This window comes from Corvus moneduloides, chromosome 23, assembly GCF_009650955.1.
Source record: "Corvus moneduloides isolate bCorMon1 chromosome 23, bCorMon1.pri, whole genome shotgun sequence".
Classification (NCBI taxonomy): Eukaryota; Metazoa; Chordata; class Aves; order Passeriformes; family Corvidae; genus Corvus; species Corvus moneduloides.
Genome location: NC_045498.1, coordinates 2506910 through 2564534, shown reverse-complemented (window position 1 = coordinate 2564534; position 57625 = coordinate 2506910). Strand labels below are relative to the sequence as shown.

General features: G+C 42.7%; 3 protein-coding genes across 5 annotated transcripts; 1 reads left to right on the top strand and 2 right to left on the bottom strand.

Moving 5' to 3' along the window:
- Nucleotides 1-1425: 1425 nt before the first annotated feature.
- HNRNPR (heterogeneous nuclear ribonucleoprotein R) lies at nt 1426-30092 on the bottom strand. Of its 3 annotated transcripts, none has more exons than XM_032132716.1 (11): nt 29985-30092; nt 23609-23774; nt 21204-21322; nt 20677-20784; nt 20025-20138; nt 11964-12140; nt 9903-10038; nt 8605-8810; nt 7756-7905; nt 5554-5675; nt 1426-5359 (listed from the first exon to the last, which is right to left on the bottom strand). In XM_032132716.1, the coding sequence occupies exons 1-11, from the start codon at nt 30057-30059 to the stop codon at nt 4747-4749; spliced, it is 1986 nt and encodes a 661-aa protein (XP_031988607.1). In that variant the 5' UTR covers nt 30060-30092; the 3' UTR covers nt 1426-4746. The 3 variants fall into 3 exon arrangements, with proteins under 3 accessions (XP_031988607.1, XP_031988606.1, XP_031988608.1); XM_032132715.1 differs by having other exon boundaries at nt 23609-23777; nt 29985-30091; XM_032132717.1 differs by lacking the exon at nt 23609-23774 and having other exon boundaries at nt 29985-30091.
- A 10353-nt stretch (nt 30093-40445) lies between these two features.
- ATP5IF1 (ATP synthase inhibitory factor subunit 1) lies at nt 40446-41307 on the bottom strand. Its single transcript, XM_032132441.1, has 3 exons — nt 41143-41307; nt 40849-40961; nt 40446-40723 (listed from the first exon to the last, which is right to left on the bottom strand). The coding sequence occupies exons 1-3, from the start codon at nt 41236-41238 to the stop codon at nt 40588-40590; spliced, it is 345 nt and encodes a 114-aa protein (XP_031988332.1). The 5' UTR covers nt 41239-41307; the 3' UTR covers nt 40446-40587.
- A 157-nt stretch (nt 41308-41464) lies between these two features.
- DNAJC8 (DnaJ heat shock protein family (Hsp40) member C8) lies at nt 41465-52908 on the top strand. Its single transcript, XM_032132440.1, has 9 exons — nt 41465-41575; nt 42525-42626; nt 44399-44455; nt 46071-46137; nt 46771-46865; nt 47700-47771; nt 48900-48991; nt 49960-50035; nt 52128-52908. The coding sequence occupies exons 1-9, from the start codon at nt 41498-41500 to the stop codon at nt 52248-52250; spliced, it is 762 nt and encodes a 253-aa protein (XP_031988331.1). The 5' UTR covers nt 41465-41497; the 3' UTR covers nt 52251-52908.
- The last annotated feature ends 4717 nt before the right edge of the window (nt 52909-57625 follow it).

Genomic DNA, 57625 nt, shown 5'->3' with positions numbered 1-57625 from the left:
GCCAGTTTCATTATTTCCAAGGCAAAATTTTATTATTTTCCAGAGATCTACCTGGAGACATTTCTTAACAGCATTCTTAAGCTTTGAAGAAGTGTGCTGCAAATTCTTTGCTTTTCCACAGCTGGGGAAAGAAATCCAACCCATACCTGGGATTCAATTAGAGAGGAAAAATTTAAATGTTCAAAATGTTTTATGCTTCCAGCATCCCTAAAAGAGCATCCACCTTTCTTCGGAATGCAAGTCGTCTTTATTTTCAAATTTATTTCAATAACCTATGCCATACCTCTCTTGAACATGGACAAATTTAACCTCAACCTTTACCTTCCACGCTTGAAATCTCTCCATGGTAATGGCAGATTTTGAAAGCTATTCCAGTACCTAGGTCTGTGGAGTTCATATCCTCCCTCCTCCCACCCCAACCCTTTCATCTTACTGAAGGAAATGAGAAAGAAAGTTGTCTTACCGATAACTCCAAGGTTAATGTCCCCTGCGAACCCCACCTAGCAAGTCGACATCATGACATGTCAGGTCAGCCTCAATCACGCTTCCCTGATAGTCAGGTAAAAGGAAGGAGTTAAAATACAAAATTGACACTTGCAGATTTCTGGACATCAGAAAATATATTCTGAACTGTCTTTCAGAGCTTCTGGTAACCTCCAAGCTGTTAAAACATTTCTTCAGAGGGATTCTCCTGTTCTAAAATTTCAGCAGTTCCTGAACAACAACCAAGTATCGCAGATCCACCTTGACTATTTTATTTGAATGAGACCAAAAGCTTATGGCTTCCCTTTAGTACAAGTGATTTTTTTTCTCCCTCCTCTACACATTTTATCAACTAACACGTGCTCAACAAAACCACTCTGGGTTTTAAAGGACAATTTAAGCCAACAGACTACAACAGCTTCATTCAAATTCTAAGTTAACAGAAGCTCTAACTTTTTTTTTTGTTGTTTTAGAAAAAACAGGAACACAACGTGGTACACTCTTTCTATAAGGCTCGGAGCTACTCATGTAGTTCATGTGAATGACAGAATTCCACTGACCAACTTCCACCGTACAAGCAATCCTTAATCACACACATACTCCACCTCAAGTCATGCATGATCAAAGATTGCTGATGACAGATTTCTAGGATAGGTCCTTGCTGTTCTATGGAGGGGCCATCAGCATTTTTGGATAACAATTAAGTCTTGCTGAAAATATATTCATTCAGTAGGGTCTATAGGTCTAGGTACCAAATGTTTTTGAGAGGTTTAAGACTTTTTGCTCAGCACTTCATATTTACTTCTCTCCTAGCCTTATAATAAGAGTGCCCTCTGTATTTTTTTTCTGTGTAGTTCAAATTACAGAAATGGGCTTAATGTCCAAACACAGAAGGGACAAGAAGTAGTCAGGTTTTTATACAGAGTCACCAAAATCATGCGGTGATCTTCTACTTTGAGTTTATTTTGGAAAGGTTTAAGCAATGCAGTTGTCATTCTTTAATAATCAGACTACAGAAGCTGACACTTGAAAATAAACAATTGCTAGAAAAAATTAAGCCTTTAACACTTCAAAAATTGCAAACTATGTTGAATTAAATAGTAAAATTGTAAGTTGAGTTTAGTAAACTGAACTTGTTAATAAAGTGAAATTAAGTATATAACACAGTAGCTGTAAAAGTATTTTGCTCAAGTTTTGAAACTGCTAGGAATCTGGTAACTTACTTCTTAAGTCAAACACCTTATCAATACAGACATTTAAGCAACTGCTGTAAATGAGTGATCAAATGATTATTAAAACTCCATTTCATGGCTCCTCCTCCAATGCCAGCAGGACACTCATAAAAGCTGAATATTGGTGTGCAAGTTGAAATCCATTTTCAACATATTACAGAGGATCTCTGCTAAGTTATACTGAAGAAACAATCAAAAGAAATGCACGAGAGTAAATTTAAATTTATTTTTTAACTAGATGTCAAAATTCTGCTGAGAAATTCTTTCCTTGAGTCAAGCATGGTAGTTTTCCACTGTACTACAGTATCTTTGCTTGATAATTATTTTTTCCATCATTTCATTAAGTTCTTCAAGTGCAGCACACACTACTATTCAAGTAAGCCGCAGCACACCTTATCTAAGGATTAAAGTACTGCTGCAAATTTAAAAGGTGAATTTGAGTAGCCATAAACTCAATCAAAAGAAATTGGTATATCTCATAAATATAAACTTCTACTGAGTTTAACTGTTATAATTTTCAATTATAAAAATGTATAGCTCACTCCTCATATTTAATAAAACTATTAGTATAAACAGTGATTTGAGCAGAAGTAAATACAAGATGCAGCCTTACAGTTCTTGAGGAAGACAATTTTAACATTTTTGTTTCTCAGCTGTTCTGTAACCACTATAACTGAGGTGTTTCACTTCCTCCCCACTCCCCCCACAGTACGTACTAGCACCTCACCTCTCTTAGGCTAAACATGTGCAATATGGGAACACTACCTTCTTCCAAGATGGAGAGGACTTGAAACATGTTTCCAATTAAGCTCCTTGTACTAGATCCCCTTTACAATGAATACTGAAAAGCCAATACTTATTGGGACTACAGGGTTCTGCTCAGCACTACAAGAGCTGTATAACTACCAGAAAGTCATACGGATAGGGCAGCTAAACTGTGTTAAAACAGAATTACAAACCAGATCCTTATCACAAGCCAAAGCCTGAGGTGTATACCCAGGCAACAGCCCTCTGAGTTCACTGCTCAGGTAAGAAAAAGAGAAGACATTATTTGGCCCCATTAACTTTATGAAGTGGGGGAAAAAACCTCAAACCCCAACATACTAGATACAGATTTTTAAAAAGCACTTTTAATCTACTTATGACCAATTCTATTAATTGGAAGAGCCTGACACGGGCAAACCCATTTCTGAGAAGCAGACAGACATCTTCGATTCAGGTCACAACTCAAACCCTGCAATCCCATTCCAGATCCATAGCAGTGTGGGGAGGCTCATCTTACTGGGTATATTCTGACATAACACACTTGAGACACCAGACAGGAATAGAAGACAAAGGGAGGAGTATGACCACTGAAGTTTAACTTCCTCAATAGTCTGTTTGGAATGCTATAAATCAAGTACGAGCAATGTATTGGATTTGGACATTTAGAGGTCCGGCAATAGTTTTCTTTAGAGAAAGTATAAATCTGTTTGTTTCTCTCTTTTCTTGAGAAGCAAATGTTCTTCATTGGGGTACAGAATGGCTTAGATGCAACGTAAGAGTAATGTCATGATTTGCCAGTTAAAATTGACATCTGGGAATGCCCAAGACAAGGGTCAAAGCAACACATAATATAATGTAGCTAGCAATGCCCTCAAAAGATAATGTCTTAAACTTTTTAACAGCCTTTATTATAAGGCAGGAGAATTCTAAGGCAAATTGTTCATCATGGCAGAACATCAAATTAAAATGTCAAGATAGAAATAAGCAGAATCTGGAGAGTATGTTTGTGTTATCCATAGCAAGAAGTTAGTTTAGTGTGCCACAGCACCCAATTTGTAATTTTCATTCCTAGTCAAATATTATTTTAGATTAGACTAAGATGCTTGAGATCAAAATAATTTCCCTGTGTGTTTGTACGCTCAATTATACAGTAAGGCTGGATCCTACCAGAACAGCCTCCACAGGGACTCCACAGGACATCATCAAAGGAACAAAATTAACACCATTGTAGGATCTGCTCCCTTCTCCACAATACATTAGAAGACTAGATTTAGATTAGATCTCTGTGAATGCTTGGATACAATTCAACACTTTTAAATAGGGAAAAAAAAAGTTTCAAAATTAGATGCTGATAAATTATTGAACAGCAATTAAACAGTGAGTGTCTTTTGGGCTGTCTGTAATTTCTCCTAGTTTTCAGTCTGATGTCCACAGTGCTACATGTTGGAAAGCACAGGAAATTTTGCATAAATTTGATCACTCACATAGGCAGTTATACTTTGAAAACAGTATTTTTCACAAGAATTACCAATGAAATAATGTTTTAGGACACAATTGAATTTGAAATAGGTAATGTTTTGAATAGATTTTTAGGTTTTATTGAAATCTTACATGAACAAGAAATTGGAAATACAATCACATCAAGGAACAAATTGCCACGGCTTTGACGTTTTAAGCCAAACAAATTTTGTAGGGCAGATTTTCAAAAAGGTGTGAAGTTATAACAATTTAAAAACACAGTTAACCTACTTCTAGGAATGCAAAACATACAATCATGTTATTTTCAATACAAGAAAACTTAATTTGTTGTAATTTCTTAAAACTACTAAGACAAAGCACTAGCTTTTACTTTTATGTACAGCATACTCCTATGTAGTCTATCCCAAATCCAAAAAAAAAAAAAAAAAAAAAAAAAAAAGAAGAAAAAAAAAAAGAAACTGTCCAAAACCAGAGGTTCTGCAAAATCATGATTGAACAGTGTGCCATTCCTGCTTTTAAACTGCTAAAATGAAGCCTAAAATGATAAAAGCACTGAAACCCCATATGGAGTTCAGGAATTCTGCAAGCCCAGTAATGTCCAAGTGCATTTATGAAAAAAGAAAACTAAGAGACTCGAGTATATACACAATAGAGTGATTCTTCAGCCCAATACAAATGGCAGCCAATCGCTACTGAAGGATGAAACATTAAGCCAATTTTTTTTTTGAAAGATGTAGAGCTATAGCCAATTCTATGTTTCCAATATTCTCAATCCCTCCTCACTTGTCTACTTCCACTGTTGCCCATAAGTATCCTGATAAAATTCCTGGTTGTCATTATTGTAACCATAGTTACCGGCATAGTCACCACCTTGCTGGAGCGGCTGCTGAGCGATGGGTTGGGAGCCCCAATTCTGCTGGTTGTTGGTCTGACGGCGCTTGGAATCAGGTTGGTTGTACCCATCTGCCTTTCTCTTGCCTCCTACGTTGCCCCCACGGTTGCCCCTGGCTCCACGAGCACCGCGTCCTCTCTGCTGCTGCGCAGGGCCCCCTCTCCCCCCCCTGGCTCCTCTCGGCGGTCCCATGGGTGCCCCCCTCTGTGAGTAGCCAGCTCTACCTCTTGGTGGTGGTGCTCCCCGCCCCCTAGGTGGTGGAGGGGCACCTCTCCCACCCCTTCCTCCTCCTCCTCTTCCTCTTATAGCATAGCCATCATCATAGCCGTAATAGGGATCTTCATAGCCACCACGGTAGTCATGATAGTCATAACCATAGTAATCATCGTAATAATCTTCATAGCCATAGTAATCTGGGGGATAGCCATATCCACCTCTCCCTCCACGGCCTCGGCCTCTAATAGGAGGTGGCATGCGAGGTGGAGGGTAGTAATAATAGTCTTCATACCTAGTAAGAAAAAGAAACACAGAATTATTTATCTCCAAAAGCAACCCAAAATAAAGTATACATTTGCCCTTTGATTAACAATGCACAACACATAGAAAAGTTAAGTCAAGTCATTCAGGTTCTTCTAAACCAGCCCCTGTTTCACAGCACAACTTCACTCTGCAGCATTACCACAGTGCAAGGGTGACACTCACGCAGTGCTCCGAGAGGCCTGTCTGGCAGCCTGACGTTCTTTCCTTTTCTTATCCGGTGGCTTTGCTAACACTATTTCAATTTCTTCCCCTTCTATCTCTTTCCCATTCATTTCATTCATAGCCTGTACAAAAATTAAAAGAAAAATAACTAAATTTTTTTTCCATTCAAAAGGAAACTAAAACTTACTGCAAGAAACCAGAGGGTTGGGCTGCTCCAGGCTGAGCTGTGCGATGCGCTTTGCTTTGTGCTACATAAACAGAATGATACACATCACTTTTTCAAGTCCCACTTTATTCACCAGTTACAGGGAAGCAGTATTTTTTTTAAAAATATGTTCTTTATATCGTAAGGTAAAAAAGAGGATTAAAACATATTAAGCATTATTTTTAAAAAGTCAGACATAACACCATCAGTTTTTGTGTTCCTGTATCTCCTAGAAACCTTTCAGAAATATGCAAGTTCTCACTACTCATACTGACATAAGCACTCACTGCACTTACAAGCCTGGTAGAACACGTGCACACAAGAGAAAGAATTGTTACATTTGGGTTTTCCAGGTAGCTGAATGTGAGTCAAGTGACTGAGAAAATCAAGTAGTTCTGAGGACACATACTTGAGGAGAAAAAAACCAAAAAAGGTTACTAAAACTTGGTGATCTCATCAGGCAAGGCCCGAATCCTCCAGAAAATTAATGTGCAATTTTTTGCTGTCAAAAGCACCCACAAAGAGAACTTAATACAAATAGACAAAGAGTACAATTAAGACTACACCCCCCAATTCCTTACTTGGAGTTACCTGCTTTGCATTAAACATTTTTGATTATTAATATTTGTATTAGTGAAGACATTAGGTGTCTGTACAGCTACATGCCTCAAAAGCATTAGAAATTATGGCAATGTATTTCCAAGAAGGTATGAAAATCAGTAGACACTAGAATCAACGAGCCAGTTTCATGCGTTCCACACATAAATACCGTAACAATCTCATTGAAAGCCAAAACACGCCCATACATAAAAATATCTCACGAAGTTCATAAACCAATTTAGTGGCTATGAAGCAGTCACATGGGCTATATGTGGTAGTTTCTAGCTTGAGATGAGCATTAGTGATGCATCTGATCTGTCTTTTTCTCAACTGCTACAAGTTTCCAGTTGCTGAAAGCTAACAGAGCATTTAGTAGGTAGCTGTACTGGGAAAGGGATGGATAGTGTTTACAGACATACTACAGAAAACCACGTCCAGAGGTGTTGCTGACTTACCCTTTGTTTCAACAATTTCTTGTCCTCCCTTGGACATGGTCTAAACTTATCCAAACCAACCTCGGTAAATATGAGTGACACTCATCCTAAAGCCATACTCAAGAGTATTCTAAAACCTAATCTCATGCATAATAAAATCCTAAGAAATTAAATGGCTATAAAATCATTAATAAGATTGAGTACAGAGCCTTTGAACTGTCCATGTAGCCACATACACCACAAACAATATATCTGCTTCAAGACTCCCAAATGCAAGAACGTTTCCTACTCTCCTTCTTCCCCCCATGAATCATGGATTTAAAAAACAGGAGTAATTTTTACAGAATTCAATACACTGAAGCACAGACAGCAGATATTAATGACCTTCTCAACAGCTCATGGACACAAAGAGAACTTTGAAGCTTACAATAATGATCTTCAATATTTAAGGAGTCATTGAGAAGAAACCTTAAGTATACGTAGTTAAGAACAGGTAATGCATTAGGGGTTGCCAACACCATTCTCCTCTCCTTCACAAAGCATTTTTTAATTACCTCCCACTTTCTATTTGATTCTTTTGTCACTCCAAAACTACACACGGCCTTTAAATAGGGGTCTTTGAGAGACAACTGATACCTTCTGCCAGTGTTTCCTCAGAAAAATTGTCTAGGTTGATCTTTTTTTTTTTTCCTCTTCTCTAGACTCTCCTACATTGCTCTACACCTCTTTTCCAGTCTACTTGTTAACTTGCTACAGTTTTGTCCTTTCAAGTTTCACATCCTCCTAGCTACTGAAATCATAGGAACAAAATTATTAGCGTTAAAATTCTCACAATGGGAATCTTATTAAATGGGCTCTACAGTTTGTCTTATGGAGGTATTTACTATAAATAAATTTCTTAAAACCATTCATACAAAATAAAGTACTCTCATCAACTTAGCTAGGAAAGGATAGTCAACTTACCTTCACTGCTGCACCTCTGTCCTCAAAATGAACAAAAGCATAATCCTTCAACTTCTTTACTCTTTCCAGCTTTCCAAATTCAGAAAAGGATTTCTCTAGAATTTCTTCTGTCACAGTAGTGGCCAAGTTTCTTACAAATAAAACTTTTACCTGGTGAAAAAATGAGAACAAAGCTGTAATATTTAAAAGTCAAACCTCAAAGAAAACTACCAACTAGTAAGATATTACTTCCTTTTTTGCTGCATTAAGAAATTTGGGTAACTTTACTAATTCTGTATCTGTTGTTTTGGTTTTTTTTTTTTTAAAAGTGCCTTGTAGTTACCTGTGTGAAGTTTCTACAACTTCTCTCCTTCCACAGTTCCCTTCCATAACCAGAATATCCAACTTTGATTTCCTGCTTCTGGGATGCTACAAATCCCAGCAAAATTTTAGTAACAGACCTCAAGGACAGCAAAGAGTTACCCCAAATCACTGGGATAAAGTGCACATCATTCCCCATGCTGAACTTCATCTCACTCTGGAAAATAGTTTTACACAATACCTACCTGGTACTGATTATAGCTAAAGCAGAAAATGCACAGCTTGACGTGTCAATCCAGCAGGATAACCCTGCATACTACTAGTTTATATGTTAACAGTGGTTAGTAACAGCACGTTTCCAACGTCTTCCAACGGCAACTCATCTGCAGTGCTCGGACCACACCATTTGCATAGCTTACTGTGAAAATGCCCTCTAATAGATTTTTGTGCCTCAAAACTAGCCTTGCTCAGCTGGAACAAATCTTTGTCACTATGGCATAAAGAAACTCCTCACAAAGCACAAGAGCATCCAGCAAAGTCTTTACTAACCTTTGCCATGACTTCTGGATCAGGTTCCTCTACTGGATCAGCCCATTCCACTGTAACAACATTTCCCCAGACTTTTACTTTCCCACTCATCAGGCGTCGGCGAGCTTGTGCTGCTGACTTGTGATCCTCATATTCCAAGAAGCAGAATCCTCGATTCTTCTTTTTATCATCAGGTTGATGATACAAAATTACATCCACCAAACCCTCTGAAAAACATATCTTTAGTACTGAGCTTCAAAAGGAAAGGAAAAATCTAGAGTCTACTCTAAAATGCCTTCACTTGTGTTTTGTAATTAATTTGAATTTTACACCTGAAAGGGGGTGGAAGCACAAGAAAAGCAAAACAAATAGCAGATATCCATCCAATTTACGCAGAAACAGGTCACCTAGCAAGTGAAGTTGTCCAGAACAAACTTACCTCACAATTAGGCTCTGTAAAACATCAACCTCAGCAACTCACACTGTTTAAGTTTTCTATACTTTTAAAATCATTTTTACATCTTTGAAAGGCAGCCAGCATTAACACATGACCTCTCCCCTGCCCCCTGGGGAACCCAGAAGGAACATCTTCCACATCTCTCCAAAAAGAGGAGAGAGAACTAAATGAATATTCACCTTCTGTTTTCACCACTTCCCTGAAGTACTTATAAATAGCAACCCTAAAAAATAAGCAGGAGGTTAAAGCTCTCCTACAGGAACAAGAGCAAGTGACTCAATCTCTTATCTAAGGCAGAAGCGCCCTTTCAGTGATGAGCTGACTTCTCTTCTTCCTACTTGCTGCACATACTGGAGAATGCTGAAAAACTGGGACAAAAATTAGTCTGTCATTAACTATTGCTGTAATAATATTCCCTCTAAACCAATTCAGTATTCCCTCCTCCCCTTCACTGCTCAGGAATACATTTGTTTCAGGCTCCCCAAAAAACTTCATGTTGACAGCAGAACGTCCTGTAGATCCAGTAACAAACACAGAGCCTTCAACAGAAAGCTAGATTAGGTAACAGAATTGGGACCTATTGTTTTTTTCTGAGTTCATTTGTGCTGTTTTTTCTGAGTCCCTTTGAGCTGTTTCCATCTCTAATTGTAAAGTTACATCATCATTCATTTAACAATCACTAAAACAAACACAAGTCCCTTTAGAGTCCACCTTAAGATATAATACATATGTAAAATTTCTAACAAAATCAAATTTGGAATACAACTTGAAAATAGTTTAAATGATACCTGAACACATCCATCAAACAACTAGACCCACAAAACAGAGACTGAATGGTATTCTGGGACTCATTAAGTCTTACCTGTGACTTTACCAAACTCTTCCAATATGTTTTCCTTAGTTTTGTTCTTTGGAATTGACCCAACAAATAACCTGTTGTTTGCCACGGAGATGCATACTCCAAGGTGCTTTCCAGGACGGATTTCATAGTTGTCACACTGAAAAAACAAAGCCATTGATTTGCTTTATGCACAATACTATGCAAAAAAATATCCCCAAATCATAAAATCAGGTATTTTCTTCATCATGTACTACTTTTATACATAGCACGTTTAATTGGCATTGCAAGAGAATTCCTAGAACAGCTGTTTTTGTGTTGGCATTCACTTGGAAGAACAGTGCCAAGCTTAGGATTTCCACAAACTTCAGAAGTCCTGTTGAATGGAAAGCTACAAAAAAACTGCAGTAAAAGGAACAACATGGGACGTACACAAATTGCATGGCATAAATTTATTCACCTACTGTTTATCTCAGACTTGAAAGATCTTTCTAGCAACTGGTTACTGGTTCCTCTGCTGTCAGTCAACTGCTGCAGCTGTTATCAGTAAGCAAATACATGGCATTAAAGATACTGTGAGTTCTTCCTCTTTCCTTGGACAGCTTTGAACACTGAGAAGGTTTGCCGAGACAATCAACAGTTTAAATCAGTCTGTGACTTGGCTTCTACCCCATCCCCAACAGCAGGCATGTTTTTGACTTTGTACATGATAAGATTAAAAAATTTTACTGTCAAGATTTAAAACTTCCATTAAAAAAAAAATTTAGCCCACTGCTTCATGCCTGCACCCACAGTTGGATTACTCTGAACACCAAGACTCCCAATAGGTCTTTAAAGGTACAAGAATTCAGCCTTTAAAAAAAAAATTCAAGATAGACAGTTTTGGGGGATTTTTTGTCAGAATTTTCAAACACAGCAGAAGAGAATGGATGTTTCATCATCAGCCAGCTTCTGAAAATCTCATGCAATTCTTTAAAAGCAGGTTTTTAGCCATTCTAACCCTAGCTGAGACATAGCCCTACAAATGACAGCAATACCTTCAGGAATACTCTTCATATTCCAGAAGAACTAGAAAAATGTTAAGGTACCACAGACTATCAAACAAGATCACCTCAAGGAAGACAAAAGCATTTCAGAATTTTGCTTCACATACTAAAGTGATTCCTAACACAGTAAAACTTTTTGTTCTGGTGCCATGAACTTATTAACCTTAATCTGCTTTTCACATTGTATCTTATGCAAAGCCATTTTGCTTACAATTAATCCCATTCCCACTGGTGCCCTGCAAACACAAGGAGAAGGCCCACATGGTTTTAACCGCTTTTAAGTTTTTCCAGGTTTCAGGTTTCCCTGCCCCCACCAACTTAACTAAGGTGTTCAGATTTTACCCCTCTTCCTCATCCCTCATTCAGGATCAGCTGAATTCCACTAAGGCAAGTGAGATTAGACATTTCACCTGTTTTGGTTCAAAGTACACACAGTATTTCACAGCCACATCCAAAATCTTTGGAGATAACACCCTGATCTACCCAATTCTACATCTTCCTCTCAGGGAGAGGCAAGGCCACTATCAGACTACTGTCTCTCCCTTTAACCCTCTAAGGATTGCTCCGCGTCCCTTCCCAAACTGCCTAGGTGCATGCATGTCAGCTTTCAAGCAGTGAGCAGACTGCATGACTGCCACTGGAAAGAACAAAAGGCCACTGTAAACAACCAAAGGAACTAATTCAGAGACCTCCTCCATGGCAGCAGCAGCTAAACAAGGCATCTCCAATTAGCTCTTCAGAGCAGAAAGGGTGATGAAACTTAAAACACACTGAAGCTTAAAAAAATGTATTTTCCAGCTGGAATCAAGTAGGCTCCTAACAATCACCTAAGTACTCTGACAGGCTGCAGTAAGGTACAGCAGATAAAAGTCTTCTAAGGTAAGTATCTGTACTTACTAGATGAAATCAGGAGGCAATTTTTAAGAAAGTAAAATTTTGAGCCTGTCAATAGATGCTTTAAAGACTTCATTATTTAAGAAATTACCAACATGTTGGCTGTTTACTTCATCTTGACCTGTCTGGAAGTAAGTTAACTCACCAGTTTGACTGCTTCTTGTGCTGCATCTTTACTACAAAAGGTAATGAAAGCGTAACCTCTGTTTTGACCAGAAAGAGGATCCATCATGAGACGCAGATCCCAAATTGGACCAGCTTTCTCAAAGAGTGGTACCAATTCATCTTCATAAAGGTCTCGGGGAATTTTACCAACAAAAACCTAAAAAGGAAGAGGACACCTGAAATAAAGCTTTTTCAGAAATACAAGCTTCTTTTTAATGCTTGAAAATTCCTAGGAAAGGAAGAACAATGCAGATAAACCAGCAGAGCAGAAACATTGCACTCATCACTGCAGCCTTCACAGCAGCCAATGTTATTGTATGTCACAAGTCTTCTAACCCTCCTGCCGTTTGTACAAGACTTTACACACAGAAAACCTGGATTTGTTATTTATATTGAAGAGGTTGTGAACTTCCCCTGCTGAAGAGATAAATGGTTCTTACCTGGTTTTAATTTTGGCAGTTAAACACTAAGACCTTACAGACTATCTAGTTGGGTATCATATGTTAAAGCAGGCCAAGCACTTCCTTGCTGTTGCAGTATTTTCAATTCACTCTGTAAATTAATCCTCCTTAGAAAGCTACAGAGATGGAAAAATAATTTAATAATAATAATTTCCTTTTAATTGCTTGATGTACATTTTCCACTTTTAATATATACTGTAGTCTTGTTTCTCATATGTATTTGTTGCAGCTTCCACCAACTGAATGTTTAGTATTTATTTAAGCAAACCTGTGAGTTCTTGTGGTTTTGTTCCTTACAATTAACTTGGGATAATTTTTGTTAAGGAGTTAATCTCTTTAGCTGAGGTCTCACTAGAAAGATTCCCCCCCAGTTGTTTACTCACTGTAGCTCTCCTCTGAATTCTCAAAACCTCTTCCATGTTAATACAAACAAAACATTCCAAACACCCATTAAAATCAAAATACATTTATTTTAACTTCAAACATTTTTTGTAGTAAAAAAAGCCATAAGTCAACGCTTTCTTTCTCAGTAACACCTTGCCATAATTGCATCTCGCACTGAAGGCATAGCAGAATTTCAGAACTAAGGACATTCAGCATGCCCATGTAGGCACCAATATAACAAACCCATGAGGAGAATATGACTAATCTGAAAAACACGGAACAAGGTAGAACTTCTGGATGTTTCATGTTATGCAGATATTCCTGAAATTCAGTTTCCAGAACATTTCTAAAAAGCTTAGCCTCTCAGTTAACTGTGACTGTTGACTGAACATTACTTATTGGGGAGAAAAGAAAGGAACTAATTTTATCACACTAACTGAAAGTTTAATGGCAGAGCCAAAAGATTTTCCCCGCTATCTCCCTAGAAAGCTTAAGGTATTCCTCTAGATAGGTACTTACATTGTCATTACTTCTAGAACACTTAATTCTAACTCATTTGCAGCTTTTAAAGACAAAACCTGATACCATCAGGGAAACACACAAGAACTACAACTTGCTCCTAAGTCAGTGAAACTGTCAACTGAACTTGCTACAAACTCCAACTGGTTTTAAAAAGTCCACATTAAATTCTTTGGTTCAGATGCAGCTGTTTCCAGCACAAACCAAAGGCGACTCACCAAACCAGAACATTTAAGGAAAAGAAAAAAATCTTAATCCAAATACAAAGTCCATTTTGTCAGCAAGTTACCAAAAAATTACCATCCTGAAAGCTTCTGTGTTCTACTTTCTCTGCAGCCTCTTTGGCTCACTCTCTACAAACTTTTAGACCTGGCAATTTCACAAGACTGTGACTACAGTTCAGTTCAGGAAATACACTCTAGAAGCTAGTATGAGAAATAGAATTAAGGATTTAACTTGGAAGATATTCACATCTGACCTACATCCTATAGTAACTTCCATTTATAAAGTAAGAACTAGGTAACTGTGGGAGAAATTCACATGTAGGGGAATTTGCTTTGAGCCTGTATACTTAGTATGAACAAGAACTACAAGAACAATACTAAACACTAGGTGAACATCTTCCATGGGTCAGAAGAAACATCTGCAATAGGTTTTTTTTTTTAGATACGTTGATAGCTTGATTAAAGTTCTGAAATACCAAAGAATGCAGTATCAGATGCCTTGTTTCATTTTTCACTTCTACATGAGTACTGTGGAAAAACTCTGGAAACAGGCATTATTAACGAAACAATAAAAGAGATCTTGCCTCAGAAGGATGCAATTGCATTTTTTCTGGGTTCTTCTTGTCATCACTGACCATTAGACTGACTTTTTCCAGTTTTGCTTCCTAAAGGACTTGTACAAAGTACTCCATTTTACTGCTTCTTTATTACCATTTTAGAAGACTGAAGTTTTCTTAGTTAAGGCTTTTTGTAATTAATTTCAGTTTCCTGAACAATTTTACAAAGCATTACTGAGGGGCGCAATCCACTACTGCACTCCAGATGATGTGTCCTTCAGTTATTTCAACAACTGAGCCTCTGCTGTTGTCAATGCAAGCTAACAGAAGTGTACTGCAGCGTTCAACAAATTCTTTCAACAGTCCTCTTCATATACTTTGCAGTCAATTTTTCCTAAATATCAGATTTAACTGCTATTTAACATAGGCTGCACAACTGCTTCATCTTATCCAAATCTACAAGTCTTCCTTTAAAAGAAAAATAACAGAAGTGGACAAAATCCTAGCACAGTGCACAAACCTTTGAACCTCCCATTCCTGCAGTACAGAAGCGACATTCCATTTGTTTACTAAAATCAGCTTGGTCCACTTCAACTCCTGAATTTAGTACACCACTGCTTCTACGTTAGTTCTCAGAGTACCAAATTCTTCCCATTCTGTTTATTGTGGATAAAGCAGTTTAAATCGCCCCAACACTTCTAGTAACATTTTCCAGACTGCAGGTTAGCCTTACGACCCTTACTTGATTTTTTTGTTACAAATTCTGACCCTGCATCCACACAGAGCAAACATAATACCAACTTATTGTTCACAGAGCTAAAATTCTGGACTTGATAATGACATTCAAAGATGTTTACCACATACTTACCCAGTAAATCTCAGCTCTGAAAAGGACATATGGGAACTCCTCCATTTTGTATAGTCTACACTCTTACACAGATAGCTAAGCTTAAACATCATCTTAGCAATTATGGGCAAATAATCTATTTACAGAATTTTCAAAATTTTAGTTCACATCACTGAAAAATACTGAAACAGAAGTCTCTCAAAACTTTAGGAGTAGAACAGACTTTATCTGGATACCCCTCAATAAAACTGAAACCAACCCATCACTCACGACAGATGACTGTTAGCTGCATGTACTAAACATGTCTTCATGTTAGCTGCACTGTGATAATTTTGACAAGTACTTTCCCCTGTTCCTATTGTTGTGGGGTAAAGGGCTGGCATTTCAGTTACCACTGAAGCCTCCTGTTCTTCAAATCAGGTCTTAAACAGTATTATATTTGCTTACACCTAAAGGTGAAGGAGGGAAATCAAGTACCACATTGGTCACCTCCCTCATTTCTGGTGTAACTAGTCTGGACAGGCCGTATGTATGTTGGGGGGGAGGGAGCTTCCCTCCTCTAAATGAAAAAGACAAAAATTTCATGTATACATATATACACACACACATATATATTTATATACACACATATAGACATAAATATAAATCACGGCAGTTTGGCTGGACACTAGGAAGAATTTTTTCACAGAAGGGGTGAATATACATTGGAACAAGCTGCCCAGGGAGGTGCTGGAGTCACCATCCCTGGAGGTGTTTAAGGAAAGACTAGACATGGCATTCAGTCCCATGGTCTAGTTGACAAGGTGGTGTTCAGTCACAGATTAGACTTGATCTCAGAGGTCTTTTCCAACCTTAATTATTCAGTGATTCTGTGAAATAAGGATCCTTCAATTTTCCTGAATTTAACAACTAAAAGCTCCTCAGTTGGTAGACTGAAGATCAGGAGTGAAAAATACTGTATTTCAAACTGCTTTGCAAATATAGCTCAACCTCATTAAATAATTAAATATTCCCCATAAACAGACAGCGTTTACCACTTGGTATTATTCAAGTGAAACACAGAATGCTTGTCTTGCTTGCATGGAAACTTCATGATACCTGACTAGTAGTACACTTACAACCAAATTTCCTTTTTTCCTTATACACTTAAAGTCCTCCTTGCTGTCACTGAATTTAATGAAGCACTTGTAACACTGTCTTTTATTATGACTGCACTTAATTTCAAAAGTTACTGAAATGGTTCTGTAGATGTTATCTATGCATCCTCCAATGCTGCTGAAGAACTGATTTATTTACACCACAGTAAGACTACTTTACGTAGTTTTGTATAAAAAATTTAAGAATACAAAAGAATTCTTTTTTCAGCATTGCTCGCATATACACTTTAGTGAAATGATTGTTCTGATTTTGGCTGAAATAGAGGTAATTTTTCCTCAGTAGCTAGTACAGGGCGGTGTTTTAGAGTCAGTAGGACAATAATGCTGATGACGTGCTGATGTTTTGATTGTTGCTGAGTAGTGTGTACCCTAAGTCAAGGACTTTTCTGGGGTCTCATGCTCTGCCAGTGAGGAAGTGCACAAAAAGCTGGGAGGAAACATGGTGGGACAGCTGACTCAAACTGGCCAGAGGGATATTCCACACCACAGATCATGCCCCATACGGAAATTGGGGGAGCTACTCAGAAGTGGGGGCCACTTGCAGCTCAGGGACAGCCTGGGCATCAGTCAGCAGATAGTGAGCAACTGTGCTGTGAATCACTTGTTTTTCTTGGGTTTTCTTCTCTCTCTTTTCCTTTATTACTATTATATTTTACTTTGTTTTGACTATTAACTGTTATTATCTCAACTCATGACTTCTACTTTTTTCTTTTTCTGATTCTTCTCCCCATCCCACAGGGCTGAGGGGGAGTGAGCAAGCAGCTGTGTGATGCTTGGTTGCCAGCTGGGGTTAAACCATGACTATGACAAACCTTAGTTACCATAGAGCACACAGACCTAAGGAGAGCTTGAGAAGGTACACGCATCAGTTATTACCTTTCAGTTCAAGGATTCATTCTAATTATTTACCACCAGCACTAAATTAATTTTCCTTCATGGAACATGAACATTCCCTTTAGAAATCATCCTTACTGTGATGCCTCCAACCATCTTCTAGACAATAAACGCAAGAGCTTCAGCATCTCAAAGAATGCAAAACTTGTCTATAAACTGAAAGACAGTAAGGAGATTGACTGTTTTCTCAAACCTAGTCTGGTGGTTTATAGAAAAATCTCCAAAAGAACTCCTCTATCAGACATGCAGCAGTGTGACAGAGTATTCAAAGTGTTGAGCACGTATTACAAAACAATCTGCTAGGGACTAAAACCTTGAAGAATAGGTAAGTGAAGAAATACACAGTTCAAGCATTTTCATAACCAAACCTAAGTTTGCTCACAGCTTGCTAGGAAGATGCACAGGTTCAATCATAATCTTCAATTTCCAAATATGCCTACAGCCTAGACTTGGTCCTTTGGAAGGAAAAAAATTTTTTTTTAAAAAGTCTTTGAAACTCTTCCAACTATCTTTTAACTTTAAAAAGAACAGCAGGTTTAACATGAGGTAAGAAAAAGCAGAGAAACTTTAAGCAGAACAAAGGAGCACTGCACAAGCCTCTCAGGATAAGCAGTTCTCAGTGTGTACAGATGCAAATGACCGAGTGTAATGAAAGAAGGAAACACCCAAACAACTGCTTTTATTTTCATCAATAAACACCCCAAAAAGTAAATAAACACCCCAAAAAGTAAGTATTGACATCACAGGACCTCACTATAAGCAAAACGCCTTACAGTGAAGCAACAAGTCCTTCTGCAAAAGGAATACTCAATATTATATAACAAATCCTATTGCCATTATTTTCTTCTTTAAAACCTTCTGCACAGCTGTAACTTTGTTTTTATTACAGAATCACATTCCAAAAAAGTCCCACTGCTCTTAAAGCTCATCCACTTTAAAAAAATACATGGGACTGCTTCATCCACCTAATCCTTTCAGCCAAGTGTTCACTGTGCCAGTCTGTTAATGCTCAACATGCTGACCACCGAGAACCGAAATTTATTAATACTTCAGCTTTATTGCACAATGTAGCTTTAGCTTTCAAGATGTTCACCTACATCCTGAGACCTACAGCTACAATTAACATGCAATGAATTCCACTTTATGTTTTAAAAATTAGTTGGTGTACAAATACTTACAGTAGAAACACCTGATGCACCTTACAGGGAAAGAAGTCTACCTAGTATGCATCTTCAAATCAGTAACAGTAATTGGGTATTCTCAAGAACCGAATGTTTGCCATTACTGTCACATGACTGACAGCTCTGCATCAACATATCTGAGCTGACACAAGCTACAAGCACTTCAGTATTATTTAAATAAGTTTCAGATACAAAGAATGCACTGTCTCAATCCAAAGGAATACTTTTAAAAATTTGTTTTATCCATAACACTGGAAAAGGGGCATATACACCACTATGTAACTGGAAGTGTTGGAAACGAACGAGAAGTGGTCTTCAAAAGCTTAAGAAAAAAAAAAGAGGAAACAAAAAACAAAACCCCACCCACCTCACTGTGCCCACAATGCTCTCATCACTTATGTGCAAACATGCTCTACCTAACACAAAATCCTAGGATCCTGTTTAAAATTATCGCTATGCCTCAGAGCTCAACAGCAGGAGCTAAAGTCTACATTTCATAGAGCATACACCAGTTTCAGCAACATGTTCAGCATCTCAGGCTGTCAAACCAAACAGCCTGTCTAAGTCAGTAATCAGTCCTTAAATCCAACAAAATGCCAGCAATACATTCATTTGGTAGAAATATCATTTCTAGAACTAGCTGGCTAGAGTCTGCTATAGCTTCTAATGCTGATTCAAGGCAGAAGTACTTCTATTAAGGGAGTTTCCACAAGTTGCTTGTTCTAGCTTCAGGAAACTTAAAAATATAAAAACATATTCTTCATCGTATGAAAGTGCAGCTAAATTTATGGCTTTCCGGTGAATTCCTAAAGAGACAAACCATCACTGGACAATATACTTAAGAGCAGTAGTCAAAGACTTTCAGTCATGAGAGTAGGTCACTGTAGGAAGGGACCTACAGTGATCAGCCAGTCCAACGGCCTGTCCACTTCAGGGCTGACCAAAAGCTAAATCATGTTATTAAACGTACTGTCCAAATGCTCCTAAACCCTGACAGACCTGGGGCACCCACCAGCTCTCTAGGAAGCCTGTTCAATGTCTGACCACCCTCTCAAGTAAAGAGATGCTTCCTTAAGTCAGTGAGACATGGTGCAACTAAGTAACACTTTATACATCACATAATCACCCTGGCAACACCACTAAGTTGGTAAACAACCTCTAAGTCACCTTTCTAAATGCAGAAATGAAAAAAAAAAAAAAAAAAAAAAACCCAACAAAAATCTGAAGCTACATGGCCTCTTTTCAGTGTAGTAGTTGTGATAGTTTCATTATCAGTCCATGCAATCATCAAGGATTTTTTCATATAGATTGAAACAAAAGCAAATAAACAAAACCTTAATTACTACCAATCTCAGCTGTCCTCTTCAAAACTTTTATGTGAGTACCTTTATACAACACCCAAGTCTTTTGTATTTTTAGCACATTATATGAAACAAAGCTAGTGTTGCTTAAATTTCATTTCTTGCAAATAGTCAAATTCCTCAAAGTAACATGTCTACCTACTCATGCATCCATGGTCACTTTTCAAGCGATGGACTATAAATTTTAGGGTGAACCATGAAGTCTGATGATTTAATTTTAAGAAACTTTGCACAGCTTTTCTTAGTACATTCCACCTCTTTTTTCTCCACTTTAACCTATCTTCCTGTCTTTTGCAGAATACTGAGGAGTAAGAAAGACGGATTAAAACACACATAGAAGAATATTTTCCTCTACAATACATTAAATTGGTAATATAGTTTATTTTCAAGTATTTCTTATTTATGAGTTTGCATAAGCATACAAAGCAATTATCAGCTTAGTCCGCATATACCAACCTCAGTTCCAATGCCAGGCTGAACACCAGAATATACAGTATCTGGAGGAGGACCCCCATATTTCCTCTGTCCTGTAGTTACATCCAAAGTGTAACCAGTCCGCTCTAGCAAAGCCTGAAAAAAAAAAAAAAAAAACCAAAACGTCAGACTGCTTGCAAGGGAGAGGGCAGTGGGTTAAAATATACAGAACAAAAAAAGCATTCCAAGATAAGCATTTTTTTATCTGCTCCTTGCCATACTTGATAAGGTGTATATGAAGAGACAGAATCTACAAAAACCCCTATCGTTTTGTGGGTTTAAAAAGCTATCATAAACAGCAATATTTGTTTTATATTACAAGGTCACTGGAAAGAACTTGTTTGTCTTTTCCCTTATTTTCCATTCTATATGTCCAGAAGAAGTCCAGAACACCGGACCACTAAGACAATTCTTGAACAGATACCAATGTTTTTATAGAGCTTAAATTTTGGCAACTGTGTGATCAGAAAGAGCTGCATTCCTAACAACCCTTGTCTTTAGAATCTCTATCATGCATACATTTCTTTAAAGCCAAGTGTGAATATACTTATCCAGGGGATATTGATACTTTTTAAGTTCATATTCAGTCTACGTACAAGTAATATATCAGCTAGTACAGAAAAACCAGTGTTACCTTAATCTTTGCTTCATCTGGTCCCTTCGTTGATTCCTGTACTTTGCTGCCTTGTTTCTCTCTTTGCCTGTAGGTCTTCATAACTCCACATAAAAATGCACTTTTGTTCTGTAGATACAATTTACAAAATAATTCAATTGTGTATATGACAAGCCCTGGGAACCCACTGATTCTTACACTTCATACCACGAAGTCACTACTTCAAGTCAATGCAATAAATCAAATGTCAAAAGAATCCTTCAGGAAAATACAATAATTAATTGAACAAACTTGTCAGATTGAGAAAGTCATCAGATTCCAAACAGCATTTTAACCTATTTTCTCAATTGCACGCATTTTTATTATCTGGGAGCTTTTGCTTTGTGCTCAAATACCTATTTAAGGAAATTTTTAAAAGACTTGTTATTTGGGTTTGAAATACAAGAATACAGCAACATCAATGAATTTCTAAGTAACAACTCTCCTGCCAGTAGTGCCAGAACACTATTTATACTTATGTGCTCACGCTCCTGGAGCTCTCACCTTACCTGTACATGCGACAGGTCACTTTCTTTAAACTGCTGTAATACAGAGAGGGCTCCTTCTTCATTAAATTCCCTAAGAGCATCAATTGCTCTTTCATCAAGATCGACATAAGCTACCAACCCTAAAAGTTAAAGATAAAGAAGTTACAGATTTCTATTGAATTTCATACAAACTAAGAACTATGCAGTTTGCTTTTAAAGTCAGAAAGTTACATTCCATAGCAACAGAATTATACATTTAATTATATATTCCTACACAAGTATATGAAAGAATATGAGTACAATGAAAAAGTTAAATTAAAATGTATATACCTAAACACTAACTGATGTGCAAGATTATAGCCCATGTGTAACAATTTTCTAGCGTTCAGGAATGCAATCTGCTGCATAAAAGCAGTATTACACACCAGGGTCTGAAACAATGAACTCTGGCTCACTTTTAATAATTTGAATTTTGTTTGTTTATCCCTCATTTTAAGTTCCACACTTCCTTTACTTGAGTTGAGCTGTTCTAGAGTAAACTGACAGGTGAACATTACAGGTATCCTATTGCATGGGAAAAAGGAGCTACCCAACTGATGATCAAACACCTAGGAAGCTCTACCGCACAAAATATTAGGAAGCAACAATGATTTGTTCACTCTTTCCTCCAGCTTCAAAAAAGCAGGAGTCAGTGGACTTCATGAATATCTTAAACAATGTTTGGCGTTTTTTAACTCATTTTGTTGCTCTATGCAGTTCCAAGAGCCAGAATTCAAAAAGCTATTATTTTGAGCCCTGCTATGTACCCAAAAAAGCTAATGTTAGTTTTACAGGCACAGACTCCCCCAAGAAACATTGGACCAGTTCTGAAGCATTTTCTTTTTAAGGATCTTTACAAGTTATTTTTTTCCTTTTGTAGTGCACTTGCATCAGTTGTGGAGTCAGACATATAGACTGAGATTTACACTTTTAAAATCATACATCCAAATTTAGGACAAATACCAAAAACTCCACACACTTTGCAACAGCTTGATCTCCAAAATACACAGATTATTTCACTGCTACTTGATTTTGAAAATGCACAGTAGTGCCAAGCCCAAGGACTACATTTCAGAAGTGATCCTGCATATTGGAAGGGACCTGTATCTTTCATGGAAGACTTCAGCAGATAAAAAAAATTGCTAAACTCAACCCCAAATTTGGCTCAAGTGTCCAAAAGTAGTTTGCTTCAACTAACAAACCCCTGCACAATGCAAAAAACTTCAGTGGCATTAATGAAGTGTGAATAAATCTTTTCAGGTTACTCATGCAGTGGAATTATACTTGGTAGTCAGGTTCTGGGCTGAAAAGCTTTAAAATTCCTTAAGAACTCCTTACAACACAACCTAACTGCAACACATGTTAGAACCCCACGAGTTCCTCTGCCCAGGTATTTATTTACACCTTCTCTCAGACCATCAAGTGCACGTCATCATGACCCACGGTTGAAAAGTGCTTCTCTAAAGCCAATAAAAGCTGGTAAAGGCTTGAAGAAAGCTCACTGTGAATGACTTCCAAAAGACATCACCCACATGAGCCAGTTTCACACTGAGGCTTGATAAGGTATTGGTTTTGAACTGCCTTCATTTGATCAGTGTAATTTTAACTCTTTTCAGCAAAAACTGTCATCTTGCCACCCAGGTATTCAAGATCAGCACATAAAGCAGTTCTACTGCTTCTTGTAAATCTGTTCACGGAACACACTCTAAAAAGGAAAAGAAAGCCTCTGTCTATAGGATAAAATAGGGTGGTTATAAAAACAAAATAGGAAAACCTCTGTATATAAAGAAACCTCTTTACAAGTTGCAGAGACCGCTTGCTACCAGCAAGGTATTACTCGAGTTGCTAGATAGCTTAGTCCTCAACTTTGTTAGTGTCAAGCTGAACACTTCAGTGTAATAACCAACATGGATTAAACTGTCCACTCGGAACTAGAGAGAACAAAAAATCCACAGGCAGACTCAATTCAAATGTAGTCCCAGGCAAGACAAGCTAGTTGCTTCCCTCACTAAGTCACCTATGCAGCCTTTGAGTGTTTTAGAACCACTGTGACAGTGACAGTAGAAACATAAAAGCAAAATGATGATTTGGATTGAAGAAAAAAAAAAAGTACAGTTTAGTATGTGAAAACATACATCTTCATTTGACGTCTAAGAAACTAGCGCTCTGTGCCCTAAAGCAACTAAGATATCACATACAACTCCAAGGATGTGTCAAGTAATTAGTCAATGTCAAACCCAATTTGCCTTTAGGGAAATCAAAGTAGCAAAACATTCAGAGCTACACAGATCAAAAACAATGAATTTTTAAATCTTAATCTATAAAAATTTGAAAATGGTATGTCCTCACTTTCATAACCAATCAGAAACAAGAAATGCATATTATACCTGTCTGAAATATTTCATCAAGTCTCTCTGCCACCTTCTGTGGGAGGCCTGCCTCTATCAGTGTCTTGTAGTGTTCTGTGTGAGTTACACTGGAAGTATCCATTGGTTCTTCCTCTTCTTTTAACTGTACCGCATTACCATTCACCTGATTAGCCATTTTATTATGCTGCTGGAAAAAATTCAGGAGCTATATTACAATAAGCCAGAAATAACTAGTTTGTAGGACAATGCAAGATTTATCTAAACTAATTTGTATACATGCTGCAAAATCACCTGTATCAAGTTTTATTTAATACTTTTTGGATGCAGCTGATCTAAGTTTCAAAAGAAAGTACAACCCTTAAAACTGTGGAAAATGTACATGGAAGAATTTACATAACTTTTAAAAAATTTACTTCATGTACATAACAATATCTAAACTTCATCTACTGATTGTCATTAACTGGTTACCATAGCAGCTAGAATGTACGGGGACACGGTAGTAATATCCTTCAGCAAAGACTCAGAAGATCTAGTGTTATTTCCATTTCCCATTCTGCTACTTTTAAAACAATCATTTAAAATGTAGTGAACACATAACCCTGCAGGGTAGCTTAAGGTATAAAAATGTTAATACTTGTTTCTTGTTAATACTTATTTCCACTTTCTTGGCTTGTTGCCATGTCTTCCTTCAAACCCAACATGCTGCACAAGACTAGCCACATGCTTTCTCACGACGCTGTCAGAACTCGAGGACAGAAAGAGAAAAATCGCACTTCGATGCACATTGTCATTTGAAGCTGCAACACAACAGTTTCCATGCTTTCAGTTTCCCTCAAATAGGAGCTGTACAAATCACAGCTACTATTTCAATAATATATACCTTACTGGTTTAAAAGGAAGCCATGACTGCAGCATCTTCAGTTCTTATATTAAAAAATCTACTTGCTTTCAGAATTAACAAGCTGATGTGCACTGAAAAATGCACAACTATCTTCTCAGACAATTCCTGTGGGCTTTGCCCAATTCATTAAAGACTGTTTCAATTTCTCAATTAGCCAGCCAGCTAATATTTAGTGCTTTCAAATAAAAAGGCTGACAAGAGACAATTCAACTACCCAGCAGAGAACATTAAGGATGATCAGCTGTTAGGTTCAGAAACGAAACAAGCCTCAGGCTTTAAATGATAGGGCAGAAGTCGATGAGCAGCAGTGAAATGATAACCAGGTAGACAGTGCAGCATGGTTGAAGCAACGCAATTAAGTACTGGAATACAGGGATGAAGATGATTCAAGAAGAGGTTTTCTAAAAAATGCTAAGGCCTCAAGCTATTTACTACGCTGCAAAACAAGTCTCCAAGCATAAGCACACCTCTAACAGTCCTTTGTACACCCAGCCCTTCCAGACTACAGCTCATGAACTGGCTGGAAGATATCCTGTCCTATGAAGACTGAAAGCTAGAGCAAGGGAAGGAAAAAACCCAATCATTTTTCTTCAGCCAGCCATGATTTTACTAAAGGTGTTGTATTTTGACGGGCAATTTTAGAGAGATGTAAAGCAGCCTCACACTGTTTCTCAGATGCCACTTCTTTAAGCCATTAGCGTGGAAAAGAAAGGAAGTTTCCCGTAGCTACACAGCGCATATATATATAAATATATATATATATATATATATACACACACATTCTGTTACTTAACAAAGAGAAATTACTTTCTAACCAATTCATTTTACTTAAAAGCAACTATAGCCTAATTACAGAAGGAAAAAAAAAAAAAAAAGCTACCTGAAGCTACAATAATGCTTACCGACCCTTACAGGTATTAACTATCAAAACACTAATGAACATCAATTTTCTGTAGGTTACAAATATCACAGAAAGCAAAACTCAGCTACGTGTCTGCTTGCCAGATAGCCTCGGCAAGATCTCAAATTTGAAACAGTGCAGGGCAGAGGGGGCTTAATTACATGGAAAATGCTTTGCTCAACCCCTCTTCTCAAAAACTCACAAGCTGAGACACTTAAAAAAAAAAATAAAGAGGAGGGCATTTTTGATTTCACCTTTCTACTGCCTTATATAATAACTTCATTACACATATACTGTCTTCTCTGTACACACACACACACAAAAAAAAGCCAAACAAACCACAACTGAGAGGCTACAGCAACACATAAATACAGAAAATTTACTTGGTGCAATTACTAGGACCTTCTGAACTACAAGGGTTTATGGCGACAATCAAGGACAGTTTTTTGTTAATCCAGAGTAGCTTCCAAGTGTCACATACCCAAAAGTTTTAACACTTTTTTCAGTGTTGCCTATAACTGAACAAAAGGTTGATAAGCTATGCTTTGCCCAGACAGAAACACCTCCCCTAGAGTACAGTGACTCAAACTTCTGACAGGCAAGATTCACAGCACGAAAAGATACCAGCCTTCACCACAAGCATACACCAGTGTGGGGAGCAATATCTAACCCCTACGAATCAGATTACTACACAGCACCACAGCTCAAATGCTGTTTTAAGTAGGCTTTTAGGCAATTTAAATTAATACTCAGCTTTGTAATTCATGAGCTGTATGGTTTATTTTTGCTTAAGAATTAGTATCTTCATAAAGAACTAAAGTCAAATGCAATGCATGTTCAGTTTGGGTGTTCAAATTTTAGCTACTTCCTGTCACACAAACTTAATTTAAAAGGTTTTCCTAAAGAAATATACCGTAGAAAATTCTGAAGTGACACAGATGCCAAAATATTCAGGTACCAAGAGCATCCAGAAGACATACATTTCTTTTCACAGTTATAGCAACAGATCCTCTAATGGCTTATTCAGTTAGGCCTGAAATCTGAGATTAAATTGACTTTTCTTCCTCAGAAATCACCAACAAGCAAAAATGCATCTCTTACAATACTGAATCTTCACTCTGAGTTCAGCAGAGATATGTGGGTGAAAATCATAGCTGAAAAAGACTATTTAGCTCTCCCTCTAGGTAACATCAGCTAGTTGTAGCTAACGAGAAAAATATTTTTAACTAAATTTTATCTAGTAAGTAAAACACACAATGATTACTTTAACATTTTTATTCTGCTCTAAAAAATATTAAAAGCATGTTAAAGAGGAGTGGTATCTCTGTTTGCATGCACAGTGTGTCCATGTGACTCAGCCTATGACAGACCAGGCCACGCAGAAGAGCACCCGTATACACTCAGTTTTTCATCTGCATTAAGTTAGATATTAAAGTATCTAGAAAAGAGGGAGACTGGTTGAATTGGAAAGACTTCAAGGGTGGATTATAAGTAAAGAATTATGTATATAAGTACACATGGGATACGTATTTGCTTTTAAAACATGCAGAAATGGATGAATTTAAAACAGTGTACACAAAACCATGCTTACCAAATGAGCAGAAGTAATAAATAGACATCGGGGACAATTTTACCTAGGCAAGAAGAATTCTCACTGGCACCCAAGGCGTTACCTAGCCTCACCAACTGTGCATACGGGGAAGGGTCTTGTTTCAAGTTTCACACTGTTGTTGCAAACAGTGCTTTTCTGAAGACCATAAGTACTTCATGATATAAAACATGTTTTCAGCTGTTCACTATCTTTCATCCAAAATTCCTGCATCTCGAGAGTAATTTACAAAATTACTAGTCCCTTTTTTAAGCTCTCATATGAGAAGTAGGAAGTTAAAACTACAGGTGCTTCCAGTGTTTTGTAATGCAAACGGCTCATTTAGTTATTTTTCTGGAAAACAAAGAATTAACAGAGATCTGATCCTGACAGTGTATGGCATCTTGAAAAGAGATACCTGATCACAGCCTCAATCTGACAATCACTGGTTAAACAGCCATGATGCTACTATTCCCTTTATCTTATACCATGACTCTAAGAGAGGTTGCCACCTACAGACTATCTAAGTATAACTCCATCCAATTAATTATAAATTCAGTCTAGTTAACTCAAAACATGCTTAGGAACAGCTTAAATGAGAAGGAACAAAAAATATCTGGCAAAAGGAGAATATCTAAACCTACCATAACCAACTTCACAGTGATTATACACCAATACTGTTTTTGGGCTCCTGCTGAAAACTTAGTTTCATGCAGGAATGGAACTTGTTTAGCTCAGGTGCACAGGAAACCAATTAATGCATACATAAAAACTCTGCACCAAAGTAATTCCACTTGCTTATGTTACTACTCCTAACCAATATATTATCTGTGTCAAGCAGTTAAGTTAAACTATGTTAAAAATAACACTGAAGGAAGTTTGGGGGGCATTTGTTTGTTTTTGTTATTTTAGTTGACCACAAGAAAATAAGTGCAGTCCCTACAGTTATGCCTCACACTGCAAGAGGGTTCTTGTCAAGCCAGGAAGATAAACATACAAGTGGGGAGAAGATAAGAATTCACATTTAAAGACTGAAATGAGGTTTTATTAAAACTTTACTTGTTCAGAAACATTTCTGTACATGAAGGCATGTACAAAAGGGCAGGCCCTTTATTCTGTAGATGAAGGCATTATAGTAATTTCTTTTGTACCATAGCTTATTCAATCACAGAAAGTACATTTTAATAGCTTGATTATGATATGCTAAACTTAACTACGATATGCTAAGTGTTTCCTAGCACGAATTACAAGAAACCTTATATTGAAGCCATCACAACCTGAAGACCTTTAAGCAGTAGCCAGGATTTCTCGCTACCTGTAAGCCAAAATGCAGCTAGCACCCTCACCTCTCCAGCTCAGCCTTGCTCACTCCACAGCCCCTTAAGAAATAAAAATCTGAGAATCTCCAGTATGATGCTAAGCAAGGGACCAGCACAGCCCACAGAAAAACAAACTCTGCTTCAGTACCCACACAACTATGATTGGGAGATGACTTTAACACAGCAGGTTAGCAACGTGCCCATCAGTGCCATTAAAAAACAACGACTGCACCAATAGCTCCTACGTTTTGCTAACCTAAACCATAAAGTATGGCCATGCTCACTTCTCACTGGAGTTGGCAAATCATACCTCATCTGGTTGTCTGGGTTGTACTAAACACCACTCCTGATACTCCAGTTAAAAGCAACACTTCAACAAAAATGAGCTTTGTTCTCAAGAATTTATCCTCAAAGAATTTTGCAGATGTCTGTCTAACAAAGCAGGGAGTATTCGGGTTTTTGATTGAACTAGGAACTTGAGTGTTAACAGGAGACTCAAGTATTATTTCAATAGTGTTCACCTAGACAGAAAAACTAGAGGTAAGGACACGTAATGCTTGTGGGGAATACAATTTCAAGGATGCAAAATTATCAAGCAGACACTGCTTGTTCACAAACACTACATTTTGCATAGGTTACAAAAAGTTTACACCGCGAGATGCAAAATTCTGGTTAGATTACTTTTACAAGAAAAAAAAAAAAAACAACAACAAAAAACTGTGTTAAAGTGTAGTCTCAAAGGAAAAAAGCAACCAATCAAAAAACCAAAGCACCAGCTTCATGAGCATTAATGTCCTTTGCAGCACGAAGTGCCGGTGGGATCCTTTAGAGCCATAAATATGGGAAAGGGAACCCAACACACTGTTTCAAAAAGAGTAGTCCAGCACAGCTTATGTACTTAAGTAGCATATTCAAATACTGACAGGTAACAAGGCTGCTCAGACCGAGTAAATAAAGTCTTATTTTTAAAGTATATGCAATAATGATGCATTTAAGCAAAACTCTTCAAGACTTAGTAGAGGCTTTTGACAAGAGTTAATTTAAGAAAAACTAAGTCTTAACAACAAAACCCTAGATAGTTTCTCCTTTAAGTACTTGACAAGCGTCATTCTCACAATGGAAGTACGAAGCGCAGACCCGAGCGCTACGGGTGGGTGCAGCTGTCCCTCCCGGCTCTACCGCATTATGCGCTACCTAAGATCTAAGGGCGCGCTGCGACAGCGACGCATTTGCTGCTGAGAGCGTTCTTCTGTGCCCGCGGGCGGAGCGGACCGGGCACAGCCTCAGCCACCGGGGCTGGTGCGGCTTTAAAGAGCCCGGAGGGACCGAGCAGGGACCGACCCGACCCACAGCACGGGAAAGGCGCGTACCGGCCGCCCGTCACATGCAACCCTGATCCGCACGGCTGGGCGGAGCAGGCTGCCCCCCCCCCCCCACCCGCCGGGCCCGCCCCCAGCCCCTCCCCAGCACGACTCCCGCGCCCGCGCCCGCCCGCTTAGCCCGCGGAGCGGCCCTGCAATGGCCCCCGCCCCGCTCTGCTCCGCCGCGCCAGCGCCCCGGGCCTGTCCCCGCCCGCGCCGGGCCTACCCGCAGCCCGCGCTTCCCGTCCCCTCGCGGGGCCCATGCAGGAGGGCTCGGCGCGGCCGCGGAGCGCCCCCGCCCCGTGGGGCGGCCCCAGCACTCACCGGAGCGGGGCCGACGCGGCGCAGCTCGGGCCCAAGCAGCGACGGCAAATGGCGCGCGCTCCTCCTTCTCCTCATGGACGGCGGCGCGACCCCGGCAGCACGCGGGGTTTCCCGGAACTGTTTCCAGGGACCGCTGCTTCGCCCACTCAGGAACCCGCGCTCTGGACGGGCAGCCGGCGGCACCAATGAGGCGCGAGAGGCGGGACGCGCCATTCCTCCCGGCGGCCAATGAGAGGGAGGCGCCGTAACCAATCACAGAGCGCTTTCCACCCGGCGCGCCGGTAGGGCCGGACTGGGGGCATTTAAAGGGGCAGCGCCTCTCGCGGCCCGAACAAAGGGAGCGTGTGGGGCTGCCTCACTCGGCTGCGCCCGGTGCGCCCGGGGCGGGGCCTTTGCTGAGGGGTCGAAGCCGAAGCTGGGGCTCCGCCGGGGCTCCGCCGGGCATTGGTTCCAGCGCTGCGCCCAGGACCCCGCACGCAGCTCTGTCTGCCCGTGGTCGCGCTTTCCGAGCCGTGCCTCGTGTGAGCCTCCGGACCGGGTCTGGCTGCGTTGCCCTGCAAGCACGAGGCAAGGAGGAGAAGCTATGCGACTGCAGGAGCTGCGGGTTAGGCTCATCTCAGGACGCTGGTGTGCGGGGCTCTGCAGCTGCTAATCTGTAATTAATCGGTGATTAAGTCTTACTTGCCTCCTTACCAGGTTTTCTTAATCAGGCTCTCGATGAGTGCAGACTTGTCACAATAAATACATAAGTCAGGAAGAAATCAGCCCGTCGGCACCGATGGTATGCTGGCTTCACGTGCTTGACGTGCTGTTGCATAACATGAAAGTCAATGTATGCTGGGTTGGGTCAGTCTGAGTCCCGGAGTGCTGTGTCAAGCTGAACCCAGAGAACCTGCATGTCTTCATACGGTCATGTGAACTGTGCATATGGAGTCTGGTAAACAAAAGTAGCAGCTCACATAACTCTCAGAGAAGGTTCTTCCAGTACCTTCACCCCCAAATTACTCTCCTGAAGATGGCATGTGCCTGTGTGGTGAGTCATGTATGTGTGATATCCCACCACTGGTAATGTGGGGCATGGGAAAAAATGGTGTGCGATGTCCAGCGTTTCCAAACCAGAAGCTGGAGGCAAGCTTGTGCAGATTCTGGAGGTGTTCAGTCTGTCTTGCTGAACCTGTCTGGTGGTAGACATGCTCCTTCTCTTGTAGAATTGGTACTGCCTCAGTGACTTCCCTCTTGAGATTTGGCAGTAGAGCCAGCTCTTCAGTGGTGGACGTAGGGTCTACTGTGGTGTAGAGGTGGAAGAAGGGGTAATCATTCATTGCCTTGTCCATCCCAGATCACTGCAGCGTTTTTTCTGGGAGTTAAGAATGATGGGTTAAAGGAGTTCTCGCAACACAAATATTGAGAGGAATCGAGGGAGCTGAGCATCTTTAGTGGTGCTTAATAAATGTCCCACAAGGCTCTTACATTTTTTATAATACAGATTCCAGGAGTGAATTATGGAGTATAATGACATATGTCCTGTCAGCTAGCAACTGAACATGATGAGGCTAATGAGCAAAATATATATTGAGGTATGTACGTTTCTGCAGTAATAAATTGAGAATAATTTCCAGAATATCTCCAACAACTACCACCCTGGGTTCTGTGTGCTTTGCAGTGCTCTGTTCTTTGGTCTCATGTTCCACACTACAGCCTCAGCCCAAAATGATCTGAACTTTGGACACCTCTAGTCAGGAAGAAGCTATAGCCTTCAGGTAGTTGGGGATAATGCCAGACAGCAAGCTGTGCCTGAGAGGAGGCCCTAGATGCTCTGAGATGAGAGGAAAATTAATTTTTTGCTAGATTTCTCAATTTTAATTTTTGATAGAGAATCCCAGAATGAGACTACTTGACAGCTCTCTTTGATTGGAACTAAACAGGTACACACAAGACCTGATTTAGTCCTGGGCCAAGGCAGAACAAAAATCATCTTGGAACCGAGGAAAGGGTTAATCTCAGCTGCTGAGAGCTGGGAGGGCAGGACAGTCCCGCTGCCCCTGACCATGCAGAGGGAGAGCCTGGCTCTGGCAAGGAGGCTGCCCTGCTCTGCTCCCTCAGCACATGCGAGTCCTGCAGGGGGAAACGGTGAGCAAACCCGTGAGGGGACAGAGCAAAAAAGTGAAGGGATCCAGCTTTTCCGTAGCTCTATATATTTGCTCTGCAACCTGATGACATTTTCCTACGTTCAGGGGCCAGAGGTTGAGTTTTGCTGAGGCTCAGCATGTTCCCATCAGTCTGTCACTTCTCTTCCACACTTGGACTGAAACTCCTGTGTGTTCCACGTCGGTGGCAAGATGACAGAGTTGAATCTGCTGTAATTTGCATGTGAGCCGTTAACTTATATATGGAATATGACATTTCCTGATGCTCTAGACTTCTTATCGAGACCAATCATCAGTGCAGCATATTATGGATAGTATGTCACAGATGTGCTTACCTCCAGCAAATATCTTGTTCTCTGGTGCTCTGCATGCAGCTTACTTGTTTGCTGAATCACAGGCTTCCAGGGAGAGGTCTATCTTAAAAAATCTTCAAGCATTATTTATCAGTAAGGAACTTTCTGAGCACCCCCAGTGTGTTCCACCACCTCTACAGCAGGGAAATGCTCGGAAAAATTTCTGCCTGCAGAGGCCATGCTACTGTTACTATCCTGTGCGCATATGTTTATTTTGCCTTGTACATAGCCAGTGTATTTGATTTTTAGGAAAACACACACATATGCTTTGTCTTTGTCTTGCCTCGTTCCCTTTATCTGCTCCAGAGTGGGGAGGTTGAGTGTGGCAAAAAGGCCCAAAGAGACTAGACTGCCTTGCACTAAAACCAGCTTGCTAAAGATCTTGGATCTCACTCTGCTTTCTTTTCCTTTTTTTCCCCATCCCTGAGCCAAGGATTCTTGGCAATTTCCATCACATTTGTGTAGGATGCAGCACAAAGCGAGCAACTTGGGAAATAGCTTCTGTTTGCTGCAGCAAAAATCACCAGCTCAGTTTTAGCAGAAAACAAAGTGCACTTGCTCCTGCAGTGGCCAAGCAGTGTTGGGCAAGGATCTTTAGAAGCACAGTACAGACAGAGGATCTGGTGTTAAGGAAGGATAAGCATCTCAATGAAGACATAAAGGCTGCTCCAAGAAGTAAAACTCTTAATGGAGCTGCGTTGTAGGAGGCTATGGGAAGTCAGGGTGTTGTGAACAGGGTCAGTTCAACCCTGGAGAACTAGTAAATAACCAAGATGCACCAGTCCTGGCAGAGAAGAGAGAAGAATCCCTTCCTTTATGTACCCCTGTGTTGGGGTCTCCTCCCCCGCCGTGTAGCCCTGGGAGAGGGGTCCTGAGGGGAGGCACGGGGTTTCCCTGCCCCTGCTCAGCCTCATTCCCGTTGGTTGGTTTGTGTTCCCTGCGCGGGCAGAAGGACCCTTGGTCCCATGACTGGAACAGTTCCTCGGCAGAGCCCCGGCCATGCGGCTGGAGAAATAAACATCTCTCTGAAACAGCTATCAAGAATCTGTCTGTCCATATATATTTCCTTTCCACGGGACTCCTGGTTTGATATATGCGTGTTGCAGGATCCCCACTGCAACAAATGGTGGAGAATGCGAGCAGAACGATCCCCGATCCCTAAGCGACTGATTTGTGTGAGTAAACCCTGGAAACTTTGGATTCCTTGTCTTGGTTTTGCTTTGCTATTCCGTATCTAAACTATGGAGGAATGGTGGGAAGACTCTTGGCTCTCAGAGCCGCATATGGACATTTATCTTAAACTTAAAATGATTCTTGAACAACGATTTGTAAATTTTAGCTTGATTCAAGCTCAAAAAGAACTGAAACACTTCCTGGCATGGTTGTTTAAGAACTTTTTCTATGTTTCTTGGGATTTAATTCTTACAAAGGGCTTTTGGAAAACCTTTTGGACACAGTTAATATTGGAGTCAAAATATATGCCGATGGAAGAATATTTTCGTGAATATTATTTAGGTACCGAGACTGTTGAGCAATGTCAGCTGTGTCTTGGCGAAGGGAAGCCTGGCGCAGGGACCGTGCGGCCCAGGCCACGTGCACCGAGCGCTCTGCGAGCAGCAGCGAGGCAGTTCCCGCGCGCGGGCGGAGCCACGCGAGCCGCAGTGTCGGTGGCGGAGCGAGGCGCGGCGGGAGCGGCGGGACCCGGCGGTGCCCGAATGGCCCTGTGCAGCGCGTGGTGGAGCGAGCCCCGTGAACGCCCGACCGAGAGGGGCGGCGCGCGGGCGGTGGCGGGCGGCGATGGCGGTGGAACGGAGCCGTGCCCAGCCGAAAGGCGCGCTGGAGCAGGGCGCGGGGGAGTCGTCGCTCGGGGGCCCGGCCGAGACGTGGGTACAGCGCCTGGCATCGGCAGCGAAGCTGCGACCAGAGGAGGCGACGCACGGAGAACTGAGCGGCGCGGCCCGGCCCGGCCCGCGCAGCCCCGAACGCGACCCCGGGAAGAGCGCGCAGGCACCAGCAGCCCCGACAATTCCAACACGGGAGCGACCGAAGGAGAGAGCAAAGACGCAGCGAGACAGAAAACAGCAGCCACTCAGAAAAAGGAAAAGATCATAGTAACTAAGACCTTAGGGGTAGTAAAATGGTATAATGTTAAGCAAAATTATGGTTTTATAACAAGGTGTGACAACCAGCAAGACATATTCGTGCATAGAACTGCTATTAAAAAGAATAACCCTGAAAAATGCATCCCAAGCTTGGGAGATGGAGAGGTAGTGGAATTCAAAATTATACGAGGTAGAAAAGGGTTACAAGCATCGCAGGTCACTGGGCCTGATGGTGTTTCTGTGAAAGGCAGTATATATGCTAAAAATTGTAGTCATGTTAGACAATATCTCCCTTGTAAACCCCCCCTACAGTCTCCCTTTCCTAATCCCACCTTTCCCTTTTACCCTATGTCCTATTACCCCCAGTGTATTCCCAATCTGTTTTTTCATCCATGGTTTCCCTCACAAAACCATGCTTTTGCCAATTGTTTCCCCAAAAATCCCTTTCCAATGCCGAGTGGGGGATGAAAAGGGGGAGGGAAGAAGTTAAACCCTCTCCTGCCTCAGTTTCCCCACAAAGCATGCTCAGAGTTCTGTCTCCCTTCTATCAACCCTAAGATGTTCCACAGAATCTGATTGGACATTTAAAGACTCAGGAGGGTGGCTTGTTTTGTCTTGAAACTGTTCTTGTTATGTTTATCCAGTTGTTTTCATTCTCCTTTTATTAAGATAAAACGGGTGAGGTGTTGGGGTCTCCTCCCCTGCCGTGTAGCCCTGGGAGAGGGGCCCTGAGGGCACAGACACGGGGTTTCCCTGTCCCTGCTCAGCCTCGTTCCCATTGGTTGGTTTGTGTTCCCTGCGCGGGCAGAAGGGCCCTTGGTCCCGTGACTGGGACAGTTCCTGGGCAGAGCTCCGGCCATGCGGCTGGAGAAATAAACATCTCTCTGAAACAGCTATCAAGAATCTGTCTGTCCATATATATTTCCTTTCCACGGGACTCCTGGTTTGATATATGCGTGTTGCAGGATCCCCACTGCAACACCCCTGTGCCTGTGGGACAAGGCAGGGGACTAGTCATGCCATCAACCATTCCAGAGCGATTGAGGAAACCCAGAACAATTAGCCCCTCTATGGCCTGTTATCTGAGTTCATCACTGTCCTTGCAGCCTTACCAGTTTCAAACATCAACTTTGGGGTTTGGTTGCTCTGAACCAGAACTGCCTGGAAGCAGATGGCAGTTTGTAGCTTTCCAAAGGACAACTAAGCCCTGCCTTCCAGGTCACATGGACTGAGGGGGAGTCCTGGAAAGGTCTCTAGACAAATTGTGCCTTTTTAACTCCCCAGCAATCACCAAGGTCCAAGGTATAATCTTGTTTTACTCCCCTGTCTTGGTTTGAAAGACAGGTGTCTGCCAAGGAAGGCAGGAGTCTCCCTTGAAATGGAAGAAAAATAAAATTGCAACCCCCTTCCCTCTGAATTATGATGATTTTGAAATTAAGGGGCTTTTAGGCAAAGATATGAGGAATAGGAATAACAGTGGTTTACTATTTTATATATATGTGTGTATAACAGGGCGAACAAACAACAATAACTATGGCAGTAACAGCAAACAATCACAAACCCAGTGCCAGCCTTCTCAGCTGTCAGGCCCTTTCCCCTCGGGTGCAGTTCCGCTCGCAGCCGGCAGGGGCGCTGGCGGCTCCCGGTGAGCAGGGCAGGTGCGATGGTTCCCCCGCGGCTGCAGGGGGCGCTCCGGAGCGAGCTCGGGGAGCACGCGGCACTGGGGGCCTGGGATCCCGGGAAGGGATGGAACAAAGGCTTCACAAACCCCTGGGCAGCCGATCCCGGTGTCCGGCTGGATCCTCGGGAACGGCAGGCTGGAACGGCAGGCTGGAGCGGCAGGGACGAGCACAAATCCCGGGTGGCAGACGAGATGTATCGAACTCCGGAGCTGCGGTGGGAACCCCCCAGAGGTCTGGGCAGGCAGGGCGTGCAGGGCTACAGAGCAGCGAAAGCTCGAAGCAACGGCGGGGGCAGGGTGGCCACAGCCCGGCTCCCAGCGGGGCAGGGAAAGGCGGACTTGGGAATCCCGGAGTTTCTCCGGTAGAAGGAAGACAGACAAAAAAGCAGAAGTCTCCAGTGCTGACGAATTCCTTACAGCCTCTCTCTCTGTCCAAACGCCGGGAACTAACTGCCCACAAGCCCAGGTGAAAGAGAGTAGTATAGTTGGACCCCTCCACCTATGGCCAGGTCTTTTGTTTTCCTTAAGCACCCAGTAATTTGTCCCCCTGTATGGGGAACATGTATGGGGAAAATTCTTTAAGAGAAAAAGAAAACAGAAGAACTCCTAAAACCCCAACATCCCCAGCATTCGTGCTCTGGAATCCTGCAGCAAACAGTCTGTAGCTGGCATGGTCTCCATGCACTGGCCCTGGAAGTGGTGACTGAACCCAAACTGCTTGCTGAAGTCATGCAAGTGCTTATGTCATTTGTCAGGAGCCCTACGCTATTGCAGTGATCTCCAGAACACCAAATCCTGCTGGTGAAATGTCCATCAGACCAAATGCATCTTAAATGATATTAAATCTTTTTTTTCTGTCTTGTAGTTAAAACACTTCTAGTAAGAGGTCTGTCTGTAAATTGGACATATTTCATCTCATGTTTTAATCATAAGCACTGTCAAAGGAGCTGCAGAAATGAACACGTTACAAGCGTGCAAGCTGGTGGTATTAATTCCACTTAGAGAAAACCTTTAGCCATGCACAGCAGACCCAGTACACTCACCTGTGCTGAGTAACTGCTGTGTTACAGGAATCAGGAACAAGCAACATCTATGACATTTGGTAATTGCCGAAACAGTTCAAAGTTCAATAGAAGAAAAAAAATACTTCTGAAGAGATGCACTGATAATGAAACTACACAAAAGAAGATGATTTAACATCTCCTTTGCCAAAAGGCAGAGGTCCCCCTCAAGCATTTACCTTGAGCCATCTTTTAGTGGTCAGGCACAAACTCATGCTTCTTACCAACCTCAGGGAATAGGAAAAGACATTTCTGAAATGGAGTCTGTGCATAAAAGGTTTTAAAGAACACCAGAACCAGCACAAGAAAAGAATCAGGGTGCTGTGACCACAGGTGCTGGGAGCTCTTGTAGGAGCTCAGTTGCTCACAGAATTGCATCTGGTCAGCACAAGAGGGGAGGGTGAGGTGCTTGTGATTTCTAGAAACAAGTTCAGGAGAAGGGTCTTTTGCTAGGCAGAGGTATTTGCACCACCAAGGAAATAAAGCAGTGCCTGCTAACTAGGAATGGCCAGTGTCACTGACATTAAACTAAAGCAAACTTGTTTCAGGGAGATTTGGGACTACCTGGAAGAGGAGGTCAGTGGGTGGATCACAGTAAAGAAACCTCATCCTGAGGAGGAATTGAACAGACACTCTAATAGAACAGACATACTAAGGTTCACAGCAAAGTGGGATTCCTAGTGGGAGGATGACTGCAAAGTCAATTATGATGCCAGCTGAATAAAGATAGAGACTTTTCTAATTTATCAAAGGGCCCATCAAGTGATGGGAGAAGACACCATACCTACCTCCCTCCCTTCTCAGTACTTCTTCCATTTGCTTGGTGGTGATTTGGGCATTTTTTCACTCAGAAGCCATTCACCTTGGTAAGGTAGACTCAGAGGGGCTCAGAACAAAAACACAGGCTGGTGAGGTAACAAGCTGAATGACTCCCCAACATGCCTGAGACAATGAAAGAGAAAAGAGGAGGAAGCAGGAGGGAAACTGCTTTATGCCACAGCACTGTTAAATCCATTCAGCCTCTCCAGCAGCCAGTCTGTGGGCATGGCTTTGTAATCACTAAGTGCCAGTCAGACCACTGCTAAAAGGGATTTCTCTCCCAGCTTTCTTGCTCCATCAGATCTAGAGGTGCCTGTCCTCACGTGTACTTCCACTGCCATAACCTAACAGGAGTTCAGGGTCACTGCAGAGGAGTTACTTCACCAGATGTTCCTCTCCAGAAAACGGCATGGGCTGATGAACTGGGGGGTAAGGCCTAACACATCTACCATTGTAGGATCCCCCTTGAAACTGATGCAAAGTTGAAAGGTGAGGAAAGAGAGTGTTTCAGAGAGTGCTGATGGGCAAGAAAGCTGCGTGATGTAACAAGGTACCTACTTGCACACCGCAGCCCTGAGGGACTCCAGAGAGTTTGTAACTCCTCTCTCTGTGGCGTGGTAGATCACAGAGGTCCAAATCACTGCATTCGCAGTCTCACAACAAATCCCCTCCCTTACAGGTGCTTGGGCAGAGGCTCTGTGGCTGAGATTACATGGCATAGTTAGTGCACCAAAATGCAGAACAAAACTCAAGAGACATGAATTTAAACCCTCATCTGTTCCCTTCAGAATACAGAGTTGTCCTAATATTTATGTCAGCTCTCCATAGTCCACTGAAGCTGTTATGCCAAACTTCTCACTAGCAACTCTGCAGCTTTTGGGGAAGCCAACCCCAGCTGACAGATACAATAGGAAAAACATTCTGAAAAAGGTAAAAAAATGGATTTTTAAATAGGTATAACCCAAACAGGTCAATAGTATATTGCTTTTCATGATGCAGTTCGTCTCACCAGGTTCAGAGAGGTGGGGGGGGGGGGAAGGTACTAGTATTTCATTAATTAGCCGTGACTAAAAGGAACAAAGCCCACAGCGAAGCTCTGTACACAGCCTTGGCAGAGCTCACCTCACCACCGTTTCTCACAGACTGAGCATGATCAGGCAAGGACACTCCATACCTTCTCTTCCAGGGCTGACCACATGGGTGACATCTTCACTGAAGAACAGTTTTTAAGGGCATCAGAGTGACAGTGGTATCATTTACTCTGCAGACAAGATGTACCACTACCTGCAATATTCATCAAGTGAGGGCAGCCCAAAGGGAGCAGCTGGCTGGGGATGTATCAGGGAACACAGGAGAAACTGGGACACCTTCAGCTAGCTAGTCAAACCACTTTAAACATTGAAGGCATCATTCGCTTCCTGCACTTTCAGACAGGGCAGTTCCAGGCACATTCACAGCCAGTTCAATGTCATTGCCACCCTTCAATGACTGTAATGCAGGCAGGGTTTCACCAGTGCTGCAAAGTGACCCTGTTTGGGCAGATTTACAGACATGACAGTGTGCGTATAGAAGGAAAGGCTGTTTTCTTTACCTTCCTGTTGTTACATAAAGTCACCTTCTTGTCAGTGCTTACTGCAGTAAGGTCACATTGTTTCAGGTCACTTACTGTGTATTCTATGATGAATTTCCTACATTAAAATGTCAAAAGTGATTGAAACGGCATAAAATTAATCTTAATCCATCCATTTTTGGAAAGGGGCTTAGCTAAGGAAGAGAGAAGTTGAGACAATAAAACAAACCCCAATCTACTGGGCATTTAAAGGCATTGTGGAAAAGAACATTCACATGAAAGTCAGGATCTCAGTTGTCTTGCTCCAGGACCTAGGACCACCATAAGTGACACCTGCACAACTTAGAATACTACTTTTCTCTCTGTTTATGGCACTAAACACTAACTGCAGTAAGTGAACCTTACTTTTTTTGTCGTCTGCTAGTTCAGTGGAGATAACACCCCACTAGACCACAAAGACATTTTACTTGAAACAAAGTTACTTCTCTGTGAATGGCTTGCTACACAGGTACCACTGTCACCCAACTCTTCTCGCAGCTTTAACTTTAAAGTTATCCCACTAGGCACAAATGGTCATTTCTTTCACATAAATCTAAAGAAAATAGCTCAGTTCTAGACAGGCTTGCCTACTCAAGAGTGCATCTTTACTTTGGAAGAAAATTAAGTTTAAAACCAGATAGTGAAGTTGGTTGGTTTTGTTTTCATTGAACAGTTACTGAGCAAGAAAGTGAGACTGAGTAGTTTATTTGATGTTGTTGCAGACCACAGTATAATTGGATGGATTTGGATTATGTTGACCAAAAGATACAGTCTTCACGCTGTTTTACACCATAATCAGATTGGCCATGCACATTCAACAACAGCACCAGCTTAGTCTTTAAGCTGCTTGATCTTATGCTTATGGCGCTCGATTTCTTTCTGCAGACGCTCAATCTCTTTCTGGTGGTGGTGGATCTCCTCCTCGTGGTGTTTCCGTAAGGCAGAGAGCTGCTCCCGCTCCTTTTCCCTGCAAGAGAGGACGGCAGGAAGTGTAGCCCCGCAGCCGAGCGGAGGCAGCGGCACGGGAGAGACCGATCGGGCCCTGCCCCGGCCTCGTGGGGAGTGGCTCTACAGGCCTCGGGCCCCGCTCACCTGAAGTACCGTTCCTCCTCGGCCGCCTGCTTCTTCCCGAAGGCGCCGCCGGCCTCACGGATGGAACCGCCGCCGCCGCCGCCCTTCCCGGCGCCTTTACCCAGCTCGCCCAGCTGCGGGAGAGACGGCGGTAAGCGCGGAAGGACAAATGGACAGGCAGAGGGACGGAGGTACAAAGAGAGAGACAGACTGACGGACGGACGGACGGACGGGCAAAGGAGAGGAGAGAAAAAGGGACGGACAGACGGAGGGGAGAAGGAACACTCTCGGAACACCCCCAGCCCTTGCGCCCACCTGGTCAGCGCCCGATCCCGAGCTCCAGCGCTGCTGCTGCGCCAGCAGAGCCCCACGCAGGCCGCCCCGCGCCGCCACCGCTACCACGGCCGCCATAGCCGCCTGCCCTTGGACTGCCGGACAAGCCGCCGCCGGGCGGGCCCGCCCAGCCGCGCCTGCGCAGCCGCGCCCCCCGCCTACCTCCCGCCGCCGGGGCCCAGCGGCGCCGGGGGCGGGGCGGGATCTATGGCGTCACAAGGCGGGGCCCCGGTCCCTCACGCGGTCTTAATCATGCCGCGCGCCAGGGGGCGGGGCTTGTTGCTGCGGCGCGCGCCGCGGTCACGTGCCGTGACGGCGCGGTCACGTGTCGGTGGCGATGGCGGCGGCGGCGGCGGCGGCGGCGGGGCCCGGCGCGGGCGCGGCCGAGGACGCGTTCTTGACCTTCTACAACGAGGTACCGCCCGCGCCCCCTAGGCCCCGCCCGCCCGCGGCCCCGAGACCTGCGGGCCGCGCGGAGCCGGGCTGTGGCAGGGTCGGGGGCCGCCGGTGGGCGGGACGGGCGGAGCCTCTGTCGGCGCTGGGCAGGGGGTGGGCGAGCGACGGGTGCCGGTGAGTTCGTGCTCGGTCCTGCCCTCCGACAGCCCTGGTGGTGGCTGGGGACGGGACCCTGCGTTCGGCCCATGTTCCGTTCAGCTAAACGTGGGAGGTGTGCGCTCGCGGGCCCTGAGCGCGTGCCCCCGCCGTGCTCTTGCTCGGCCTTGGTGTGGGCAAACTGTCACTTGGGAGGGTGCGTGGGCCCCTTTCTGTATGCCGGGTTCCGTTATTTTGGGCACAGTCTGAACGTGTTTCCTGAGCTGCCCGCACAGGCGCCGTGCCAGTTTGGTGGATGCATGTTTCTTTAAATAAAGATGAACATTAAATAGAAATACGTGGTTTGGTTCGGTATAGTACTGTGAACGGAACTAAATAACCTGTGGTTAGAGTAAAGTGGACTCGTATATTTGCATCAGTATCACTTAAAGTGTTTAAAGGGCTGCACTGCCAACAATGGGTTAAAAGTAATAACGCCGTGGTTTCCAAGGAATCCCAGTGACAGTACTGCTGGAGGTGCATGGGGAATGGGGAAGGCACAAAACTGTAAAGCAAGCCTTAGAAGAAACAGGCAGAACTGCTCTACAGTGTTTTTTATAGTTAAAACATGATGTTAAAAATACTGTTGTGCTGTAGGAAAGGCTAAAAAATATGGCCTTCTAGTGCCTGAGTAAAGTAACTACAGGCTTGGGGTAAGCAAGAGGTATTATGATTGTAGTCCAGGACAAGGATGACTGGTATACTGACAACATGGATAAAACAGGTAAGAGTGTTGTGATGGTCAGTTAATACAGGTCTCTCTTGTTCTTCAGGTAAAGCAAATTGAAAAACGAGACTCTGTTTTAACATCAAAAAACCAAATTGACCGGCTGACCCGACCTGGATCTTCGTATTTCAACTTGAACCCTTTTGAGGTTTGTTTGAACATTCTATCCTCCTTTCTAAATTGGTGTATGAACTTCCTGATTTCCTGAGTATTTATTCCAGTAAAAGACAAGACAAGGAAAGAAAGGAATTCTTCATGTACAGATTACTGTGCAGAAGGTTTGCAGAAGATAGCAGGATGGTGTATATGTGTTCACTATCTTTCTCACTGTTTGATGGCAGCACAAACTATATATTGTCACATTTCCCTCATACAACAGCACTGGAAGATTTGGCTGAGTACTTTCTGAATGGGAAGGTAGTAGCTGGAGGTGGCAGCTTGGCAGGTTCTGGTCATAGCTCTCTTAATTCAGCATTTCTAGTTCTGTGTTTTATTTTGGGTGTTCATCCCACTGAACTTGTATACTGCATAGAGTAAGAAACAGTCTCTCAGTGGTCACACCAGTGAGTAGTCTCTGAGGAGCCATTGGGTAATGGATAATCCCCTTGCACTTTACAGTGTTTGATTCTGGTTATAAGTGACTGCAAGTTGCAGTCAGTTATAAAGTCTTAATGGGTAGGAAAGCCTGAGGAAGACAGTAAATAAGCAATCTGGTGTTCATCTGGAGTTGGCTTTCCCTGAGCGTATTCCTTCCTGATGTCATCTTCTCTGCCTTTTTCAAGCCTAGGTGCTTTTTGTAGTCCCAATTCAGGGCTGGTCAGCCAGATGAGTCAGCAGATTCACTTTGACAGCATTCAGTTTTGTATAGGTCTTAGTACTTGACTTGAAGTGTAAATTAAGAAAGCCATTTCAGAGTAGACTGTAGCTTTTCTGTGGGAGAGTGTTTTTTATTTACAGATTCTTAGAGTCAGACTGCATGCATCTGCTCACTTGTTGCTTAAATCTTCTGTTCAGTAAATTAATTCATGAAAGAGTTCCTAAACTTTGCCGCATCTGTAAAGATCAGTAAACAAGTGATGTCACTCATGGAAACCAAGCAGTAAAACTCTACTCTCTTCTTTCAAAATGATAAAATGAATAAATTCATATAAAGTAGTATATTTCCTGCCCAAAGTTCTAAGTTATGAATGATCTGACATTGTCCCCAAACCACCATATGCTTTTGTTTCTGTCAGACTGAGCATTGCTACGGGATGGGTCAAAAGTTCAGACCAGTTTATGGATTGTAGCTGTTTACACAAGACTTGAACGTAGAAAGGACACTGGCATAGCCAGAGGAATCTAGCATTGCTAAAAGTAGTGTCACAAACGTGTGAAATGTTTCTGTTTTACTGGGTGAAAATTCATGTCATTGTGGGGCAAGCTTTCTGGTGTGTGCCGGTGTTACAGAATTGTAGAATATGCTGAATTGAAAGGCACCCATCAGGATCATCCAGTCCAAATCCTGGCCCTGCACAAACACCCAACAGTCCCACCCTGCGCATCCCTGGGAGCGTTGTCCAAATGCTCCTGGAGTTCTGGCAGCATTGGGGCTGTGACCATTCCCTGGAGAGCCTGGTCAGTGCCACAACATGCTCTCGGGGAAGAACCTTTTCCTGATACCCAACCTAAACCTCCCCTGACTCAGTTTCATGCAGTTTTCTCATGTCATGAGAGTGAAGAGACTGGGACCTGCCCTTGAGCTGCCCCTTGGAAGGATGTGTAAGAGTGTAATGACTTCTCTGCTCAGCCTCCTCTCGTTCAGGCTGAACAAACCCAGTAACTTCAGCCACTCCTCATGAGAGTGTTAGAGCTTGCTGACAGGAACCTGAAACGTGGAGAATAGCATCAAATGTGCTGTGCTTTCATGGTCTCCTTTAGGTGCTGCAAATGGATCCCGAAGCCACAGATGAAGAGATAAAGAAAAGATTCCGACAGGTATTCAGCTTTTGCACTCAAAGTCCATGGAAGGGAACTACAAGTGCTGTAGAGATTGTGCGCTGGGTGTGGGCACAAGAAAAATGGTAGTAAAGCTGTATCTGGGTAGAGGGGTGTCTATTTTTGGCAGAAATTCATAGAACGGTGCTTGTATCAACAAGAGGAGAGCTGCAGCAGTGTCCCCAGTCCATGCATGATAGGCTGCTTTGCCTGTGCCATGTGTGATGGGGCTATTGCAAACTGATAGAGCCATGTATAATCAGCCTCTTGAGCTTGAGTTCAAAAAGAAGATCAAAAACTGTTTTTATCAAATATATGGACTTGGATCCAAAAGTATATTTTCTCTGAGGTTTCTTTAAGAATTTCTGTGGTCACTTTTAGTGGCTTGGTTACCTGGAAAAGTAGCAGCCCTGCTTACTGGCCGGTCTGCAACACAGGAAGCATTACCCCAGCCTCCCTCTGCTGACAGACCTGCAGGAAAAATTTTGAGTTTAATCAGTGCACAGCAAAGAAACAGTATTTGGGAGGCTGCAGCCTCCATCTGAATTAATAGCATTGGGTGCCTTTAGACAGGAAGATGCTGGGTGGCAGAGGAGCAGGATATGGGCTACTCCTGTATGTGGGAAGTGGGAGGATAACTTCTTGGTCTATTGCTGACTTCTCAGTTCTGCAAGACAGTAAAGTGGGATGTTCTCTGCTATGGGCTGGTAAAATGCTAGGGGGAGATGATTTGAATTCAAGGTAATGAAATGAAAAATGTGCATGGAATTTCGCATTGAAGAAATCAAACACTTAAGTTCAGAATGTGGAATAGCCAACAAAGGGAAAAAAAGACACTGGCTGAAGTAAATCTGTTCAGGACTGAAGGCAAACCTTTTCTTGGGAGCTACAAACCGGCACCTGTAGAGTTCCAAAAGTAGTTATTTTGTAGACTTCAGCACTGTGTGGTTTCAGTTGCTGCTCCGTAATGGCAATGGCAATGGCAATGGCAAAAATAAAAGGTCTGGAAAAAAAATAAAAAAAGAAGCCGTATGGGGAAAGTTTGAAATAACGTTCTGAAAGAGGAACGTGGGGACATGTGGTTTCCAGCCCAGTTAAAGTTCCCCTCAGGATGGTAGTGATCCGTGTCCTGTCTCTGCCAGGTAGAGTACAGGTAGGAGTTTTCTTAACTTTCAGTAAAGTAGCCTGAGGAAAAATGACCACTCTTAAATAGTTTGGTATTTGGACAGCCTTGGGGATGCTGGAGAACTTCTTGAGAGACTTTGGTTGAGGATGATTTTTTTATGTCTGTTTCTTGTCAAGACCAAGGATACAAATCTTCAATGACCAAGGTGTTCATATCAGCCCAGGCACTGTAGTTGAGGGGTGTTTAAATTGTTCCACACATCACAAGCTGCAGCTTTTCTTGGACAGCCTGTTTGTTACAGGGATTGTTTGTTCTATCGACTTGTACTGGCACATACTTCTGCATGTTGTCAGCTGGTTTTTCCACGTACAAAGGAATGTGATCTCTTTGGATTCTTTCTGTCTGATGCTATTTCCCTTCTCTCAAAAATCTCCAAAATACTCTTCATCTTTCACCATGATCTTGATAGCAAGATCCTTTCTCTTGCAGCTGTCAATATTGGTGCACCCAGACAAAAACCAAGATGATGCAGATAGAGCCCAGAAAGCGTTTGAAGGTAATGCTCTTTCTCTGGGCTGCTTTGGGTTAGTAGTTGCGGCTTTTCTGGTGCTGGTTTAAATGTTCATTAGGGTGGAGGGGACAGAAGGGTTGCTGCAGAGGTGCTTTAGCTGTGGCAGAAGCAGCTGTGGTAGCAGCAGCTGTGTGAGACAGTGGCATTTCAGCAGGTGGCACTAGGTGGCAACAATGGCATTATCATGTCACAACAGGGACAGACATCTTCATGGGGTTTTGGGATTGTTCAACAAAAACTGTTTAATCTGCGCATTAGATTTTAGTCAAAGACTATAGGACAGAAGTAGAGTGATGGTTTTAGGTGTGTGGTTTGCATCACAGTAAGGTGTTCTGCACCTTAAACTCATCTCATGCCCAGTAGGACTGATGCTTTCACCTGCTCCCTCCAGAAGGTATCATACAGTTCCTGCCATTACTGTACCCCGAAACTCATTTAACTATGCATGTTACCACTTTCCTAGAAGTATTTAATAAAAAAAACCCAAACAAAACCCACTGCCGAACAAATGACCTCTACAAATTCTAGAAGACAAATTAGTAATGCTGACAAGTAGCAGTCTTGTGATGCCTTGTGAACATGACTACTGGTGCTATTAATATTGATGCTTTTTGTTAGCTGTAGATAAAGCTTACAAGCTGCTGCTAGATCAGGAGCAAAAGAAGAGAGCCTTGGATGTGATACAGGCAGGAAAAGAATATGTGGAACACACTGTAAGTATTCTATGGGAACGTCCAGAGTTGGGGGTGAGTGGTAATCATTCATATTTTGCTTTTTGGTACGCTTGCCTCATGTTTGTCACTAAACTGAGCAAACTCCATAATGGTACTGTGCAGGTGGGCACCAAGCTCTTCACAGCAGAAACAAGCCTGGTGTGTCCAGGACTGCTGTTGAGCTCAGTGCAAGATAATTCAGTGAAATTCAGTACTTGAAATAATCAGGTCAGACTACATGATCTGACCTAAATATTTTTTTCCAAGTCTGTGAATGAATGATGCAGTTCAGATATGTGTAGGTGGAAGAGAATAGGTGGTGACAGCAGGAGACTGGGAAGTTTGGGGGATATTGACCTGTAAGATAAGAAAAGGACCTTGGATTGCATTGGCCAAGAAGTTATAGTAATGTGGGTGGATTAAAACACAGAAAGCTTGAGGAAGCAGATGATACAGGGGAACTCAGATACTCTTAACACAAGGAACGCTTGATGTTCTGTTTGTTGTTAGTCACTTGAATATCAAAAAGCAAAGTAAACTTCCTGCTGGTTTGGATGGTGTATATTGAATAAGAATATATCCTTCAAAAAACCAAAAGGGATTATGTTGAAGGAATAGAATCCATCACAGTATTTTTAATTATTATAGTTCACGTGATAGTAATCTTGTATGTATTTATCTGGGCCTAGGAGGGTTTGGTGTAAAATAAAACATCGATCCAGTCAAGAGCAGAGTTCTTTCTACACATTAGAATAGGAATGCAGAACTACTTGGATACAATTATGTAAGCCCTATAAAATTTTTAAGGCTCTTATTTTTGTTCTTAATCTTTAGGTGAAAGAAAAAAAGAAGCAGCTGAAGAAGGATGGAAAACCTCCCACTGTAGAGGAGGATGATCCTGAAGTTGTAAGTCATACTATATTCAGAGAAACTGGGGAGTACAAAATGTGTTTTGAGGAATTAAGATTCAAAACCAATGCAGAAGTATTTATTAGACTTGTTAATGTTGTAAACCCTTATATTTACAGAAGAACAAATTCTGCTTAGCCACTGTAGAGTATCATGTGTCAGGTGATACCTGTGTACTTTGGAAAATAGTTTCACCGTAGTGTAAAGAGTAAATATATTGTGAGATTATATAGATCAAAATACCCTGTTCTTTTCTCAAAGCAAGTCTTCATTGCTTGTGCATCATGCACTCTTTTTTGAATTTAATTTCTTGTTGTCTTCTGACTGCTGGAACTGTGGCATTCCTGCTACCGGCGGAGGCACGTGTAGCAAGCACTCACTGCAGCACGGCTAAAATGAGCTTGTGATGTTTTTTATTGAGAGCTGTTTTGTCTGTTTCTTTCATATAGCACTGAAGGACAGATGTGCTGTTCTGCAACAAACCACTTGTATTAGAAAGGGCATGGCATAACTCAGTTCTTCTTACCTGGGTTCTAGTCTGGAGAAGTCCAGCGATATGAGAGGCTGTAACAATGATAGGTGATTGCTAAACATTGACTCCATTAGTCTCATCACCCTTTTTTTTCATGGAAAGTGATTTTTATCTGTCAATATCACCACAGTAACCCCATAACCATCCTATTCTTGTTGTTCTTTAGTAATGAAGATTGGTTTAAGCATATTGATTTCCTACTGGGAAGCCAATGGTAGGTTTTTACAACACATCAAGATGATCTGCTGTAAAGTTACTCTCTAAAACAGTGACCATTTTTTTGTCACATGTAACAATGCAAGACTTAACCCAAGAGGGTTTGAAGTGAACAGTTCTCTTTAGGCACAGCTTCATGAATACAAATTAAAACGAGACTAATGTGAGATTAATATGTAGTTGTTTCCTGGTGCCAGGGCCAGAATTTAATCAGCAGTGGTTTATACCTTCCTGTGTGCTGCTGCTGTTGTCAGGTCAAGATATAGGTTATGTGGGCGCACCTATGGTTTGCTTTCTTTGCTTCTTACATTCGTCTGTAAAACAGACTTTAACTGTGTTGATATGCATTATTTTAAGACTGGATTTGTGTTTTACAGTTCAAACAAGCTGTATACAAACAGACAATGAAGCTCTTTGCTGAACTGGAAATTAAGAGGAAAGAAAGAGAAGCAAAAGAAATGCATGAAAGGTATAAGTGATGTTCTTCTTGTGCAGTTCAGGCTCTTCTTCCCCCTCATGCTTCCTCAGAGAAGATAAAGGATCAGAGAGTCTTAGAACAGTCTAAATTGGAATGAACCTTTGGAGATCATCTGGTCTGACCTTCTGCTGAAAGCAGAGCCTTGGATTAGATTAACAAGGGTCTTGTCATGCTGATTTCCAATAATGTGGATTCTGCTACTTCTCTGAGTAGCCCATGTGCTGTAGAGCCCTATGCTTGAGAAAAGCACACAGGAGATTTGTGCTCCTCTGTTGAAGACATCAGTATATTTGATACGCTTGTATTCTCTTATGTGTACACACGGAGGCCAGCCACAGCAGAGAAATGGTGACACAATTCTGCATGCTATTAGTGTGCAAAGGATTGATTTTTAATTTTATTTAAGTGACAGAAATACCCTGTGGCATGTGTGATCCTGAACTATTTTAGGTGTTTTGATCACATGCTGCTTGAGTGCTCACTGCAGATACACTTCCTGCCGGAGGGTTCTGCGGTGGTCAGTGAGGTGGGAAGTGGCTGTAGGACATTGCTTTTGATTACAGGTGAAAAGTAGGAGGTTAAAAATTTCGTTTTTGCTTTGCGTGCTGAAGGGGTTATTAACTTCTCAGAATGTGTATCCTCAAGAGTTTTAGAGACTTACTACTAGAGTGATATCCAGCTTCTTGGATGAAGAAGTCCAGCTTGTTTTGCTGAGCAAGAGAAGCCGACTCACTAATTATGTGCTTGCTGTCAGTGGGGCCAAACCATCTTCTCTGCTTGCTGCTCTTCCAAATTTGAAACAAAATTCTGTTTGCTGTGCTATCTTAGGTGTGTGTATTTACTTATTCTGTAATCTGCCAAAAAATTAGAAGAGCTTTCCAAGATGTTTTGAAAGTATTGCCTTGCTTTTTAAAATAGATGCTTGTGGGTTCATAACTTCTTTGTGGCTTCTCTTCCAGGAAGCGGCAGAGGGAAGAGGAAATTGAAGCACAAGAGAAAGCCAAACGAGAACGAGAATGGCAGAAGAACTTTGAGGTATTCAGCAGTTTAACTTACAGAATGGGCCTCAGCAGTTCTTGTCCATGTTGCAGGGAATGCCCCTAGAGAGATGAGAGACCTTTTGTATGCAAGTCTGTAAGACAATTTAATAGATCTGCACCAGCCTGGCTTTTGTTCATGTGGGTGGAGAAGAGCCCATCAATATGGCTTTGGTATCACCTGTGCAGAAACAGGTCTGGTAAATTGAGGTATGCTATTTTTCATCTCTGTCAGCAGTTCATTCTTGTCTTTAGTTGTAAAATTGAATTGCTGCTTAGCCCAGGTCACTGGTGACCACTAAACCTTAATCTGGAAAGTGTTTGTGTGGACTGTTGGTGGTATTTTCCAGTCTGCTTCCTAACACTTATGGGATCTGTGTCTCCTCTGAATATCAAAGACATGATGGACAGTCACTTCTCAGTGACCCTGCCACCCTGCAGCCAGGGTTTAGGCATATCTGAAGTAGTTCGTGGTGGTCGTGCTGCTATTTTAGGGATCCAGCCTACAGCCCACCAAAATACTCGATCTAGCCTATAACTCTTCCCTCATTACACACCAGAATTGAAGACTTGAGGCATGCAGGGAGTGGTGGGCAGGAAAGATGTCGGTAAAGATGTGCAGGATGTCATGAAAGGATGAATTAGTGTGTTCATTTAATCCAAAGTCAGAGCCCAGTCTATGCTCAAGAGAGCGTTAAAAAAGGGATATCTGGGAGAGAAGTGTATGAGCTGGACTGGCATCCTGTGGAAAGCGGACAACTAGGATGTGTCTGGAGACTCAGCTTGGAAGAGTTTGTGGTTGTGTGCCATATAACAAGTATAGAAGAGCTGGGTATTCTAGAAAACTTGTTTAATGTTGCTGTATTGAGTGTGCTATGGGTTTTGTTATTTAATGCCAGAGAAGTAAGTTGAGTGTGTCACTGGCCTTGTTGCTGACAGAGGTTCTGTGTTCTCACACCAGGATGGCCACAGAAGGTGGGTGTCACTGCTGTAGGGGTGCAGTACAGCACAGCAGTTGGGGACATGGGAGCAAGTGACACAACCGAATATGGATTGAGCAAACAGGAGCTGCAGAACTATTGATACTGTAGCTCTGCGTGTCCTCAGCCACTGCTAGACAGCTGAATCTCTGCATAGCAGAAATAATCCTCTCAATCTTGTGCATGCCAAGGATTCATTTTGTTTTGACACCATCTTTTCACATAGATGAAATGGTCACCAGCAAAGCTGGAGAAGACCGGTGTAGGTGTTGGGGTTGCACTGTGCCCCAGCATCCAGATCCCTGCTAGTGCTGGGCCCTCTCCCATCCTGCCATGGGAAAGGGGGAAGGGAAGCAGACAGCTGCTGCAGCCAGAGCCCATCTGCAGCACCGGTATTGCTGAGATGGGCCTGGAGCGGATGGATCCCATGCTGTGAAATGGACCATCCCTGGACTTTGTCCTGCTGTGAAACGTTCAGCCTGTGGAGATCATAGGTTGGCTTTGTGGGGAGATTTAGGGGGGTTTTTTGTGGGTTTTGTTTGTTTGGTTTAGTTTGGTTTCTGTTTTGGTTTTTTGTTCTCCTCAGGAAAAGCTTCTGCTGCTCAGCAGGTAGGACAGGGAGAGGAGAGAAGTGCACCAGTGGCCTTTTTTCTCATTTTGTCAATGTGATGAGACTTTGAGCAAGAAGCATGAGAGAAGGCAGCAGTACATTTCCCTTCTCTGTTCTCTCTGCTTCCAAGCTGCAGCACCAGGAGAGTGAGGAGGTGAGACAGAGAAAGGAGATGGCACATTCTGGGCTGACGGATTAGGAACAGCCATTTGAGAGGTTTCTTGTTTCCTTTGAGGCTTCAGTACAGCGTAAGGACTGTCCAACCCAGTCTGCTGGTTTCTGAAACAAGAATCCAGCAGAGTGCTTAAACTGGTGCGTGTAAGCTTACTTATAGTTCTAATGCACTGTGTTGCTCTGGCTCTTCCCAGTGTCTTTGTGTCCTGGCTGTCAGGGGCTGCATGCTGGATAAGAGGAAATTGCTACTGATCTGAAACTGGTATGTACTACCTGTGCTCTGGTTCTTGCATTTTAACTCTCCAATTCTTCCCTGTTGTTCCCAGGAAAGTCGGGATGGTCGTGTAGACAGCTGGAGAAATTTTCAGGCAAATACAAAGGGGAAGAAAGAAAAGAAAAACAGGACCTTCCTGAGACCTCCCAAAGTAAAAATGGAGCAGCGTGAATGATCCTGGAAGCACTGCCCAAGTGCAGCTCCTCAGTCCCTTCTCTGCTTTTAAGGACTCATTGGCACCTAGAGTAAGATTTGCTTTTCAGTAGACTGCTTGTTTCCAGTACAATTAATTACCAGTCGAAGTATTTTTTTGTACTCTGTTTGAAATAGGGCCAGAGAATGACCCCAGCCAGGGCCCCCGCTACACGTAGAACACTTGGCTTAGGAGAGTCCCCGCCATTCCTGCTGTCCCGTGTGTCTGCTGCCCTGTAACTTGGTGTTTTGTACTTCACAGAGACTGTGCTGTTTCACCACTTCTGTTTCTAGTTTGAGAGCTGAACAAAATATTGGAAATGCATCCAAACTCTACCAGGCACCATCTTTCTCAGCAAGTTCAGCTTGGGAAAGATCTGGACTGACTCTGGGAATATGCTTCCAGCACTGTGCAGTGCAGCTGACCTGCAGTTAAATCCTGTAGCTCCTCACTGTATTGAGTGGTGCTTGGAAGGAGCCTGCCCCCAAGATCTGATTTCCAAACTAAAATCCCAGCTCTCAGGCTTAGACTTCTGTTAATCTCGGACCAGCTGGTCACTTCCTGTAAAGGAAAATAACTTCTCTTGATTAATAGTTAAGCTGCAATGGTCTGTATGTAAAATAAATTTTTACCCAAATTACTGTTTTTTTTTCTTGGAATTATTAAAACATGCAATAGCAAGAGTGTGAATGGAGTGCTGTCACTGAGATGCTGCTGCTCTTCAGCATGAATGTTTTCCCTAGTAAGGGTCTGCTGCCATCCCAAAGACTGCTCTGGTTTGTGTTTGGAAGTGACAATCCTCAGAGTGGCACCCAAGAGGCTGGGAGAAGATGGCTTTTCCTGGGATGTTGCCTGGGTAGAGGCAGGTGTGCCAGGATCTGTGCTGAGAACTGAGCTCGTGACTGGGCCTTGGAGGAGGGTGGATGCATTGGGAGGACTTGGGCATCTGTGAGGAGCATGACTCCTCAGAGCTGTGAGGTGAGCTCAAACTCATGACTTTTGGATTTTTAAATTCCTGCTTTCTGTGTGTTGTAAGTTTTTAAAGACATTCTTAGCTGTTTAAAGGTGTTGAAAATGCAATGTGCCACAGACTCCTGTGTGCCAGGCAGGTTTCTCTGGGGACCTTTCTGCAAGCTCTTCTCATGGCCATCCCCATACCTGGGTCCTGTGGAGAGCTGCTTCCATGAAGATGATGCTTTCCTTCCTCCTCATGGCCGTTAGCCAGGTCCTTTCACTTGAGTTTGCACTCATATGTTGCATTCATACATGCCCTCTTCAAGTGAGCATGATCCTTCGTGCTGCTCCTTGTGTCTTGGGCGTTGGCGACGGCTCACTCTGGGAAGGTTGGTTCTGCTGCTCCGGGAAAGATGCCTCCAGCTACTTGTGTCCCAGCTCTTCCAGTTTTAATGAACTGCCTCCTATTCCTGCTTACTGGGGAGGAGCAACATGACTGAGCTGTGTTACCCAAATGTGTCTGCAGGAAGAGCAGCTCCCAGGGAAGGCAGTGCTTCCTTATGGGACTGGGACTTAGCTGAACCTGCTGAAGGGAGCCTGGTGCTCTCCACTCACCTTCTTTTCTTTTCCTCTCATGCACTGGTCTGTATGGCCAGATGTAAAATGAAATGTCCTTCCCTTATAAAATGAAGGTATTTTGGTGCTTTATACATTAAATAACTCCTAACACAGCAGAACCCGAGTTCCTATTTTCTGCGTAAACACGGGAATGTAGTTTCTTATTTGCCCTGTGAGGTGTAATGTGCTAAATAGATCACTTGAGATGAACCTGGAGGGGCAAGGCACTGCTTATAAAGTAACATGTCGGTGATGTCTGGGTGGAACATGAGCCAAACATTAGCTAGCAGCAGAGTAAGATGGGCTGACAGGTCTGGGAGCCACTGAACTGTTCAGGCACTGAAATTACTTTTTATGGGCAGAACCTATTATTCCAGTAACTGGGAATGTGTTGGTAGGACATAACTTCCTTGTCAAGGCAGCGATTGGCTGCATTTGTTCTGGGAGAAATGTCAGCTGACTTATGCTGTTGTCTCTCTCCCTGGCTGGAAGACTCAAGCAGCTCTGGGTAGCAGCTCACATCATCAGTGTTTCCAACTGCAGTTTCTCAGTGCCCAGAGGACATGCTGCCCCTCCAACCTGCCTGCCTCTTCTTCACCTGTGAAAGTATTTCTAGCTTACGAGATCTGTCCCCATCACTCTTGTCCCAGGGTCCTTCCCTTTGATACTGAAACCCTGGTCTCTAGCAGTATTTCCTTGCCAATGGTGTAATGTCTTTAATGCTCTTTAAGGTGTTTTCTTTGCATTTTTTTCAGGTAGCTCAGGATGGGTCCTGTGAGAACTTGAAAAATTTGTAGGACCCAGTTATGCTCTGATTCTGCTGCTCAGAGCTGTGTGTATGTTGACAAGAACGTGCCTAGGGCAGTGGCTCACCACTGGCTCTTGAGGGGTACAGCTGGAGCCATGGGCCCAGGTCCATGCACTTCTGCTGTGAGTCACTGTTTTCAACTGGATCTGACTGGGTTGGGACAGTGAAATGTGCAGCTTGCAACAATGCTGTTTCATGCTCAGTTTAGCTATTTCTTTTCCCTTGGCTTCCTGCCCTACCTATGATATGCTTCTGTGTCTGAATATGCAGTTTTTCCTTTCTTATCTACCCAGCCAAGTCCTGAGAAGCTTCCCATCTGCCAGGGGGGCTTGGGCAGTACTGAAGAACCTGAGGCTTTCCTGGGTATTTCTCTGCTCCACTGGAAGGAACATGGGAGGTTAATTCTGATCTTTGTATCCTATGTAGAAGCAAACTGGTTTGAATTGCCTCGGTGGAAGTAAGTGAGTGCACAATGTGGATGCGGGCTGGGCCATTGCCTGGCCCCTGCCACACATGTCACGGCAGTAGGGCGGATTGAATGGAATGTTGTTTAATTTCAAGAGGTAGAGATGCGTAGAGAGAGGGATCTCTAGGCCTCTTACCTTACTGGAGCTCTTTTGGGGTCAGTAAACTCAACTATTCGTCCTTGATGTACAGGACAAGAAAATGCATTGCTCGGAATGAGGAGTAATTTTGTTTCCTTTCAGGAGAAGTAGTACCAGGGACTTGCAGCAGTGCCTTTTAGTAGGGTCTTGGCTTTGGTTTCCTGTGGAAATAACTTCTCTGTGTCCAGTTCCCACAGAATGTCTGGGGGAGTCAGCTAAAGTTTGGCTTTGTTTTCTGGGCATCCAGAGGCCACATCTGAAGCTCCTTGTTCCAGTCTGAGGCAGGGAGCTTGCCTTCCCCTCCCTACACACTCGGCAAGGGTGTATCTGCTGTTCAGCACTTGTGAGATGGGGAAGGACCTTTACAAGGTACTTGGTTTCTTGTGTCTGAGAATAGAAAAGGTCAACTGCTCATGTATAGATAAAGGGAATGGGGCAGAACTTTCCTGTCTGGTGCTACTGTGCAGTTTAGGAATGAGAATGGAGGATCCTCTGAGTGTGTAGACAAGCTGAGATCTAGATTTCACCTGATAGCACAGCTATTCAGTAAAGCCTAGACTGAGTTATCACCTGTGGGATCTGCCAGAGATAAAATCTATTCTTGATAAGACATAAATCAGTGTGCTACTTAACATTTATCTTAGTTTGGCAAACACAGCGATGTGCTCTGAATTCACCATCAACTCCTCCCTGGACAGGAACAGCTCTTTCACTGTATGCCATTTGTATTTCAGGGTGTAACTAGTTCTCGGGATTAGCTGAAGCCAGTGATGTGCTGGGTGAAGGGATGCAGGTGGGAGAGATCAAGGGTTTGTGCTTTCCTCACCTTTCAGATGAGTTTCTTTTGCTAGTCTTTGTCTTAAACAACTGAAACTGGAGAGAAACTGTGAGAGGTTGGCCTTAATGTAGGAGGTTTCCCTGAGAAACAACTGGGTGATAGCCGTGTGTTAGCTACAGAGATCGGGTGTCTTGTCTTCCTTTTCCTCTTGCAAACTGCAGTGTGAGCCAGACCTCCCCTGCTCTGGTAGCTGAGTTCTACATTCCTAGGATTCCCTCAACCTGAGGGAAGGCATGAAGTTACATTGGGGTGGGTTTAAGTTGGATATCAGGAGAAGGTTCTTGCCCCAGAGGGTGTCAGGCACTGAACAGGCTCCCCAGGGAAGGGGTTACAGCTCCAAGGCTGCCAGAGCTCCAGGAGCATTTGGACAATGCTCTCAGGGACAGGGTGGGATTGCTAGAGTGTCCTGGGCAGGGCCTGGAGTTGGACTCAATGATCCTTGTGGGTCCCTTCCAACTCAGGATATTCTAAGATTCTACAACTCACCAGCAGAAAAGGGGCATTGTCCCCTGTGTTGTGCCCCAGCACAGCATGCTTGGCCTGGCCCTGTGTAGGGCTGTGCTGGCTGGGTTGGAAACCTCGCCAGGTTTATTTTTCAGAACTCCTGGCAGTACATCTGCTGATGAGGCTCCCCTGCCTTCCCATCTGGGTTACCTCCTTGTGCTTCTTGGCAGGTGCAACTGTCACAGCCCTGGTTTCGTGTTGTGCAAAGAAGGGGAAGATGTTTTGAGGCTGCTGCTCTGCTAGGCTGGGATCCCTCTTGGATCTCAGCGCTGCAATGACCACCATGTGCACTTTTATCTGGGATGTAGTTGAGCTGCCTGCTTCACTGTTGAGGCTCAGCAGCCTTCCTGTGAGGAAGTCTCCCTTTCACACCAGCTGGAGGGCTTTGAACTTACAGATACATATCTTGGGGCAATTAGGTCTTTGTAGCAGAGCTCTGCTGCAGCCCATTCAGAGCCATTAAATGGGCTCTGGGAGGCATTCCTGGCCTTCCCTGGCTGCCTGCTGCATTCACATTCCCTTTCTGGGATGATCTGGGATAAAGTCTGTGGGCACTCTTATAACAGTTTTTCAGGGTGGAATGGAGTTGCAGGAGTGTGTTTTGATTACAGGGTGGGCACCTATAAAGGAAAACAACACACACGTGCCAGCGTGATTGTTGCAGTTCAAATCACAGAACTGGAGCGTTTTGGGGAAAGACCTCTGTAGGTCTTTAATTTGACCTTGTGTTTGAGGTGGGGCTGTCACTAATGATAGGTGAGATTAGCTGGGGCTTTATCTGGGCAAGCATAAGGATGAGATCCCTGGCCTCCCTGTGTTTCTCTCCCAGGGATGAACACTCCTTTGTACTGAAAATACTTCATGGACATGCATCCTGACTGTCTTGCATCTCGGTTTGTGGCTTTTGCCCATTGTCACACTGTTTGTCACTACTGAGAAGAGTTCATGCCTGTCCTCTGCAACTTCACTTCCAGGAGCTGCAGGCAGTGATCAGATGGTCCCTCTACCTCAGGGCTGTTCCAGCCTGTGC

Bases quoted from the DNA above. Each gene is read 5' to 3' on its own strand.
- HNRNPR (XM_032132715.1), bottom strand. From the start codon at position 30,059: ATGAGGAGAAGGAGGAGCGCGCGCCATTTGCCGTCGCTGCTTGGGCCC. The intron at 23,778-29,984 runs GTGAGTGCTGGG...AATTTTTTCCAG, and splicing joins GCCGCGTCGGCCCCGCTCCG to CAGCATAATAAAATGGCTAA. The intron at 10,039-11,963 runs GTGAGTTAACTT...TTGTTTTTTCAG, and splicing joins CACAAGAAGCAGTCAAACTG to TGTGACAACTATGAAATCCG.
- ATP5IF1 (XM_032132441.1), bottom strand. From the start codon at position 41,238: ATGGCGGCCGTGGTAGCGGTGGCGGCGCGGGGCGGCCTGCGTGGGGCT. The intron at 40,962-41,142 runs GTGGGCGCAAGG...TCTCTCCCGCAG, and splicing joins CGGGATCGGGCGCTGACCAG to CTGGGCGAGCTGGGTAAAGG. The intron at 40,724-40,848 runs GTGAGCGGGGCC...CCTCTCTTGCAG, and splicing joins GAGGAGGAACGGTACTTCAG to GGAAAAGGAGCGGGAGCAGC.
- DNAJC8 (XM_032132440.1), top strand. From the start codon at position 41,498: ATGGCGGCGGCGGCGGCGGCGGCGGCGGGGCCCGGCGCGGGCGCGGCC. The intron at 46,138-46,770 runs GTAATGCTCTTT...GCTTTTTGTTAG, and splicing joins AGCCCAGAAAGCGTTTGAAG to CTGTAGATAAAGCTTACAAG. The intron at 48,992-49,959 runs GTATAAGTGATG...CTTCTCTTCCAG, and splicing joins GCAAAAGAAATGCATGAAAG to GAAGCGGCAGAGGGAAGAGG.